Source organism: Hemiscyllium ocellatum, chromosome 40, assembly GCF_020745735.1.
Source record: "Hemiscyllium ocellatum isolate sHemOce1 chromosome 40, sHemOce1.pat.X.cur, whole genome shotgun sequence".
NCBI lineage: Eukaryota > Metazoa > Chordata > Chondrichthyes > Orectolobiformes > Hemiscylliidae > Hemiscyllium > Hemiscyllium ocellatum.
The window spans coordinates 17,193,441-17,265,529 of NC_083440.1; positions in this window are offsets into that span (position 1 = coordinate 17,193,441).

Genomic DNA, 72,089 nt, shown 5'->3' on the forward strand with positions numbered 1-72,089 from the left:
CTTTACTAAAAATGAATTTGCCAAAGCCCAAGTCAGCTTCCTGGGGACGTTATTGGACATGGACAAATGGCCCTACGGAATGGAATGACAAAAGTATTTGGGGATTTTCCCATACCATCGACAAAAAGAGCAGTACTACAATTCCTGGAATTGAATTGATTTTATCGGAAAATAGTACCAAACTGTCGCGTGTGGATACTCCACTCACTAAATTACTAAAGAAAGGCAAGAAACTTAAGTGTACAACAGCCAGACAGAAGGCATTTGACAACCTAAATGTTAACTACTTCCCCAGCATTAGCCACACCTAATTACGCAAAGCAAATTAAGATGCAATAATCTGGATGATGGTACTGTGTCCTGACAGGAAGATGAGGAGAATATAAAAAGACCCATCAGGTATTTCAGCAGGAAATTGAACATACATGAACAGATATATTCGACAGTGGAGAAGGAGAATTTGAGCTTGGGGTTTTTTTTGAAAAATATTTCAACTTTTCTGTGATCAGTAACGTGTCTGAGTGAGTCGTATATGACTCATCACAACCCATTGAACTCTGTGAAGAAATTTAGGGACAAAAATGCCAGGCTGTTCCGATGGAGCTTGTTGTTAAGATATTCAATTTGAAAACTGTACATGTGGGAGGCCGGGAAAACAGGGTTGTTAACGCATTTTAGAGGCTTGACTGAGATACAGCTGCTTCCTCTGGCAAGACTCAAACAGAATGAAACAACATATTGGTGCATATTCGCATGGTTACTGTCAGTGTATTGCATATTATGATATTGTGTGCTAACAGTTGAAGATTAAGGGGTTTTAAAATGGAGCCATTTATGGCTATTGTTATTTTTTGTAAAGGGGGTAGGTGTAATAATATTGCTCCTTTAACAAGGTTGTGTTATCCTTAGTTTTTTTTTAGAATGTTCATAAATGTAGGGACTCAGAAGTGTCTGGATTGGATGCGTTGTTGGGTCAAATTCAAGAAACTGCCTTAGGGAAAAGGCTTTCAAGCATGTAAAAAATAGTACAATGTAAGGGGAGTTGCCAGTTCTCCCAGCTCAGCTTTTCTGTGGTCTCGTTTAGTTTGGTTTGGTGTTAGCAAACAGTTAGATTTTATTAGACTGCTGATAAAAGGAACAGTTACATGGAAGAATTGTTTCATGCTGAATCTCTCTGACATCTCTCCTGTCAGACCCTGTCTTTGACTTTACCCATCTAGCCAAGGGGTGTTTCAAGAAAAAGCAGGCTTATGTAGGATGAAACATGGAGGTTCAGTTAGAGCGTTTGAGAGTGATAAGTCAACGAAGAAGTATCTAATGAGAGAATTAAGAAGCACCAAGTGTGGACATGAGAAGTCATTGACAGATTGGAACAAGGAAAACGCTAAAGCTTCCCAGCGGTATAGTAGGAGTAAAACAATGACTGCAGTAAGATTAAGGCCAATTGAGGACATGAGCAAAAAGTTGTGACGCAGTACGAGAAGATAAGAGAAATGCTGAATGAATATTTGTGTTCATATTCGCATTGGTGAAACACAACATTGACCAGGAGAATACTGTGATACAGGCTATCAGACTAGATGGACTGTGCTTCACAAGCAGTAGGTGTTAGCATTTGTAAAAAGTTTGAAAATATATCAGTTCCCTCGGTCTAATCGGATTTTAAATAGGAATCTCAGGGAAGCCAGCGAGGAGATTGCAGAGCTTTTGGCTTTGATCTTTATGTCACTTTTTCTACAGGAATAGTGCCAGAAAACAGGAGGATAGCAAATGTTGTCCCCTTGTTGAAGAAGGGGAATGGAGACACCCTAAAAATTATAGACCAGTGAACCCTACTTCTGTTGTGGGTAAACTATTGGAAAAGGTTATAAAAGATAGGATTTATAATCAGAATAAGTTGGGTATAGTCAACACTGTTTTGTGAAGTGTAAGTCGTACCTTACAAACCCTATTAAGTTCTTTGAGAAAGTGAACAACGAGATGGATGATGGGAGAGTGGTTGACGTGGTGTATATAGATTTCTAACGCGTTTGATAATGTTTCCCACGGTAGTCTCCTGCACTTATTCGAGAGGCATGTGCTTGAGAGTGATTTAACGATTTGGATCAGAAACTGGCTAGTTGAAAGAAGACAGAAGGTGGTGTTTGATGGGAAATGTTCATCCTGAAATTCGGTTACTGTTAGCATTCAACAAGGATCTGTTTTGGGTCCACAGCTTCCAGAAATGTTCTGGATGTGAGGATAGAAGAGTGGGTTCATAAATTTGCAGATGACACGAATGCAGTGGAGTCATGGATAATGATGAAGGATGTTGCAGGTTCCAGAGAGACATAGATCAGCTGCAGAGCAAGGCTGCGAAGTGGAAAACGGATTTCAATGTAGAAAAGTGTAAGGTTATTCACGTCGGAAGGAGCAACAGGAATGAAGAGTACTGCGCTAATAGTAAGATTCTTGGTAGATCCCTGAATGTTACCAAGCAGATTGATAAGGTTGTTAAGAAGTCATATGGTATGTTAGCTCTTCTTGGCAGAGGGATTCAGTTTCAGAGCCAAGAGGACATGTTACAGCTGTACAAAACTCTGAAGTGGCATACAGAGTTCTAGTCATTATATTATAGGAAGGGTGTGGAAGCTTTGGAAACGGTTAAACAGCGATTTACGAGGATGTTACCTGATGTGGAGAGAAGATTTTATGAGGAAAGGCTGAGGGACCTGAGGCTGTCTTCATTAGAGATAAAACAGTTGATAGGTGACTTAATTGAGACATATAAGATAATCAGAGGTTAGGGTGCACAATGAGATCCTTGGATGGTGATGACGAGCATGCGGGGGATAGCTTTGAATTGAGGGGCAATAGACATTAGACAGGTGTCAGAGGTAGTTTCTTTACTCAGTGAGTAATAGGCACGTGGAACGTCCTGCCTACAATAGGAATAGAGTCACCAAATTTAAGAACATTCAAGTGGTCTTTGCATAACCGTATGGATGAAGATAGAATAGTGTAGGATAAATAAGTTTCAGATTGGTTCCACAGGTCGGCGCACAACGACAGCCAAATAGCCTGTACTCCACTGTAATGTTCTATGTTTATGGGCATTGTTGCAAGAATTTGGAAGTCATTAAATTAGGACAGTCTGTTGAGTTTTTGGGTAGGTTAAGTTATTCTGTATTATGTTCTCTTTTGTTTGTGTTTCATTCAGCACTCTGTAAATAAATTCTGTTTTATTTAAAACCGAGGAATTTTGACTAGCTGTATCACACCTGGAATATCGACTCGACACCTGCTCAAAACAAGAATAAAAGTTAAGATATGGTCTAGATCTTGAAATGTTTTGAGAGGGTCAGGCCTGGTCTATAGAAAGTAGAGATAGATGCATTGCTGATTGGTAAGGGGATCAAAAGTTATGGGGAAAAGGCAGAAGAATAGAACTGAGAAACAGATCCTTCATGATCAAATGGCAGAGCTGATTCGATGAGCTTAATGGTCTAACTCTGCTCCGACACTGCATGACTTTATCCAATATGAAATATTATTTATATATGGACACAAAGAGCTCCAATATTCCATCCATGGTTCACATATAGACCGAAGAACTGGAATCCTGGCTTTCATTGAATATTACTCAGTCTTGTTTCATTCATTGGGCTGAAGTGACAGCCATCAGAGTGCAGGAGGTACAGATACTGATAATTACATCTTTCCCTGGTTGCCAGAAATATGCTATTGAGAAAAACTGTGCAATGTGATCTGCTGAAGGGTTTACACTCCTTTTTCAGAAGAAACAGTCTCATGATCAGAAAGAGACTGATCCACACCCAGAGGGACACAGAAACATACCCACACATACCCACACCCTCACAAACACACATACACATGCACGCAGAAACATAGACACATACATAAATACAGTCAAGATAAGACACAGGAACATACTGATGAACACGAACACACATGCATGCACACAGATACACGCACACTGAAATGTGGGAATACATCTACACAAACACTACAGAAACATTTCCATATCCTCATAATGTACACCAGAATGCCGTCAGAGTGCAGAAGGGGAACACACTTCATCACATATCCTGCTCACGTGAAGACACACTGAAAAACATACCTCCAGGAACACACTCCTATACAGCCAGAATGCACACGCGTTCACACATACAAGGCAATCACGCTGCGATACAGGAACATGCCTCCACACAGTTACAGAATTGCAGCTATATGCTCACACGCATGTAGAAACTCAGAGTAAGAGACATTACACACCAACCTGCAAGAACCGATCACACACCCAAACGTATATTCAAACCCAATCAGATACAGACAGAGAGAGCCACTCAGTAACAAACAGAGACACGTCGACAGAGAGGCACAGAGAGATCTGTTGGGGGCACAGAAAGATCTTGACACAAGGGCAGACAGCCAAACAAAATACTCACCTGCTTAAACAAGAGCATAGTCAGGCAGAGACATACGCCTCACTCCCACAATAATGCACTGACATTCAGAGGCATATACACAGATCGATTCACAGAACCATCATGACATGCTGACAGTAAGCACACAAAGAGCATACACATGCACAAACACAACAGTTGCATATTTTCAAAACACAAACAGATACACAATCACACAGGCACAGAAACATACACCTACATAAAAACTCACCTCACGGAAACACTTCATATAGAATGAATGACATTTCCTAATGCATAAACACATGAATGTATATTCACCAAAATACTGCCCAAAACACACAAAGGGAAACCTATACACAGATGCATAAAGACAGTCATATGTATCACGCTCACGGACATATCCAACGACAACAACCGAGGAGCACACGCATAGAGTGCCATCGCCACAACGGCAATTAACACCCCCCCCCCACAAACACACACACACACACACACACACACACACACACACACACACACACACACACACACACACACACACACACACACACACACACCCTCACACAACGAAAGGGAAACGCATGAACACAACTCCCGCACAGCCAGAGGGAGAGGAATGGGAGATGATCAAATTTCAGGAGACACACTTACAGCAATGTGCCAAGGTATTGCTGGCTGTGTCTGTGCAGTTTGTATTTTGCAAAACTACTACCTGGGTAAGATCAGTGAATAAAGTGTTTAGGAAGGGATTTGCTTCAAGAGATGGTACAAGAGAGCATGGACTAAACTTGGACATCAAGTGTTTGAAATGGTCAATGTGAGAAAAAGACACAGAGAGCGCGAGGGAGAGACAGAGAGATGGAATGAACTACACAGAAAAACAAAGAAGGATAGACAGAGAGAGAGAGACAGAGTGACAGACAGAGTTAGAGAATGACACAGACAGGGAAATACACAGATTAAGACAGACAGAGACAGAGAGACTGAACGAGAAGCTGACAGATGGGGGAGAGGACCAGAAGGTGAGCAGAACAGAGACAAAGAGAGACAAAAGGAAGCAATATCCTTGTGTTTGGAGTAGACAGAATATGGACCCAGTAAACTCTTTCAAAAAGAAATGTGCATGTAAAAATAACCAATTCAGATGAGGGGATCAGTAGCACCCGGAGCCTTTCTCTTGCTGTAATAAAGTGCTTATTGAGAGCTGAACAGATAGAGTCTGACAATCATCATGTGCAGGAGGGACAGTTTCTGATCCTCCTCCTCCTCCTCCTCCGATGCAGGGGAAATGCAGAGGAACCTCTTGCCGATCTTTCACCCTTATCCACATGGCAGTCCGTAAAGAACCAATGCTCCAGCTGAACCTGGCACTCACAGCCAATTCGTCATTTCGAATCCATCTTCCAGTCATTTTTCCAATCTACCCTGCTCTTGACAATCTACCCTTACCTCTTGTCCCTTTACATGTTCTCACTTTTTCAAGTCCATCAGTATTGTTGATGGTGATTGTGGTGGATAGATTCTGCTTCAAGTTGGAAGAGTAAAGGATATGGTCATCAGGTGTACGAGGGACTGTTAAAATTGGATGAGCAGAGGTCCTCTGGTTTGCCAGGACGACCGGACTGGAAGGTCTGAATGGTCTACTGCTGCTCATTTTCTGTGTATCGCCATGTGTGACAATCCGTCAGTCAATCAGGGATAACAGCATGTTCCTAATTATGGTGAACCGTCTCCCATCCTGTTACCCCTCTAGCCATCCACCACGGGTGTTATTCTCAAATCCATGTGATTCTGCTGATGAAATCTTGGCCGGAAATGTACAAATACTGCATTGGGAACTATGTCGCTGCCACTGGACCTCTCTTAGTTGTTTTGCTGAGTCATTAAATTAAGAAGTTATGTGACCAGTTAGTGCACCACATTCCTGAACTTAGCTCTAAACCTGGGGAGAGTTGCTGCATGCAATTGAAATTCTTCAACATTCTTCAGAAGTACGTAAAGATGAATGAATTGTTCTTTGAAAGATGTGTTCTTTTAATGTTATGTTGTAAGATATTTGTACCGTGCACTAACCACAGACGTATGAAGCTGATGCATATGATGAAGAGGGAAATCGCCGAGTTCCTTTGGACCTCAAAGCGTCTTTGTGACTCTCTAAATCCCTCTGACCCCTCAGGCTCTTGCGGACACGATTAGTCACAAAAATGTACCTAACTGTCAGAATGTTCATCAATAGAATTAACACGGATGAAAAGAAGGGGGTTAAACTGATATGAAACCACTTAAACCCCAATAACCTGGGATCAGTAAAATAACTTGACTTTGTTCCACAGTACCTTTGAACATTGCCAATTACCTTCACAGGTTAAAACCGAAAATAGACGGGAAAGCTTTTCTAACAGAGCTGATTGCCAGTTACATCCAGAGCCACAGCCAAGGATTTCTCTGTCCATTATTTTCAGGCAGTAAATAGCCACAAAACGATCAAAGGAGAAAAGGACAGTGAACCAGACGGAACAGTCTGTGGCTGCACGACCCAGGACAAAGACAGCACTGCACACTCATGGTGAGATCCAAGAAAAATCTTGGGCAGTAAAAGTATATGAGTTGCCACAGTATGGTCACCGTGAAAATGAACAGTAGATGCGAAGTTGCCATAACCATCAGGCAGTGCATTGTGCATTTACGGAGGCCATACTGTCCACGTGTGAGAACTAAATTCAACAGGAAGTTAACTGTAAGAGACAAGAGGTAAAATGCAAATCAGAAATTAATGATCAAACGTTCTCCACGCCGGCCCAGACGGCAATGAAAAATCTTAGCGCCTGACTGGGCCAACTGGGAGGATTCAGATGTCTGGTTTGAACAGAATAGATCCGATAGCCTGACGCATGTCGAAACTGCTCACTCCTGCGTTTGAATAAGTGTGGGCAGGCAATTAACAGATGGCAGGGGGACATGATTTTTAAGTTGAAAGGGAAGATGTTAGAGGGGATCTGAGGAAGAGGTTTTCACCCAGGGAGTGGTAAGATTCTGGTAATTCAGTACCTGGGTGGGTAATGGAAGCAGAAATCATTACAAACTTTAAACAAAAAAACTACCTGAATTAGCGCAAGAATTTGCAACTTTGAGTATAGTGCTGGAACCTGGGACGAGTGCAGATTTCATGTAGCTTTGATAGCACAAACTGGATGGAGCGAATGCCCTCCTCTGTATCATCGGATTCTATGATTTTAAGAATTCCTTTCAGAAGGCAGGGTGGTAAATGAAGTATTTTAGTGAATTAATTGACGGGCTTTATGTGCGGAAAACATTAAACAGAATGATTAATAACTGGCAAAACTTAACAGGTATGGAGACAGAAGCAAAGTTAATGGAATCACTCTTCATCAAAACATCTTCATCTGAACATGGGTCAATGAACTCAAAACAATCTCACGTTTCTCCAAGCCCAAGTCTATCATTGCAACCGAAAGACCGGGATTCATTTCTGAAAGGGATTTGAGATTTAAAGTCTTGATATTCATCTACTATGTAACGTTTGTTAGACCATTCTTCGCATTGTTAGAGTCAGAGAGATATATAACATGGAAGCAAACACTTTAGTCCAAATTGAGCACGCCGACCAAACATCCTTCATTAATCTCATCACATTTGCCCCCATTTCCCTTTCAACCATTACAATTCAATGAACCATTCGGCCATATTTTAAACATAGAAATTGCACTCGCCTCCAGCACTCACTCTGAGAGTTCATTCCATACACACGCCACCCACTGCATGAAATAGTTACTAGGGAAAAGACCTTGTTTATTTACACTCTGCATGTCCAACCCCCATGATTTTATAAACTTCAATCAGGTCAACCCTCAGCCTCTGACGCTCCAGGGAAAACGGCCTCAGCCTATTCACCCTGCCCTTATCGCATAAACCCTCCCATTGTGGAAACATTCTTACAATTTTCTGAACTCTTTCTCTTTTCACAATATCCCTTCTTTTGGGTTAGACCAGAATACACAAAATATTCCAAAGATGGACTAATCAATGACCTGCACAGCCACTCCACGACCTCTCAATCCCTGTATACAATACTCTGACCAATAAATGAGAGCATGCAAAACGTGTTCTTTCCTATCTTACCCATCTGAGACACTGTTTTCAATAATCTATGAATCTCCACTCCACGACATCTTTGTTCAGCAACACTCCCTAGGAACTTACAATTTAGTGTATGAATGCTGCTCTTTCCAAATTGCAGCACGTCATACTTATCTAACTTAAACTCCAATTGCCACTCCTCTGCCCATCTGATCAAAATCCCTTCTTCACTTCAATGTTGGTATTATCTGCAAACTGACTTTATCTCCAATGTTCACATCCGAATAATTTATATAAATGATAAAAGGTGGTTGTAGTTCTGGAGGGTCAGTCATCTCATCTCCAGGATGACTCGCTGCAGGAATCCCACAGAGTAGTGTCCTATGCCCAAAAAACATCAACTGCTTCATCAATGACCTTCCCTCTGTCATGAGGTCAGAAGAGGATGTTCGCAGATCATTGCACAGTGCTCAGTACAATTCGCAACTCCTGAGATACTGAAGCATTCCGTGCTCAAATGTAACAAGCTCTGGACAATATCCAGGCTTCGGCCGACAAGTGGCAAGTAACATTCGCGCCACACAAATGTCACTAATGTCCATCACCAATAAGAGACACTCAAACCACCACCTATTGACTTTCAACAGTATTACTATCACTGAGTCGCCCATTGTCAACATCTTTGGGGTTACCCTTGGCCAGAAACTCAACTGGACTCATCATATTTACACAGTGGTTACAAGTGAAGGTCATAAACTAGGGGTACTGCGGTGAGTAATTCACTTCCTGACACCCTAAAGTTCATCCGCCATCTACAAGACACAAGCCAGGAGTGTGAGGGAATCGCCCCGTTTTCCTTGATGCGTGCAGCCCCAACAAAACTCAAGAAGCTTGACGCCATTCAGAACAAAGCAACCGGCTTGATTGGCACTGCATCTACAAATATTCAATAGCTCCAGCGGCGCTAAATAGCAGCAATGTGTACGCTCTGCAAGATGCACCACAGAAATCCGCTAAACATCCTTAGACAGCAACTTCCAAACCCGTGGCCACTTCTATCTGGAAGCAGAAAGGCAGCAGGTCTTGGGAACACAGCCACATGCAAATTCTCCTCCAAGCCATTCAACACTTTGACCTGGAACTACGCCGCCGTTCCTTCACAGCCGTTGGGTCAAATTCCTGGAATTCGCTTTCTCCGGGCATTCTGTATCATCCCACTGCAAGTGGACTGCAATTATTCAAGAAGTCAGTTTATCACCAGCTTCTCAACGACAGATAGGGATGGGCTATCAATGCTGACCTGTTAGCGATGTCCAATTCCCACAACTGAGAAAATAAAGAGGAAAGCAGTGGACCCAGCACTGATCCTTGTGGCACATCACTTGTTACAGGCCTCCAAATTGAAACGCATTCCTCCACCCCGACCCCCTGATTTCTACTTTTGAGCTAGTTCGGCATTCGAATGGCTAGTTCTCCCTGTAATCAATGTGTTCTAACGTTGCTAATCAGTCTACCATGAGGAATCTTGTCAAACACATGACTGAAGTCCATATAGATCATGTCCACTATTCTGCCTTCATCAATCGTCTTTTCACTTGTTTAGAAAATTCAATCCAGTTCGTGAAACATGATTTCCCATGCACAATGCGATGTTGACTCTTCCTCTTCAGTCCTTGCTTTTACAAATGATATCGATCCTGTCCCTCAGAATTCCCTAAAACAGCTCACACACCTCTGATATTAGGCTCATCTGTCTTTAGTTCCCTAATCTTTTCTTACCACCTTTCTTAAATAGTGGCAACATGTTAGCCAACCTCCAGTCTTCTGGAACCTCATCTGTGACTATTGATGAAACAAATATCTCAACAAGTAGCCCAGCAATCACTTTCCCAGCTTCCCACGGCGTTCGAGGATACAGCTGATCAGGGCCTGGGGGATTTATCTACCTTTATACGTTTAAGACATTCAGCACCTCCTCCTCGGTAATATGGACATTTTATCAAGCTGCCAGCATGTATTTCCTCATATTCTACATCTTCTATGTCGTTCTCCACAGTAGATAGTGATGTACAATACTTATTTAGTATTCCAACATCACCCGCTACTTCACAAATAGACTGCCTTGCAGATCTTTGAGGTGTCCTATTCTCTCCTTAGTTACACTTCTGTTGTTAAATCATGTATGAAATTCCTTTGAATTCTCCGTAACCCTATTTGTGAAAGCTATCTCCGGTCCCCATTTTGCCTTCCTGATCTCCCTCTTAAGATTATTCCTACTGCTGATTTATTCTTCTAAGGATTTACTGAATCTCTGCTGTCGAAACCTGACCTATGCTTCCGTCTTGTTCTTAACCAAAACCTATACCTAGCAGACTTGCTTTTCTTCCTAATAGGAACACACCTTTTCTGGACTATTGTTATCTCATTTTTGAAGGTTTCCCCTTTTTCAGCTGTCCCTTTACCTGAGAACATTCTCCCCCTATTTACTTTAAAAAAATTCTTGCGTCATATCGTCAAATTTGGCCTTCCTCCAGTTTAGAAATTTTGCTTATAGATTCACATTCCAATATTCTACTTCTAATGCGTTTGGAACCTGACTTAACCCTCGTTACATTGGAGCCAATTACGGGACCAATAACTTGACTGTTCGTGCTGCATTCTTCTAAGAATCCATCACCCTTTACATTTTCCAAAACAGCTAATTGTTTGAGATGGGGATAGCCACAAGAGTCTCCTGCACTTCCTGTCTTCCTCTCCTACCTTTCCTGGAGGTAACATTACTCTATTTGTGATTTTACATTCTTCCGATAGCTGCCATCTGGCACACTGTCGAGCTCCTATAAATTCCTCACTGCCTCTAACTGCAGCTCCAAACGATCATTGCCATCTGATAGGATTCACATCCAAACAAACGTGCTTTCGACATATGCATCAGTAATTTCCCACATCCGACAGGAAGTGTACATCATTGTACTAAGTCTCATCTTTGTACCTTAGTAATCCCGAGACCCGGAAAGTAGCAGAGTTTACTGCTTTTAAATAACTCTGTTGCAGGCTAACTCAGTGCCTTTTTAAATATTTTAATCAAGAGACACATTTCAATAAACATACGATCAAAGAAAATCCACCCTACTTACTACTGTAGATTTACAAAAAAGAAGTCAGTAAGGTGAGATTTTCAAAAAAAAATGCTGTCATCTACTCCTGTGCTGTGAGCTCTCCCACATAGCTTCCTCCAAGGTCATCTGTGATTTTTGCTGTTTGTTAATTTTCTCAGGTGCATTCTGATGCCGAGAAATACATGAGCTAAAACAGTGAAAGTAGTAGCTATGCAGATTCACTGTTGTGTCAGACAGCAGGTATCTTTCTTTCTCTCTCTGTGTGTCTGACCATGTGCTCTCTACCTTTGTGTCTTTTCCGCCTTTTGAAAGAGCTGTTGTTTAAAAGGTTTTCCACCCGAAAATGCACAGCAATACAACAGCTTGTAAAACTCTAAATACTGTTTCCGGAAGTAGTGAAAATCAGTTCCAACACCTAAAATAATTCAGAAAAGGAGCACCTGTTGCAGCCACATTTATATTCAGTAGTCCATAAAGGATTATCCACAATCATCTGGTCACTATCTTACAAAAACATGAGTTGTTACATTTGAGAAGATGTAATTATTCGATGGAGAATACTAACAGAACTGAGAACGTTTTGTTTTATCATTAAAATCTCAAGCCAAAATCTAACCCTCTCCATGATGATAAACTGAGGAACTCTTACCTCAATGAGCCTCTCATATTTTGGTTTCAAGAGTCGACATTTCGTTGTCATGTTTAGCAAATGTTCCAATTTTACTTGTGCATTGAGTCAGCAAAAATCCAAAATTCAAATTGGGAAACGTGACGTTTTTACTGCATTCTCTACATTGTCTGACTCAAATAGTTTTGGAATGTGCTTGTTGATAGTTCATGAATAAACTACATAATTCAAAACAACAGTTCTGTCCTGCAATTACTGAATGCAATTGCTGCAATCCATGTACAGCCAACTATAATGCAGTAAATATCTGGTCTCCCTGACTCTGTATCGTGTTCTTATCATGTCAGGGACCACTGATATTTGAACTGATCATCTGAATACACAGCAGTTCATAAACAGTACAAGATCTCACAATGCTTCGTTAAAAGGAAAATATTTCATTTTATGATGAAAGTAACTGAGCAATTTAAGCAATATAACCATAACGACCTAATTCATAAATTCTTATTCTCCAATTTTCGTTAAAAATATTCCTCCCCCCAAAAAATGCTTTGTGAATTGCAAACATTTTGAATCTAATAATATTCCTATAGAGAACTACAAGATGATAGCCGCATGCCTCTGCAAGTCACTTTCACACAACACATGACACCGTATAATCGTTGGAAACGTACAGCGCAGATGCAGGTCATTCAGCCCACGAAGTGAATTTACTTTTACACTCCTCAGTCTTTCCATAATCCCAAAGAACGGCAGGAAATTTAGGGTGTCGAAAGTGGCTATTCATGTCTGCATCAATTGAATATACTAGCTCCTGTTCTGATCCCATTCTCCAACATCTGGTGCACAGGTTTAAAGGTTTCTTCATTTCAGGTATAGATCCAGGTTCCATTTCAAAATGGGAAGCGAATTCCTGACACACAATGAATGAAAGGGATCACTTGCTGAGTCATAAACACACAAAAAATCAGAAGTTGCTTCAACAATTAAACAGAAGTTTATCACAAATGGAATGATGATACAATTAGATAGATCAAATTGGGTACTTATAATGTGGATTCAAAGGCACTGAGCATGTAGCAAATGCATAATCCCATCATTCTCACAACAATGCAAAAACGAAATGAAAGCTAATGACTTTTACATGTCAAACCACTCCCAGTACCATTCCAAAGAAAAAACCCCTCACATAATATTCACAGACATACGTAATATTTGCTGAAAATGTGTTGCTGGAAAAGCGTAGCAGGTCAGGCAGCATCCAGGGAGAAGGAGAATCGACGTTTCGGGCATGAGCCCTTCTTCAGAACTACCTAATATTTGGACAATGTCTTGTAACTGCTACTCTTAAACTGGAACTTTAGTAAACATCTGGAAGGAGATAAAACGCAGCTTTGTGTTGCAAGCATATTTAAATAACCTCTTCAGAGCATTACTTTTGTTACAATCTGAAGCATCGTATAAAATATTTTTAACATCTGATATAACAAAGAATGCAGGCAATTTCTCCACACTAAGTGCCGAGGTGATATCATCCCAAAGCTTTCATTTGTACCATTGACATCGGATGGGGTCTGTCATATTGTAACTTGGATCAAACAGGTGACAATGGCTAGTTAAATAGTAAACATTGCAAAGGGCATAGTGAGTCAAATCATAGAATCTTTGCAGTGAGGAAGAAGGCCAATCAGCCCATAGAGTCCACTCCCACCCTACAAAGGGCATCCCACTCATCCCACTTTGTCCCTGCGTCGTAGTAGGGTTCTTGTGCATTGGAGCTATTCCTATTTATTTGTCAACACTGTATTAGTTCATACTGAAGTTGTGACTCTCCCCAGAACATGAACAATTGTGTCGCAGACCATGTGGAGCTGCTGCTGAACTCGTCCAGCACTTTGGGATGGAACTGCAGATCCAGAGCTGGCCAGGAGGGCGGTAGCCCTGAGCAGCGGGGGTCACGTGCTAGCAGTTAGGGAATGATTCTGCTGGGACACCTGGTCTCTGGTTAATTTGGGACGGAACACACATTCTGCAAGCGTGTTATTGGGTATGTCTATGCCAACATGCCACTCAATTACTGAAAACTGAGCAATGCTTTTTCCAGTGAACTAAAAACCAAATCTGCCAGTGAAATGTTCAAGTCTCTCGCTATTTGTTCACGTGTTAAACAGTATTTTAAATAAGGGCTGCTTGCAGTATTATGAATATTGCAGCTTTTCCCTGTCAATGGGATATTTATGGGTGCATTTTATACAGTTAACCAGTGAAAGGGGCTGGCAAATGGCAAACAATGTTGGAATGAGTAAGCTTTAATATTGTTAGTAAACAGCGACAATATATACAAAGTGGCCCAATTCTGGAGTTTAAAACAAGACATCAAGTACTTCGAGTTTTTGGAAAGTGACTGGGCAGTTGTGATGCATGTAAAACCATAAAATATCCAGCTAGAATACAGTGATAAGGGAGATTTTGCTAAACATTATAAATCACTGCTGCAGCTGTGGTTGGGGGAAAGAGACCTGGACTTTAAATCTTGAAAAGCGAATGTCTTTTAATGGGTTAAAACTGAGCTCTGCCCTCTTCAGAACACAACACGTTAGGGAATATGTCAACGCCTTGGATAGGCTCTGGGACGAGATTAATAATCATAGCAACATAACAACAGGCCATTCAACCCCTGAAGCCGGCAGTCAAAGGCTGGTCTGTAAGTTAACATCATACTCTTGGTTGTGACTTATCCCTTAATACCGACACTTAAGAAAAAAGATCCAGAATCTATGCTATTTGTGCAAGAGAGTTACAAAATCCCACGAGCTTTTCCGTGTGGCAGTGCTTCTGAACATCTCTCCTGAGTACACTGAGCAGAATTCTCAGACGATACCCCTCTGTTCGAGAATCTCAAAACACAAATCTTCATTTACTCTGTCACCTAATTTCTAGAGAAACAAGGCCTTATTTGTACACTCCCACCTCATAAATGAATCCTTAACATCCAGCCATCATTTTTGCAAATCCACACTGTGCTCCCTCCAAGGCCAATATATCATTCCTAAGGTGTGGTGCCTGGTTTTGCTCATAGTACTTCAAGTGAGATCTAAGAAAGTTTTTCTACAACAGCACCAAGACCTCTGTAACTTTATATGGAATGAGAGCTTCACTATCTAGGTTAGTAATTAATGCTCATTCCAGAGGGCAGTTGAGATTCAAACACATTTCTACATGTCTGGAGTTATGTATAGCTTATAACAGGTAAGGATGGCAAGGTCCGTCCCTAAAGGACATGAGTGAAACTTGACTTGTTGATTTTTTTTTTGTCCTGGAAAGTATTGAGGTAAAATAATTAACCAGTGTGTTGACTGTTTCCCTGTAGACATTGACAATATCCTCTGTAAACTTCTTTTCCATATGATCTGATCGACGTGCTTAGTAGGCCTCAACTTGACACTAATAGTGAGATGCAGCTTATTATCTTTGAAATGCGAGATAGATAAATATACAACTTCGCAAAACCTCTCATTTCCCGAGTAACATTCCAGTTCTGAAATGTTTTCTCTGGGGTGTGCTTGGCATCTCTCTGATTTGATTGTCTTCTTTAAGCTATGATGTGGAAGTGCTGGTTTGAACTTGAGTGGACAAGGCCAGACGTCAGATGACACCAGGTCTTCGCCTAACTTAATTGAAACCACAAGATTTCGTGTGATATGTGACAGCTCGTTATCCCGGTGATTTTCGATTGCAGTGGCTTAGCAGTTTTATTAAATAACACTGTAACTGGCATAACTTAAATTCAGTTTCTATCTCAGGAAGTGTGTTACATAAGACAGTGTTTGATATTTTAAGTTCCCAATATTAATTGACCTGTCTCAAAAATTGTTCTTCTGAAAGTCAGCCCTTGGTCCACACCAAAACTTTTGACAAATTCTCATGAATAAGCCATTCAATGAATATTAAAGATGAAGGATTGTATATCTGTCTGGCTGGCTTGATTCAATTTCATAGTGAATGCTGGTCCTGGTTTTATATTTCAGTTCCACTGTTTTATTAATACAGGTTCACTGTGATGAATCAAAATAATGGATTTGTGTACATAGGCCTACCGCACCAGTGCCACTACCAATGCCATGATTCATTTTCCAGGTTCACAACGCTCCTGCTGCAGGCACTACTGATGCCATCTTCCTTCACCGTCACCGCCACAAGGAGCAGTAGATAAAGATAACAACGTGATAGAAAAGTAAGAAGCTATGGCAGTCTGGTGATCGGAAGTGAACGGGCCCAGGAGCCTAAATGCTGTCTAAAGTACCACCACCGCCATCAGAGAAAAATAAAAATCCCGACGAAGAGGCAAAGGCGATTGACCAAGATTTTACAGTGTTTCACCTGTAAAGTGAGACGAGAAATATTGGATTTCATTTCATTCAATCCACCGAATTCCAGTCGGTATTCTTCTCTCACCAATGCCTCCTGCTGGCCTGCAAGGGAACCTGGCACTTGTAGGTGAAACTGCTAATTCCACAAAACATGGATGAGCTTAAAAGGGATTGTACAGGTTGAACAAACATGAAGCCCCCACTCCCACCATCAACTTTGAGTTGCCATCAGACGTGGAATCTGTCAAGGGGGAACATCAAGAGGATCTTTATATTCAGGGGTGTGGTAAAGGTGAAAGAAAGACGGAGAACATTCCAGAAAATCGAGTAGAACCTATTCCTGTTGCAGACGTTTGGGGTGGATGTCACGGATTGTCTCAGGAGGTGAAGAATCAGTACACTTCAGTCTTTACTCCTGAAGCTGCCAAGCTAATCTTTCAGCCAGGCACCACACTGTGGAGAAGGGCGAAATGTTCTCATGTTTCTTCTTCTACGAGATGCACTGGGAGATCAATGTGCACAGCAGCCAGAAAAAAGTAAATGGATCGGTAACGTGACCATAATCTGAGATCCTGAGCATCTGCAAATCCATTTATACCAGACTGCATGGCATGAAGTACACAACATTACCGTCCCTCAGTCTTTAATGTCCTCTCTCACGAATTTCACAGGCAACTGCACATAGGAGAGGCTGGACCAACCGTTATCTCTGAAAAAGATGACAAAACTCCCCGAGTCCTTACACATGAGTAAATTTCTCCGAAGTGATGGTTTACTGGCTGAGTTGAGTTCACTCTGTGGAACTTGATTGGCCAGGACCTGTTGGTGGTGTATGACAGTCTGTGTGATTCCACAAGGAAAGGTATCATCCCCCTCATCTACCATCAGAAAGGGGAGAGAGACGACTGATAACCACTTTCAACGTTGAACATAGATTTAAAAATCCTGTCTAAGTCATTGCCTATCAAATCAAATCTCTGCTTGGGGATCAGTGGTTTACACTGACTAAATCAGATCTATACCAGACAAAATGATCCTGAGTGCCTCACACGCCTCATGGATGCAATCAAATATGTGCAGGATAGGGGAGATAGAAGCCTGTCTCACCAGCCTGGACCAGGAGGAGGCTTTTGACATGATATTGCTTATCTAACTGTGGAATGCAGTCTCCAAAATGGGCTTTGGCGAGGGAATACGCTAACCAATCAGACTGCTCCACACAAACGCCATTACTGAAGCTTCAGTGAAAGGTTGGGAATCAGAAAGCTTCCCGATCAAATCCGGAGTCAGCCAGGGCTGTCTACTCTCACCTTTCCAGTTCTATTGTTTACCTGGAAGCACCTGAATAAATGTTGCAATGTATTCATACATTTCATCCTTTTTAGCCATTGTCTATTCACTGAGAATCTCTTTACTAAGGTCCTTCATCCTATTATTGCACAATTATACATTAATTAATTATTGAGATTCAGGACCAGAGTTTCAGACCTAATTTATTCATTCTCCACCTTAAAAAACAATTTGGGCATTTTATGATCACTCTTCCCCAAAACAAATATATTGGTAAACCTTGCTATTGCATTGTGTCCGTTGTTTCCTTAGATAATCGAAAGCTGGATAACATTGTTTAAAAAGTATTTGGGCCTTGCAATCTTGAAGGATAATTCAATATTCGGTTAATAGAATGTGGGATAATTGAGGTTTGTTAAATGATACATGATGCTTTGCATTGTGTCCTTTTGGAGAAAGCACATTAAATCGCTCCATGCTTATATCTGTGCTCTTGTATAAACCCAATGCTGAGAGATACGATATGTTAATCGTTTCAGTGCGGTATTTCTGTCCACACATCATTACAAATGATAAATAATAAGGGTGAGCTTTCGACTTTTAATGTGTCACTGAAGGCATCCATTAACAAGGATCTCATAAAAATGAAAACGTCGGTTTCCTGAAGGAACTCTGGCCCTGAATCTGTGGGGTCCGTGAAGGAAGTTTTTGGTCCTAGAGACTAGGATTCTAAAGCACAACAGATTTATGAAGGCACTAATCTTTTCTGTTGCATTTCTCTTTGACTCACAGATTTTCTGTATCCGGTGGCCAGCTTCATTTTCTCCTTAATTGAGTTTGATCCTCAATGGTTACATAATCTACAATCAATACGGATCTGCTTAGCAGAATGAAAGTGCATTGGACGTATTGCAGAGCTGACTCTGAGGCATACAGGAGCTGTGCAGCTGCAGACATGAATGATTCATTCACTGTTCCCTGCAGTGTACTGCACATGTGCAGTGAAGAAACCTAGCATAACTGACTCATGACATGATGGAATAGTTTAAAGGGAGATGTGGAGGTGACACCAGGAGGGACTTAAACACAGAAAGATGCCGAATTGTGAACTCCCTGAAATGTTTGAACGCTGGTCAATTAACATCACTAAGTCCTGTTGTGATGTGGAAATATGCCTTCGTGTGAGAACTGGTAAAATTGGAAAAACAGGAAGTGGGAACAACATTTCATTTTTATGTTCGTGTATTATGTTTGTGGATAACACACATCGTTAGGTGACCCAGTAAAAGAGAAAGAAGACATGGAAATGCTGAAAAGAGGAAGGGCGAGTTCAGTGTGATTGAGGAAGGAGTAGCCTGAGCAACATATAATGGAGAAATCTGAGGCATTCCGCCTTCACTTCAGCCTTGGAAAGACTTCAGACCTCAATAAATTTCTCGATGTTTTTCCTTGCCCTAAACAACGAGGCAACAAGATGTCTTTCTATCCACTCAATGCTCGTACTTTCCATTATTCTCCTGAAAACTTTACTTCCCTCAGATCGGTCTGAATTCCAGGAATACGCCCCAGTGTTGAAGTCATTGCAGAACCTTATCATTGAAATCTGACTCACCAGCTATTATTCTTGTCAATGGATGCTGTACTGAAATCGACATGAACTCCCTGTGCCCACTCTTTTGTTGTTGCTTCCTTTCTATAAATTCAAGCGAATGCTGAGTTAACATCACGTGACAACGGTGAACAAACCTAAAGTTACTGACTGACTCTTTCAGAATCATCAGCCCTCACATGGCAGAGTCCAGAATGGGAAATTGCCTCAACAGTACCCAGGCTCAAGGATGTTTCAGAACAACGTCAGGAGAAGGGTGGATTGCGGGTGGGACAGCGGTGCGAGTGGGAAAGTGTGAAAAGAGAAGAGCCTGACATCCTGGATCCTATTGACACCAAAAATGTTTGTTGGCAAAATAACCTTTCAGAGTCTTGCGTCCTGTCATTAATAATCCGTTGTTTACAAATGCATAGCCTTTGACAGTAACCTTTCACTGAGTCAGATATTCAGCATCTCAATATCCCCGACATTTACTCTTTAGAATTAGCCAGGTCTCCCTAGGGTTATCATATCCAATAACGTCCAGCCTCCTGAACTCATGGCAATCATTACCAGGAGAAAAAAAGGCAATGGTTTTCTGAAATTAGATATGAGCAAATCGGGCAACAAATATAAATGCGGACCAATGGTTGACTCCGAGTCCTCATTAGGCCGAAAAGCATGTGGCTGGTAACACTGGTTCCAGGAGGAAGTGCTTTGGAGTCTCAATTATTAGAAATGCTTTGCAGTTTGCGGCGGTCAGTATATATTGCTTTTGTTTTGCTTTAATTGGATGGGGATTGCTACTCAGCTGTGGAGACATGTTCCTGTTCTTGGGGAATATTTAATCAGACCTGTTAGATGTTTCGGAATCTGGGATCAAACTTAGTTCGGAGGGAAATGAAGCTGGACAGGAGAAGTAGGCAATCTCTGAGTGAATGAGAAAAACAGCAGAATCGCATTCTGGATCTCTTGAGATGTTGTGCTTCGGAATCCTAGACTTCAGGGTCAAACACTTCCTTCCCGTGCCTCACAGATTTAACGCCATAGTTCCTAACAGAGAATTTCTGTTTGACTTTCAGGAGACCCTTATGTGTTAAATGATATAGTTACTGTCGAAACCCAACATCTTTTAATTTGATCTTGATGATGATGTATGACCCTGGGAGGTAATGCAACGGTGACGCCACTAATGGTATCAATGGACAGAGTGAGAACAAGGCTAAATGTTGACTTTTGGAAATTTGAAGAAATGAGATCATTCAGCAATAGCTTATTGGAAGGCAATTATTCTTTTCCCAACACTGAGTAAAACTGGAAACAGACCCTTTGGTGCAACTTGTTCATGCTGACGAGATGTCACAACCTAATCTAGTACCACCTGCCAAACCCGGTCCATATCCTTCCAAACACTTCCTGTTCATACACCCATCCCAAATGCCTTTTGAGTGCTGCAATTGTCCTAGCCTCCACCACTTCCTCTGGCAGCTCATTCCAAACACGTACCACCCTCTGCGTGAAAAAATCCACGTCAGGTCTCTTTTCAATTTTTCCTTCTCACCCTAAACCTATGCCTTCTACTTCTGGTCTCCCCCACCCCAGGGTAAATACTTTGTCTATTTATCCTATCCATGCCCGCCATGATGTTACAAACTCTGACGATCCAGGGAAATCAACGCCAGCCTATTCAACCTCTACATATAGCTCAAGTTCTCCAACTCTGGCAACATCCTTGCAAATTTTTTCTGAACCATTTGAAGTTTCACAACATCTTTCCGATAGGAATGAGACCAAAATTACACACAATGTTCCAACAGTGGCCTAACCAATATCCTCTACAGCCGCAACATGATCTCCCAAGTCCTGTACTCAATACTCTGACCAATAAAGAAAAGCGTACCAAATGCCTTCTGCACTATCCTATCTACTTGGGACTCCATTTTCAAAAAGCTATGAACCCCCACTCAAAGATCTCTTTGTTCAGCAACACTCCCTCGAATCTTACCATTAGGTGTATAAGTCCTGCTAAGATTTGCTTTTCCAAAATGCAACATTTCGCATTTATCTAAATTAAACTGCATCTGCTGCTCCTCATTTCATTGTTTCATCTGAATTAAATAGAGTTGTAATCTGAGGAAATCTTCTTCGCTGTCCACTACACCTCCAATTTTGGTGTCATCTGAAAACTTACTAATATACCTCTGATGCTCACATCCAAAACATTCATATAAATGGCAATAACTCGTGGATCAAGGACCGATCCTTGTGGCATTCCACAGGTCAGAGGCCTCCAGTCTGAACAACAACCCTCCACCAACAACTTCTGTCTTCTATCTTTAAGCCCGTTCTGTGCCAAAATGGCTAGTTCACCCTGTATTCCATGATATCTAAAGTTGCTAACAAATCTCCCATGACGAACCTTGTCGAACGCCTTACTGAAGTTCATATAGATCATGTCCATCCTTCTACCCTCATCAATCCTCTTTGTTACTTATTCAAAAAGAAAACTCAATGACGTTTCTGAGACATGATCTACAACGCACAAAAAAATGTTGACAATCCTTATTCAGTCCTTACCTTTGCAAATACATGCACATCCTGTCCCTCAGGATTCCCTTTAACAACTTGCCCAAAACCGACATCAGGCTCACTGGTCTTTAGTTCCCTGGCTTGACCTTACCACACTTCTTAAACAGTGGCATCTAGTTAGCTAATAAATATTTAAGTCGTTTGTTTAAGATATAAAATGTGTGTCTGGAAATTAATTACTCACAAATACTGGGACTGATTACTTAGAATCTGTTTCAGACACATTGGCGTGATGGTGGTGTCTTTACCTATAGTGGTGTCTGCTAAATTGCCCATACTGCTTAGGGGTGTGTAGGCTTGCTGCACTCGTTAGAAGAAATGTCGAGTAATATCTGTCCGGGAGTGGGTCTGGGTGATGTACTATTTGCAGGGTCAGTGTGAACTTGTTGGGACATATGGTTTATTTGCACACCGTAGGGATTCTAATTCTTTACTTAAAATAATTCATCTAAGCTTATATTAACTCCTATATATACACACACTCACATACATACACACATATACACGCACAAAAGCAGACACGCCCGCTCGCACACATACACTCCTTTGGTCTGTATTCAATCGCATCTGTAGTTTGTTGGTTAAATCTATGATAACTTAACATGTATGATCTATAAATAAAGAGTATGTAACATGAGACTACAATGAAACAGTCTCATATCCTTGTTTTTAGTTCGTTTCAAGAATGTAAGAGGATTGTGATCCGTGTACACATCTGTCTCTGACACATTGTCCGTGACATAAATATTAAAATGTTATAAGGCGAGTATCAAACTCAATTTTTTTTTTGATCGTAGAGAATTTCCTTTGGTGGGTGCTGAGTCTCTTGAAATGTAACCAACTGGCAATTTGATTCCATCATCACATTCCTGCAGCAGCACAGCCCCAAAAGCTGTGTCAAGAGCATTGATGGCAACTTTGACGGGTTTCAAACATTTCGGTGTATCCAAAACTGGTACGTTGGTTAAGCTTGTTTTTAAATTGTCAAATATCTCCTGGCCTTATTCTGTCCACCAAAATATTGTGTTATTCCTCAGCAAATTTGTTAACAGTGCCACTATACTGCTGAATCTTGCACCAAACTTCCAGTAAAATCCACTTAGCCACAAAAAACGAAGCACATCTTTCTTCGTGGTTGGTCATGGAAATTCTTCGATGGCCTTTGTCTTTATGTTGCGTAGGGTTAACCTTCCATGGCTGATTTTATGTCTGAAGAACATCAACACTGCTTTCGCGAACTCAGTTTTGTTTAAGTTTTCAACCAGTTTCGGCTCTCACAGTCGTTCAGAGTTCTACCGTCTATACCATATGATCTTTCTAGGACTCTGTAACGATCACTACATTGTCCAAATCGACTGCAAAGTTTATTAACCTAGCTACAACTCTGTTCATGAGTCTCTGAAATGTAGCTGATGATGTACGTTCATTCCAAAGGGCATCACTTTGAATTGATGCAGTGCACTTGGGGATTCAAATGCAGAAATTTATTGCGCCGTCTCTGAAAACGTTACCTGCCAGTAATCACGCAGTAAATCCAAATTTGTGATTTAACTGGCTTGTCCAACTTTCTCTCTACTGTCGTCCATATCATGCTATTGATAATGAACCTAATTTTATAACAGCGTTGACCTTTGGATAGTCCACGCAAAATTGTTGAATCCCGTCAGGTTGGGAGCTAACACAATCGCTCTGACAAGTTTCAATGATATCTTCATTGAGCATCGCCAGCACTTCCTTCTGGACCTGTCTGGCTTTGGAAGGATTAAGCTTGTAGGGGTGCTCTTTTATCTGAACAGCGTTTCTGATATCTACCTCATGTAAAAATAGCATTACTCCTCTCTACTTATTCCTGTATATGTCCTCATACTGCTGTTAAAAAAAAACCTTTCAACTCTGCTGTTTGCTCCTGAGACAGATAGTTTACTAACCTATCGCACCTCTCAAGGACTACCTTACTGTTTAATATATTCTGAGGCATATCAAATTCCAGAACATTTGGATTTCATTCCTCTCTCTCACTCTGGGGCATAACTAACACTGGTTTCTCCAGTTCTTTCTCCTATTATATTAACATTTCAACATATGTAAACATATTTACATGACATATCTGAGACAGTTTTTTTTCTATCTGCCACCTTTAGCAGACAGTACACCTGAATCAACTTGTTCTCAATTTGATAGGAACCACTAAATCTGTCATCGAAGGGATCTCTTATCACTGGTAATATACTAATATGTCATCCCCATGGGAACACATGCGAATCTCAGTGCTTTTATCTGCCACCAGCTTCATTCTGTGTTGTGCCCTCTTTAGGTGCTGTTTAGCTAATTCACTTACACGAAGTAATCTTTTCCTCAACTCCGATACGTAATCCAAGTGTGAGATTTCTTACATTTGTCCAGTCAATTTATCTTTAATTATTTACAAACGCCTTTCACTTCATGTCCGTATGTGAACTCAAAGTGAATAGTTTCCATTCGGGGCATCTCTAATGACAAATAATATGAAGAGGATACCTTAATTCCATTCATTCGGGTAATCCTGAGCGTATGTTCTCAACATGCCCTTCAGGTTTTGATGCCACCTTTCTAAAGTTCCCTGGAATTCAGGATGAAATACACTTGATTTAAAGTGTTGTATGCGTAAGCAATTCATGACTTCCTTTCTGTTGCAATTTCATTCGCCTTTCGGAACTAAACACTTCTGACCCTCTAACTGTCCAGGTTTCTCCTGAAGCATTAAATCAAACAGGGTGTCTATTAACTGAACCTGAACTCCTTGCTCTTTCTGTTTAGTTTTTGTTTCATGCTGTGACTACTGATAATGGGATCTTGTTATGCACAGTCTGATACAATACCAGGGTATTTTTCTCTTAACTCCTCAGTTCCCTTGTCTTCGCTGGGCTTCTCCACAATAAGGGTTGTCACCCCCACCTTGGACCCTGCTGAATAATTCCCAAGAACAAATTGGATTCCTGGAACTAACACCCTGTCACTCACTCTCACTGTTACATCCCCAGTCCTGCAGCTCCCAGACTTTTTTGGGTTTCCTTTACTTCTTTCACTAATAACACTGACTTAGCTTCTTTTAACATATCTTTTCCCATGGTGCCTTTCTTTAACGACCAACACTGTGATTTTACTGTCCCACTTTCTCGCAGTGAGAACACCTTTACCTAATGCCCCTCTGAATCCAGTGGCACTGTAATGTTGTGTTTTCTACTCCATTACAGTGAAATCACCTGAGACCTTTTACCTACTTTCCATCCTCTACGCTTCTTTTTTCGACATGTGGTAAACAATTACCAGTGTCCTGTATTATTTGTTAGAGTATCATATCTCCTTCATCCAACTTCTGCCCCTCACAGGATGAAATTATCGCCAGAAGCTGAATCGTGTCTTATGCACCATATTTATTCATCTGCCATTTCTTCTGCTCTTCTCAATTCCTGGATTTTCTGCTAATGAACTTGAATTCTGATCATCTCTGGAAGTGAGTTTTTAGACTCCTCCAGCAAAATAATCTGTCATAGAGTCACATAGGTCTTAACTATTTTGAAGGCTCACACCCATCTGTCAAAATTACCATGTTTACGTTTTTCGTTCTCGACATAAGTATGAAGTAGTTCCTTCGTTATGTTTCTGAACCGCTGTCTATACACTTCTGGCACCAATTCATCAGCACTCAAAATAGCCTGTTTGACATTTTCATAATCTCTTGCCCCCTCAACTGACCTGCTGGAAATATGTCACTAGTTTTGCCCACCAGCTTAGTCTGAACCAGCATTACACAAGTACTCTGACCACTCCATCTGCCGAGCCATTTTTAAAAACGAAATAAAAAAGGTTTCGACTTTCTTCTTATCAAAATTAAGCAGTTTTAACGCATTTAAATATCACTGCCCTATCTCTACGTCTCCATCCTGTTACCTTTGCTGACGAAGTCACAACTTCTGACGTTCAAATTCTCTCTCCTTTTCCTTTTCCTTTCTCTCTTTATTTCTTTCCCTTTCTTCTGTATCTCTTTGCTGAGCCAAGAACCCTCTCTCTATTTCTTTTTCCTCTCTCTTTCTGTTCCACCTATTTTCTTTCTCTCTCTCTCTTTTGTTTTTTGCTTTCGCAGTTGGCTTATGTTCTAGTTCCATTTCACTCAATTGTATTGTTTTTTTTCTAAGTTTACTGTACATCTCTGTTTCTCTGACACCCCTAAATGTTTGAGTAACTACCTTACAATGTCAGTTTTACTTTTGTCCTTGTTCGAACGAAATTCCAAACTCTTCACTGATTTTAAAAGCATGGTCTTTTCTCTCTTCTAAAATTTCTTGTCAAATTTGGAAATCTTCTGCAAACCCCAATACCTCTTCAGCCTCTTCTCTCACTTTTAATGAAACTAACTACAATGAAGTAAAATTAAACAAATTGTCTCACCTCCGTTATATTTGAAGACCGAGGACACGAATCGGCAACTGTTTAAACCTGCAGCGATCTTTTGTAACCCAAATATGTTCAACTCTGTCCAAATCTCAAACTGGATCTGTCTAAACTGGTCCAAATCCTGGACAAGCACTCAAACTGTTGCAACACAGCGGTGACCTCTTCTGATAATTAATTCAAATATAATAGAATGAATGGTAGACAAAGCAGGAATAGGATACTGATTGTGGATGATCAGCCATGATCATCATTAATGGTGATGCTGGCTGGAAGGGCCGACTGGCCTTCTCCTGCACATTTGTCTATTGTCTGAACACGCAAAAAAGGTCACATTGCCTCGTAATTTTTAAAAACATGAGTGACAGCGAATTCACTTCCACTACATAAAGAAAAATATCAATTAATCCTTTAGCACTCAAAGTGAACATTAAACAACTATTTTCAACTCTTAAATTCCTTTCTCGTAAATGTTTGTTATCTACCTCTCACTCTATAACAATATGCTGATTCAATGAAAACCAGCATTAATCATACGGCAACTTACATTTCAAAATCAGACAGCTGCGGTTATCATCAACATCTGTGTTCTTTCAGCTGCACATCTCCCTGGCCAACTTCGGGGTTTTGTTCTAAAGACGTTTCATTTAAAAAAGGTACCTTTGATATAGAGTGTTTTGAATAGCAGTCTCTGTCTGTCTGTCTGTCTGTCTCTCTGTCTCTTTCTCTCTGGCATTCAAAATGTCTATTTTTTATATGCACCAAACATCAGGTCATCTCATTGGTTCGATATTGTCAAAACAATAAAATCCAATAAGATTGTATTTTAGTAATCTGAGGCATATTTTGAATTGATTGTTGAAACTCAAACTGTTGGGTACACAGCAACCAAATATTACATATTTTCAATTTCCCAGTACACTCTGAGACTACTATTCTGTCACAAGACAGTTGCCTGCAAACTCTCACTGCCAAACAACCTTCGTTCTCTCTTAAAGGAACAGTACGCATCTTCAAATCTCATAATATATAGGGAAAATCAAAGCAAAAAAAAAACTGGGGATTTGACAGTACATGTCCATTTGAATGCAGCAACTATTCATCAGAATGATAACTGGGCAGCAAGGGTACAATGATGAGGAATTGAAATATTGCAAACCCTGGACTGAATTCATCAAATTTAGAAGGGTCAGGGACGAGTAAGGTTTTCAACGGAATAATGGAATCTACTCGAGCTCAATGGACAAAAAATGTTTCTTGTTGATAGCCTTTGGTTTTCAACGATGTTAAGTTTATCGATGACTTGAAATCTAACCACGAATGAACAATGCCAAACATTTCTCTATATTATATTGCACCTCTTATGCTCATTCATTCACTGAATCTGTCTTTCCTCTTCTCAGCGTTCCTATGTTGTCCTTGTCTTTTACAGTCCAACTAAACATTGTACCATCAACAAACGTCACACATGATCTCATCATCTCAGCCATTGTGTCTCGAGAAATGATCCTTGTGGAACTCACTAATACAAGCGTGACAACACGAAGATGACAGATTTAATCGTGCTCTCTGTTTTGTTCCTTTAACATTACTCAAAAAAATCCCATTTCCATATCACTGAAGCGCTCGTTGACAACATTGACATCCGCTCATACATTTCCAGAATTTCATATTTCTGCATACTTCTATGTGCAAATCCCTCCTGGCCTCTCTCCTCCATCTTGCTTGAAACTGTTCCATTGAATGATCAGTCAAGTGTTTTAGGTGTTTCTCTGCACATGTGCAGTACACTGCAAGGAACATAGAATAACTCATCCCCATTTGCTGTTCGACAGATCGTGAGTGTTCCAGAGTCAGCTCTGAAACATGTCCAGGACAGGCATATCCTAGGAGGTGGATCTATAATGATTGGAGCTACTGTGATCATTGAGGGTATTTTTCAATGAGTTATATTACCTCTTTCAATTATTGCCATAATTGGGAAACTGTCATATTTCATTCAGAAGCGATATCCCTGCAAAGCAAGGATTCCATTCCGATGTTGGATTTATGAAAACCTAAAATGTGTCATCTCCATTAACAAACTCTCAACCATACCGGAAATAGCCGCTGATAACCAGGGACACCAGATACCAGTGTTGTGGAGCACATTTCTCAGAGAGATACTCAACAATCGGAATTTAATTTCTGAATGGTCAAGGTAAAGGGAAGGACGACACTGAAATATAATGCGATTTCAGTGTTAGGTAAATGGTTCTGGGGTGGAAATGCTGGCATACAGGGTGGCACAATGGCTCAGTGATTAGTCATGCTGCCTTACAAGGCCAGCGGTTGTGTCGGAGTTGGATACACTTTGCAGCCTTTGCAGAGTCCGTGTGGACTCGATGGGCCCATTGAACTGCTTCCACACTGAAAGGGTTATATACTCTTATTCAACATGCATTTTCCAATGTTTGCTATTGAGCAATTGAGATCTGTGTTATCCAAAAATCTTCAGTTCTAAACAAATTCTGTGACTACTGGGTGTTGACTCAATGCTGTAAACTGTTTGTTCAAATTTTTAAATAAATGAATTCAATCACATTGTAATGTAACAGTCCCCCAGGCGATGTCAGTAGGTATAAATGAATGGCTTTGAGATTGCATCACCTCAGCATTGAGTACAGAGAGATTGCCTGCACAAAACGATTCAGGCAGAAGATGGCATTCTCAATTCATCATGTGTGGAGACTATTCTACACGACCCTTTCGTTTGTAGCAATTCCTGGTAAGTGCCTTACAACATCAAAATTGTGTGAATCTGTCTCAGGATTCTCTGAGGTTTCACTCTGCCACTGACAATGATACATGGGTATGCTGTGCTCAAAAGTCGCAAAGAGTCAGACGATCAGTAATTTATTCTCAGATTACAAATTCCCCATGAAATCCCAATCATTGCAGATTCTGCAGGAACTGTCAGGGAAATGATTAATCTCTTCTGATAATCTTCCAAAAATGCACTTCAATCGGGGACTACAGAAACTTTTGTTGGAATTCAGGCAAGGACACACTTTGGAAGAAATACAAGCTTTGGTATTTTTGTGTAGAGAGTGCAATGTCATTTGGTTTGAGTTTGGTTTTTGCTTTTTGAAAGAATGAGCAGTGGGCTTTTCTGTGTATCTGAAGTTAATGTATAACTTGAAGTTAGTTCTGTAATCACAGAAATACGTTTTTAAAATTGCGTTTGAGGTTTGGTTATCGGCTGAATGGCTTTGTGCGTGAGTGAACGTTTGTTTATTTTTGATGCTTGCAACTCAGCATGGAATCCATGCAGCCTGAAAGATTTTTTGGGAAGTTGTTGAACTTGCGAGTAAGGAAGAAACACTTAACTGAGAAAGCTTGACTTCCACTTTTATCATTTTTGCCCTTTCTTTCAGTTCCAGTAAGACCTTGGAATTGAGTGAATGCATAAATCTTTGTTCACGTGAAGGAAATAAGCGTTTTACTAATTACATTGTCTTGGGATCAAAATGTCGTGTTTGTCCAAGACAGAAGTATTGAGACAAGTAAAAACTCTGAAAAGATTGTTATAAGCTGATTATATTGACAGTCAGGGGTACGGTAGTTCTAGGAACAAATTACTGCAGTTCCACTTCAGAAGTTACAATCAGAAGTCGTTTAATCCAGTGATAGATAATGGGATTCCTGTGTGAATATTATGTGAGGGTTGTGTTCTTTGGAAAGCACTTGTAGTCATGTTTTGTATAATATGTAAAATTCGTATTCTTTTGTTTCATTTGTTTAATGTTTGAGGTGAATTAGATTTATACATTTACTGCGTGTCCATTGCATTTGAATCTGCGTTTTCATTACGTAGTTTGGTTTGTTCTATTTTATCGTCTTTTTGTTTGCAATAAACCTCTGCTTCATTGTGGAAGCAATATTTGCAGCATTGTGTGTTTACTTTGTTAAATCAAGACAAATAAGGATATCATCCATCAAGCTGGGTTTCTGTCTATGATCTAGGTTGTTCTGTAATTAAACAGTTGGTATCAGAACAGATGTGAGGCTATTAAACACTGAGACTAAATTCTGAGGAACTGATAAACTAACCTTACTATTCAAATAGATTGCGCCCAAACTGTATCCGTCCAGATCGTTATCAGACATTCACATGATATATAATTCCATATTACCCATCCCAGAGTTAGTCTGCACCACAGCCAATGCAAAACAAATTCCCTCACCCCAACTCTGATTTGTAATACAAGAACCACATGAGAAACTGGTAGGTTCGCAGCTTTGTTTTTGTTCACGATACTGGTCATCATCTAGGAATGAGGGTAGAATTATACAGAGGAGAGTACAGAAGAGATTTTCAGGAATGCTGTTGATATGTGGAATTTATTGCAACATTGAGGAAAGATGGATAGCGTATGGACATCTTCCCTGAACTGAGGCGAATGAGATTTGACGTGAATGAGATGTGCAAAATAAGCTGGGTCTTCCATGGAGACCTATGTCACCGAATCCAGGGCCATTTAGCAAGGGACACAGTGTGAGAAAAGAAATAATGGCGGGATGATTGAGGACATGAGGCCTATCGTTTCATTCAGAAGATGATGGGGCAACTCGAAATCGTCACCCAGTTTGATGGTAGCTTGAGGTCACAAAACTTAACACTTTGAAAGGGAACTTGGATTTCCACGTGCAAGTATAGAAACCTTCATGGCTGTGGACCAGGTGCTGGATATTGGGATCAGAGCAAGTAGCTAGCTTATTCCATTGATCCAGACATGAACGACCTCCTTCAATGCCATACTTCCTGTGCATTTCTGTAGGATTGCAGAAAGACAGAGGGTGTTTAAATGAATTCACTTGATAGGTTAAATAGCTTGTTTCTGTGCTCTCCGTTTCAACCACTGGAACACTGTGGAGTGTTGGAGTAAGTTCTGGAGGGCTGTGGCTACATTTGAACTGTTCTCTGAACAAGTCCTGAAAGCTTCATATATTTTACAATGTATAAAGCAATTTTACATGGGGAAAAATAATAAAAACTAAGTTCAGAACATAAAATTTATCAATTCATTAAGTTAATATTGCTTACCCTGTTTAGTTATTCTCATTACAAAGTACTGATTTTTTTTTAAAGCGGTATTGTGTCTACGAACTGCTGAGTATTCGGATTATCACTTCAACTGCCCAGACATAATCAAAAACAGAGAGACCAGATATTTAACCATTTTAGATTTTATTATACAATGTATTAGAGCTGTCACATTCAGTAATTGTTGTAGTGAACACCCTATTTAGTTTTGCTTTGTGTACTTTATTAATAAAATAACAACAAACACATTCCTAATGCATTTGAGTGAGACTATGCAGAGAATGTCATTAAAAAAGTCGCATTTCTCTATTTGCATTTTGCATTATTTGATGCCTGAACGTACAATCAAAATTAGAACATTTGTTAAGTATGGCAAGGAATTGTTCACTTCCCAAAACAAACTTTGAGATTTTCGGTGAGTTAATAAATCCTCAGTTTATCATCACACAGAGGGGGCTTAAATGTCAGTTTGTGTATTTAATGATGAAACAAACCTTTCTCCGTTCTGTTAGCAATATGCGTCAAATAACAACATCTTCTCAAGTGCAACAGTGCAATTTATTTTCAATTATAGTGACCACACATTGCGTGGTAATTCAAATGGAGGACGGGAAAAGATTTTACTTGTAAGAGTTGCTCCTTTTTTGAGGTATTTTAGGTGGTAGAGCTGAACTCCTGGAAGAGTAATTGTTGTTTTATATGCTGTTGTATTGTTTTGGAAATTCGTGGAAAAGAAAGATCAAACCAACGACAATTTAAAACAAGGAGCAAAACAAACAAAGTTAGAGACGACATGTTCAGCGAAAAAGAGAGCGAGAAACCTACACTGCTGTCTGATACAGCAGTGAATCTAGAGTGAGGTGCTGGAAAATCACAGCAGGTAAGGCAGCATCCGAGAAGCAGGAAAATCGACATTTGGGCAAAAACCCTGCATCAGGAGTGTACGAAACGTAGATTTTTTCTGCTTCTCGGAAGCTGCCTGACCTGCTGTGCTTTCTGAACACCTCACTGTCGTCTCTTAGTCTCCATCATCTGACATCCTCACTTTCGCCAAAGCAGTGAATCTGAGCAGCTACTGACTTTGTGTTGGAGTTCATGTATTTCTGGGTATCGGAGTGTTCAGAATAAAAGCTAACAAACAGCAAAAATCATAGATGACCTTGGAGGAACCTGTGTGTGAGAGTTCACAGCACAGGAACAGAGATGTCTATGGTTTTTAAATGTAATCTTGCTGATTTTTTTTTGTGTAAATCTACAATACTGAGTAGAGTGAGTTATTTTTGGTTGTATGTTTTAATGAGATCTGTCTTTTGATGAAAATGTAAAAACACAAAGCATAGACAATAAGTTAGCCTGGAGCAGTGTCTTTTAGAGCAGTAACACAGATATTTTCCGACGTCTGTGGATTGCCCATGTACAAAGGTGGCCTTTAGTAGAGTGATGTAATCTTAATGTCGAATGTGGGAGATAGAGAGAGCCTCCATGCTACTGATGATTAGGCTCCACAGTAAGTGTGTTTGGTTGAAAATCCTATAAATGAGGAATTTGTAGGGGTTTGGGAGGGTGGGGGTGACGGATAGCAGCAACAGGAAGAGACAGCAACTGCAGATTCAATCAGGAATGGCAGGAGAGGGAGGCGAGTAGTGCAGGAGTCTCCTGTGCCTATCCCCATATTAACAAGCGTATTGTTTAGAAAATGTCGGAGGTGATAGACTGTTACGGTAATGTCGCACAAACAACACGTTTCTGGAACCAAGATTGGCTCTAATATAACGAAAGATATGTCAGGTACCAAACAATCACTGGTGATAGTTAAAGTCTCAGATAGACGTTTATATGGCCAAGATAAATCAGAATGGAGTGTTGCCTCACTGCTGCCAGGATCAAGGCTTTCTTGGAGAAGGTGCAGAATATTCTCACAAGGTAATGGGAACAGTAGGAGGGCATTGGGCACTTTGGACCTAACGACATAGGAAGGAATAAAGATGAAATTACGAAGGAAGAATAGAAGACGTTAAGCAGGAATATACAAGGAGGTTATTGAGGGTAGCAATATCTGGAATGCTCTCGTTGCCACAAGTGAATGAGCGTATGAACAGGAGAACGGAGCAGATGATTAAGTGGCTGTGATGCTAGTGCCTGGGGAGAAGTGTTCTCATTTTGGTATCATTGCAATCTCTTCTACGGTAAAAAAAAAGACCTGCATAAGGAGGACGGTTAGAATCTGAATTGGAAGGGGAATATATATTGACAGGGAGATTTACTAGAGTCGCTCAGGAGGACTTAAACTTATAATGTCGGTGAGAGTGCTGAATGAGGTGAGCATGTGTGACCCACGGAGGTTGTGAGAAAAAGATCAGTCAGAGACTAGTAAATTGAGGAAAGGAAGGAGATCAATCAGTCAGGGCAGGCAGGATCAGAGCAGAGAACGAGGACTGATCTTTTAAACAGAATTTATTTCAGTACAAGATTTCAATCAGGGAAGGCCGATTAACTCAGGGAATGATTATGAAAATATTATGAAAATAATATTTGGATGTCGTAGAAATTGTTGGGATGTGGATCAGGGGTGTACAGGACTGGCAGCTTAATATTGTAGAATACAAAGGCCAAGAAAGAAAGGGAGCAAGAGAGGAGGACAAGTTGCATATTGTATATGGGATGACATTACAGGTGTACATAGGTAGGATATTCCTCGAAATACGTCCAGGGAAGTTATATGAGTCGAAATGAGAAATAATGAAGGGATGATCACCTTCGTGTTATTATATTATAGAGAGCCACTAGCCCCTCTCCCGTCCCAATCATCAGCGGAAATTTGAGGATAAACTTTGTAAGAAGATCTCGGTTCTATGTTAGAACAATAGGGTGGGAATGGGAGGGAACTTAAATTTTACAAACATTGACTGAGACTGATGTAGTGTTAAGGATTGAGATGGAGAATAATTTGTTAAATGCATAGAAGAACATTTTATAATTTAGTCTGTGGATGCACTAACCAGAAAAGGCGCAAACCTTGACCTACTCTTAAGAAATAAGGCAGGGCAAGTGACTGATGCGTGACTGGGAACTATAATTCTATTAGTTTTAATGCACTGATGAAAATGGATAGACTGGATCTAAAGTTGAAGTTCGAAATTACAGGAAACCCAATTTTGACAGAACCTGACAAGAACTTCCAATGTTGACTGGGGGTAGATGATCAAAGGTAAAGGGGCAGGTGAAAATGGGAACCCTTGAAAATGGATCAACGAGAATTCAGAGACAGTATGTTCCTGTTTGGACGAAAGGCAAGGACAGTACACGTAGGGAAAGCTGGATGACGAAATAAATTTAGGTTTTGCGAAGAAATTAAAGAGGCATATTTCACTATAGCAGAGATCGAGTGAATACTTAGAACAGGATGAAGGCAATGGCTGTATACTTAATAGTGAAACTAGGAAATCACAAAAGGGACATGAAATAGCTTTGGCAAATACGGTTAAGGAGAATCCATAGAGATTTCATACATACATTAAAGTCAAAACCCTAACTGAGGAGAAAATAGGATCTTGCAAAGTTCAGCAAGTCTGCCTATGTGAGGAACTGCAGGAGATGGGGGAAATACTAACTGAGTATTTTTGCATCATCATTTACTGTGGAGGAAGGCATGGAAGTTACAGAATGGGGGGAAATGGATTATGTCATCTTGAAGAAAAGTCCATATTACAGAAGAGGCGATGCTGGATCTCTTAAAAAGTATAAAGGTGGGTAAGTCCCCAGGACATGATCCGATACTGTCTGGAACTCTTTGGCACGCTGGGAAGGGGATTGATTGGCGTCTTGCTGTGATATTTGTATCATCACTGGTCGCAGGTGAGATGCTGGAAGACTGAAGTTTGGCTCAAGTGGTGCCACTATTTTAGAAAGGTGGTAACGAAAAGCCAGAAAACTATGGACTTGTCAGCAGGAAGTAGGTGTTGGGCAAATTGTTGGAGGGAATACTCAGGGACAACATTTACCTGCCTTTGAATTGGCAAGGACTGTTTAAGGATAGTCAGCATGACCTTGCATGTGGGTAATCATGTCTCATAAACTTTATTGTGTTTATGAAGTAATTACGAAGAGGATTATAGAACATAAAAGGATATAGCGCAGTACAGGCCCTTCGGCCCTCGATGTTGCGCCGACCGAATCCTACCTAACCTATACTAGCCCAATAACTTCCAAATGCCTATCCAATGCCCGCTTAAATGACCATAAAGGAGGAGAGTTCACCACTGATACGGGCAGGGCATTCCATGAACTCACAACCCGCTGTGTGAAGAATCTACCCCTAACATCTGTCCTATACCTACCACCCCTTAATTTAAAGCTATGTCCCCTAGTCCCACCTGACTCCATTAGCGGTAAAAGGTTCTTAGTATCTACCCTATCTAAACCCCTAATCATCTTATACACTTCTATCAGATCTCCCCTAAACCTTCTCTTCTCCAATGAGAACAGCCCCAAGTGCCTCAGCCTTTCCTCATAAGATTTTCCTACCATTCCAGGCAACATCCTGGTAAACCTCCTCTGCACTCGTTCTAAAGCTTCCACATCCTTCCTATAGTATGGCGACCAAAACTGCACACAATACTCCAGATGAGGCCTCACCAGAGACTTATACAACTGCAACATGACCTCAGGACTCCGGAACTCAATTCCTCTGCCAATAAAGCCCAGTACACCATATGCCTTCCTCACAGCACTATTTACCTGGGTGGCAACTTTCAGAGATCTGTGTACATAGACACCAAGATCCCTCTGCTCATCCACACTCCCAAGTAGCCTACCATTAGCCCAGTAATCCATCATCTTGTTATTCCTACCAAAGTGAACGACTTCGCACTTAGCTACATTGAATTCCATTTGCCACATTTCCGCCCAGCTCTGCAACTTATCTATATCCCGCTGTAACCTACCACTTCCTTCCTCACTATCCACAACTCCACCGACTTTTGTGTCATCCGCAAACTTGCTTACCCAGCATTCAAGCCCTTCCTCTAGATCATTTATAAAGATAACAAAAAGCAATGATCCCAAAACAGATCCTTGTGGTACACCGCTAGTAACTGCGCTCCAAGATGAACATAATCCATCAACTACTACCCTCTGTCTCCTTCCAGCCAGCCAATTCCTAATCCAAACCTCTAATGTATCCTCAATGCCATACCTCCGTAGTTTTAGCATTAGCCTACCATGGGGAACCTTATCGAACGCCTTACTAAAATCCATATACACAACATCTACTGCTTTACCCTCCTCCACTTCCTTAGTCACCTTCTCAAAGAACTCAATAAGGTTTGTGAGGCACGACCTGCCCTTCACAAAACCATGCTGGCTATCCCTGATCACGTTATTCCTACCCAGATGTTCATAAATCTTATCCCTTACCATTCTGTCTAAGACTTTGCCCACCACTGAAGTCAGACTCACTGGCCTATAGTTACTAGGGCTATCCCTACTCCCTTTCTTGAACAATGGGACCACATTCGCTATCCTCCAGTCTTCTGGTACTATTCCCGTTGACAATGACGACATAAAAATCCAGGCCAATGGCTCTGCTATCTCCTCCCTAGCTTCCCATAGGATCCTGGGGTAAATGCCATCAGGCCCAGGAGACTTATCTATATTCATCCTTTCCAATATTCCCAAAACCTCTTCCCTGCATATTTCCAGGGCATCCATTCTAATTATTTGTGATTCCATATTCACATCAGCAACAGTGTCCTGTTCCTGAGTGAATACTGATGAAAAGTACTGATTTAATGTCTCTCCAATCTCCTCCGCCTCCACACACAACTTCCCACTACTATCCTTGACTGGACCGATACCTACCCCAGTCATCCTTTTATTCTTGACATACCTATAGAAAGCCTTTGGGTTTTCCCTAATCCTACCAGCTAAAGACTTTTCATGTCCCCTTCTCGCTTCTCTTAGCTCTCTCTTTAGCTCCTTCCTGGCTACCATATAACTCTCAATCGCCCCTACTGAACCTTCACGCCTCATCTTTACATATGCCGCCTTCTTCCCTTTCACAAGGGACTCCAATTCCTTACTAAACCACGGCTGCCTCACAAGGCCCTTTACACCATGCCTGACTGGTACATACCTATTGAGGACACGCAGTAGCTGCTCCTTGAACAATCCCCACATCTCATTAGTGTTCTTCTCTTGAAGCCTGTTTTTCCAATCCACACATCCTAAGTCATGCCTCACTGCATCATAATTTCCCTGCCCCCAGCTATAACTCTTGCCCTGCGGCGCACGATTATCCCTCTCCATCACTAAAGTAAAAGTCACCGAGTTGTGGTCACTGTCCCCGAAGTGCTCACCTACCTCCAAGTCTAACACCTGGCCTGGTTCATTACCTAGAACCAAATCCAATATAGCCTCCCCTCTTGTTGGCCTGTCGACATATTGTGTCAGGAAACCCTCCTGCACACATTGTACAAACACCGACCCATCTAATGAACTCGAGCTATAGCTCTCCCAGTCAATATCTGGGAAGTTAAAGTCCCCCATAACAACCACCCTGCTACCTTCACTCTTTTCCTGAATCATCCTCGCAATATTATCCTCTACTTCTCTAGGACTATTAGGAGGCCTGTAGAAAACACCTAACAGGGTGACCTCACCTTTCCTATTTCTAACCTCAGCCCAAACTACCTCAGATGGCAAGTCCTCTTCCATCGTCCATTCCACTGCTGTGATACTATCTTTGACAAGTAATGCCACGCCTCCCCCTTTTTTACCCCCTTGTCTGATCCTACTAAAACATTTGAACCCTGGAACGTGCAACAGCCATTCTTGTCCCTGTTCTACCCACGTCTCTGTAATGGCCACAACATCGAAGTCCCAGGTACCAACCCACGCTGCAAGTTCACCTACCTTATTCCTTATACTTCTGGCATTGAAGTATACACACTTCAATCCACCCTTCTGGTTACAGGCACCCTCCTTAGAGATCACTGCATTATTCCTAACCTCCCTACACTCAAGGTCCTGTACCCTAAAGCTACAGTCCTGGTTCCCATGCCCCCGCGGAGTTAGTTTAAACCCTCCCAAAGAGCACTAGCAAACCTCCCCCCCAAGGATACTGGTGCCCCTCAGGTTCAGGTGTAGCCCATCCTTTTTATAGAGGTCCCACCTTCCACAGAAAGGACCACAGTTGTCCAGAAACCGGAATCCCTCCCTCCTGCACCATCCCTGTAGCCACGCATTTAACTGCTCTCTCTCCCTACTCCTCGACTCTCTATCACGTGGCACGGGTAACAAACCAGAGACTACAACTCTGTTTGTTCTAACTCTGAGCTTCCAACCTAGCTCGCTGAAAGCCTGTCTGACATCCTCACCCTTCTTCCTACCTATATCGTTGGTGCCAACGTGGACCACGATCTGGGGCTGCTCCCCCTCCCCCTTAAGGACCCGGAAAACACGATCAGCGACATCACGTACCCTTGCACCTGGGAGGCAACATACCAAACGTGAGTCCCTGTCGCCCCCACAAAACCGTCTGTCTGTACCCCTCACTATCGAGCCCCCAAGAACTATTGCTCTACCTTTCTCCACCCTACCCTTCTGAGCAACGGGGCCAGGCTCCGTGCCAGAAGCCTGAACCTCGTTGCTTGCCCCTGGTAAGTCATCCCCCCCACAAGTATCCAAAACGGTATACTTGTTCTTGAGGGGAATGACCACAGGGGGTCCCTGCACTGGCTTCCTCCTCCCACTCCCCCTCACTGTCACCCATCTATCTTGAACTTTCGGAGTAACTACTTGCCTAAAGCTCCGATCTATGACCTCCTCTGCCTCCCGAATGATCCGCAGTTCATCCAACTCCAGCTCCAGTTCCCTAACACGGGCTTGGAGGAGCTGGAGATGGGTGCACTTCTTGCAAGTGTACTCAGCAGGGACGCTAATGGCTTCCCTCAACTCATACATGTTGCAAGAGGAACATTGCCCTCTCTGCACTGCCATCCCTCTAAAAGTAAGCTTTCCTTAAAAAAAACAACAAAACCAACTAAATCTAAAGAAACAAAGAAGGAAAATGCAGCACTTACCCGCCATTCACAATTGGTCTTATTATTAGGTTAGAGGAGGTGGAAGGGTGGGAGGCACTACTCGTGTAGTGCCTCGGGTGACTCTCCAGCGCGTTGAAATAAGGGGAGAAAAAAAACCTTACCCAAGTAACCTAGCGCGCCTTCCGGGTCTGCTACCGCTTTTCTTGAAAGAAAACTTTAAATTTTTAACTATTAAATAAACGACCAAACTTACCCACCAGCCGTCGCGAAGTCTTCCGAGAGACTGAGGCCTAAAACTCGGAGCCCGCGTTGAAATAAGGGGAGAAAAAAAACCTTACCCAAGTAACCTAGCGCGCCTTCCGGGTCTGCTACCGCTTTTTTTGAAAGAAAACTTTAAATTTTTAACTATTAAATAAACGACCAAACTTACCCACCAGCCGTCGCGAAGTCTTCCGAGAGACTGAGGCCTAATGAGGGAAGAGCAGTGGAATTGATTTACATGGACTTCAGGAGTGCGTTCAACCAGATTCCTCATGGGCCAGAAGTTTGTAAGGTCAGAACACATTGAACTAAGGCAGAACCAGCCTTTGAGACAGATGTGGTTCGAAGTAGAATACAGAGGGTGTTGGTGGAGTGTTGCTTTTCACACTGGAGGCCTATGAACAATGGTATGCAATAAGGATCAGTGCTGTAACCATGGCTTTTCCTCATTCATGAGTGTGAACATGGAAGACACAGTTAGGACGTTTGGAGATGACACAAAAATTGGAGATGTACTGACAGCGAAGAATGATACCTCAGTGCACAATGGAATTTTGAACAGATGGGCAAATTGGCCGAGGAGTGGCAGACAGAGTTTAATTTAGACGAACGTGAGATACTGCAATTTGAAATGGCAAATCAGAGCAGGACATATACAGTTAATAGTAAGTCCCGAGGGACTTTGATGAAGAAAAAGACCGAGGCATGCAGGTTCATATTTCCTTGAAAATGATGTGTCAGGTCGATAGGGTGGTAAAGAGGACGTTTGGTATACATTTCTTTATTGTTCAGATAATTGAACATTGAAATTGAGAGATCATGTTGTGGCTGTACAAGACATTGGTTTGGCCACTTTTGGAACATTGTGTGCAAGTCTGGTCTCCCTCCAAAATAAAGGATGTATTGAAACTTGAACGGGTTCATAAAAGATTAACAAGGAAGTTGCTAGGGTTGGAGTACTTCAGCTGTATGGAGAGGCTGAATAGGTTGGGTTCTGTACTTTGTGGAGCGTTTGACGCTGAGATGTGATCTTATGGAGGTTTATAAAATCATAAGGACCATGGACAGGGTAAATAGACAAGTTATTTCCTGGGTTGGGGGAGTCCAAAACTAGAGCAGATATATTGAGAGTGAGAGGGGAAAATCTAAAAGAGAGTTAAAGGGCAAAACCTTCATGCAAAGAATAGCGAGTGTAGGGAATGAACTGCCAGAGGAAGAGATGGGAGCTGCTGCAAATGATAACATTTAGAAGATATTTGGATAGGTAAATTAATAGAAAGGGTTTAGAGCGATACAGAGGCAAATGTGACTAGATTAATTTTGGATATCTGGACAGCAAGGACAATTTGGGCTAACGTCTTTGTTTCTGTGTTGTACATCTTTTTGACTCCAACTATGCCCAGTAGTGAACAGATGTCTAACAAATGTTCCATCGTCGGTGATATGAACATTTTCAATCTCAATTCCACTTTAGAAATGATTCTCTGTCTTTTGTTTGCAGTGATATGGCTTTGTGTGGGGAGACACCTGAGATGATGTTTTGAGCTCAGTGATCCATGTTCAGATGAAGATGTTCTGATGAACGGTGATTTCATTAACGCTGTTTCTCTCCCCACAGATGCTGCCATACCTGCTGTGTTTTGCCAATTGTATCTGATTATTTTTCATGCATCCAGCATTCAAATCCATTAAATTTATTTCATTAAAATGATTCACTTCCCAACCTGCCTCCCAGAAAGAATTCTTCGAATAGGAACCTGACTGTCCAGAAGAGATCCTTCGACCCATCCGGTTTGTACTGTCAAAGATACATAGAATCTACACTAATCGCAGCTTTCAACACTATACTCACATTATCAAATGTTGTGATGTTTCAAGTGTTGATGAAGGTAGTTTTTAAAGTTTGTGAGATTTCCTGTTTCCACGACCTTCCCAAGCACTGAATTGCCAGGCCCCCACCACACTCTGGGTGAAAGTCTCTTCTTCAGACCCTCTCTAATCAAATTCATTTTCACCTTAAAATTAATGCCCCGTCTGTCATCTGTTGATTGCCTGCCCACACTTAGCCAAGCCCAGGAGTGAGCAGCTTAGAAATAGCTTACGCCATTGGAGCTGTCATGTTTAAACTCGACATCTGAACACTCCCAGCTGACCCATGACTCTCTGAGACGAAGCGGAGAATGATGATCATGAATTTCTGATTTATATTTTACCATCTGTCTGTTTCAGTTAATTTCCTGGTGATTTTGGTCCTCGCACGTGGTAAGTGTGACCTCTCTAATTGCACAACGCGCTGCCTGTTGGCTATGGCAGCATCGGATCAACTGTTTATTCTCACGAAGGTTATGCTGTGGCAACTCAAAAACGTTTACTTACCAAGGTGCTTCCTGAACATCACACCTGTGTGCAGCGTTACATTTGCCCTGGCTCGTGCAGCCACAGACTGTTCTGTCTGGTTCACTGTCCTTTTCTCCTTTGATCGTTTTGTGGCCATTTGCTGTCAGAAAATGAGGAGAAAATATTGGACTGAGAAAGCCTTCGCTGTGGTTATCGCTGCAACCAGCATCTTGTGCTGTTTAAAAAACATTCCCTTCTATTTTCGGTTCAAACCTTCGAGGATCATTGACAATATTCCATGGTATTGTCAACCAAAGTCAAGTTGTTTTACTGATCCCAGGTGGCTGGGTTTTTACTGGTTTGATATCATGTTAACCCCTTTAATCCCATTGGTGTTAATTCTGTTGATGAACACTCTAACGGTCAAGTACATTTTAGTGGCCAATCGAGTCCGCAAGAACCTGAGGGGACAGATGAAGGGAGAGAGTCACAAAGAAGCAGAAATGGATAGCCGGATGAAGTCGGTGATTTCCCTTTTCACCATATCCATCAGCTTCATAATTCTGTGGGTCGTGTACGGTGCAAATGTGGTGTCCTATAGTATTAAAGGAACAAATCGTTGGAATTACAGTCCTCTCCTAGTTTTTACATACACCGGGGAAATGCTGAAGGATTTCAGCTGCAGCACAAACACATTATTTTATGCAGCGACTCTGCCCAAGTTCAGACAGAAGCTCAGGAATGCTGTGCACCAACTGGTCACGTAAATTCTTCACGGAATAACTCAGCGATTCAACTGAGAGAGCTTCAGAGGCAGCCACAGTGTTCCCAGTAGAGGAAGTGCATATGTACGCCAGGATTCCTTCAGCACAATCATATGGTTTAAGAACGGTGGACAGGGAGGGGGATAATAGGATGCGTCGCCATTCAGCACGCTTAGCACCACACTTGTATCGCTGGATGACTGACAGATTTACACACGCGAACAATGAGTCCATTCAGCCCTTTGTGACTGATCCTCCTGGCAACCAAGTTTGCAGCTCATTCAATTGTACCTACAACTCCACATTTCCGTGAGAACACAAGCACCCTCGACCCACATCATCCCCCAAAGCGTTTACAAAATCTATTTACATCAATCACTTGATGAAGGAGCGTCGCTCCGAAAGCTATTCTGCTTCCAATTAAACCTGTTGGACTATAACCTGGTGTTGTGTGATTTTTAATTTTATTACCCCCAGTCCAACACTGGCATCTCCAAATCATATCTACATCCAAATCATATCTATATTGGCAAAACCAAAGCCGGTAAATGAGCAAGAGGTGACTGTCAGGGACAGGGTCGGATGGAATGTGGCTGCAGGAGTGATTCAAAATGATGGACAGGCTGTGAGTGTGTGGTTCAGCTGGAACGTTGGATCTTCACAGATTTCCCTGTGGTTGAGTGTTAAAGACTGGCAAGGAGGGACCTCTGCATTTCCCCTGCATGGGACGACGGGCAGAGCAAAAACAGTCCCTCCTGCATCATGGTGTTGGTCAGTTTCTCTCTGTTCAGCTCACAATAAACACTTTATTATAACAAAGGAAAAGCTCTGGGTGCTAATGATCCCAACACTTGAATGGACTATTGTTGCATGCACACTTCTGTGTGAGAGAGTTTATTGAGTAAACCTTCTGTCTAATCCACTCACAAGGTTATTGACTTTTTTTCGCTCTCTGCCTCTTACTGTTTGCCTTTGTCTTTTCTTCTCTTTCCCTCTCTCGTTGCCCTCATCTCCCTCAGCTTTCTTCTGAGTCTCTCTCTCTCTCTGTGCGTGTCTCACTCGATGTGTTTCCCTGCCTGTTTCGTTCTCTCTCTCTCTCTCTACCAACTTGTCTGTCTTTCTGTTTCTCTGTCTTCGTCTATGTCTATCCTTCTTTGTCTCTCCGTCTAGCTTATTCTAGCTCTGTCTCTCTCTCAAACACACACACACTCACACGCACACACACGCACACACACGCACACACACACACACGTGCTCTGTCTGTGTCTTTTTCTCACATTTTCTCAGTTTATCACATACCAACTTGCATTGACTCAATCACTTCCTGTTCCTTTCATTCACTGCTCCTTCCCCAGGCACTGATTTTGCACAATACATAGTGCACTGACACAGCCAGAAATAATTTGATACATCACTGTTAGTAAGTCTCCTGAACATTGATCGTCTCCATTTCCTCTCCCTGTGACTGTGTGTGTGTGTGGAGGCGGGGGGGGGGGGGGGGGGGGGGGGGGGTGTTCATACGTTTCCCTTTCGTTGTGTGAGGATCTCTGTGTTCTTGGGGGTGGGTGGGTCTTCATTTCCTTTGTGGGGATGTCACACTGTTTGCGTATATCATTCAGTTTTTTTGTTGTTGGCCATATGACTGTGTGTGACACATTGTCAGTGTGCTTATCCGTATCTGTCTGTGTTTCCCTTTGCGTATTGGGAGGTATTTTGGTGACTTCATATTCATGTGTTTATGTGTTTCGGAATTTTATTCAGTCTGTATGAGAATGCGAGTTTTTTTTTGTGTATGAATGTTACTGTGATTGATTATCTGTGTGTATTTATCACATGTGCATCTGTTGCGTTTGTGCCTGTTTGCATGCTGTTTGTGGGGTTGTAGTCCGATGCTTGTGTGTGTGTGTGTGTGTGTGTGTGTGTGTGTGTGTGCGCGCGCGCGCGCGTATTTGTGTGTTAAGGGAGTATCTGTGTGTTTGGCTGTGTGTGCATGTGTGTGGGCGTGACTATCAGCATGTCATGATTGTTCTGTGACTCCATGTATTTGTGTGTCTCTGAGTTCCAGTGTTTTATTGTGTGAGTGCCGGGTGTGTCTCTGCCTGGCTGTGCTCTGGTTTGAGCAAGTGAATATCTTGTTCAGACTGTGTTTTGCTGTCTATCCCTGTGTCAAGATCTTTCTGTGCACTCAGCAGCATCTCTCTGTGGTTGTTTCTCTGTTTCTGAGTGTCACTCTCTGCCTGCATCATATTGCAGTTATGTTTCAGCAACTGTGTTTGAATGAGTTTGTGTGTACGTGTATAAGAAGTTTCTGTCAGTTCTTGCAAGTTGGTGTGTAATGTATCTTACTCTGAGTTCGTTTAGATATGTGTGTGAGGGTGTGGGTGTGATCCTGTGTCCGTGTGGAGATACGTTCCTATATTTCAGTGTCATGAGGGTGTGGGAATGTGTCAGTAGTCTTTGTGTAGGCGAGTTCGCACATTTCAGTTTGACTGCGTTATTGTCCACGTATGCATGTTTCTGAGTTGAATGTGTGTGTATGTGCGTGTGAGTGTGTTTGTTTATCAGTATGTTCCTGTATCTCACTTTGACTGTGTTTCTGTGTGTTGGTGTCTTTCTGCGTGTATGTGTGCGTATGTTTGGGAGTAGGTGTTAGTGTGTTTCTGCGTGTATGTGTATGTGTGTGAGAGGGTGTGGGGATGTGTTCCTGTGTGTATGTGTGTGTAAGTAAGTGAGAGTGTGGGTGTATTTCTGTGATACTCTGGGTGTGGTTTTGCCTCTGTCTAATCATGAGACTGTCTCTCCTGGAAAAGGACAAGTGAACTCTTCAGCAGGTCATGGTGCACAGATTGCTCTGAATGGTGCATTTCTGTCAACCTGGGAAATATCTAAATAGCAATGTCTGTGCCTCTCGCATCCTAATATTTGCACTGTTACTTCAGTCACAGGACCTACATCGAACGAACAAAATATAGCAGTGGAATATTTAATGAATGTCTGGATTTCAGTTGTTTTCTCCATGTTTGAACCAAGGATGCAATATATGCATTTGTATTTTTCTTTTCATTTTGAAGCTGTTTTTGTCCATATATAAATGTTGTTATATATTGGATAATTCGGCCATACAATGTGGGAGCAGAATTATACTACTGAGCCCATCGAGTCAGCTCTGCCGTTTGATCATGAAGGATTTTTTTTCAATTTTTATTCTCCTGCCTTCTCTGCATAACTTTTGATTCCCTTACCAAGCAGTACCTCATGTTTCTCTATTTTAATATAATTGTCATGGACCAGGCCAGAAACTCTCAAGCATTTCAAGATGAGAGTCCAGACCTTCAATTTTCTAGTTGTTTTGCGCAGGTGTGAAGTGGATATTCCTGGAGTGAAGGAGCAGTTCAATATTTATTGTTTTTAAATAAAACAGAATTTATTTATAAAGTACCGATTCAAGCACAATCAAAATAGTACAGAGTACAGAATAACTTAACCTATCTGAAAACCCAAGACACACTGCCAAATTAAATATTGCTTCAAATTCCTGCAACAATCTCCATAAAACACACCATTTCAAAAATGATAAAATCAAACACACGGTATTGCAGGAGAGATGTCAAAGAGCGATTCAGCATGGAACAACTTATTCCGTGTAGCTTTTCCTTTTACCAGCAGCCTGAAAACAGTCGCCTTGATAACAAACCAAACTAAACAAGACGGGAAAAAAAGCTGAGCAAAACTAATTGTCGATTCCCCTTTCATTATATATGTTTTTTCACTTGAAGGCCTTTTGCATGAGGCAGTGTCTGTTAGCCATCATAAACATGACACTACAACCCTTACAAACTAGATACCGTAAAACTGCTGCATTAACAGATATTCAAAAAAAATCACCAAGGAAAACGAGCATCATCATCACACACTCAATATTCTGGCCTTCACACTTATTTGCGGCAATGATTTCCATAGATTGACCACCCTTTGGGTGAAGGAATTCATTTCCATCTCAGTTCCAAAGGTGGCTCCTTCACTCTGAGACTATACCCTTATGTCCTAATCTCTCCTATATGTGGAAAGAGCTTGCCAGCAGAAGTTGAAATTGGAGTACCCTTCACAAAAGAAAGTACAATGCTGGTCTGAGGCTGTGAATAACAGTCTCTGGGACTGTTTGGAATTGCTGGACTGGACCGTGTACAACTAATGAGTGAAAAACCTGGATAAACACACGACCACTGTCACCAACGTCATTTACAAATGCATGGAGGGCTACTTATTGAAGAATATAACCCATGTGTTCTCAAGTGTGAACTTTGAATGGATTAGGACGACCACTCCTATTCAAGATCAGACAGACCACATTCAAATGGGAAGAGCCAGACCTTTGCAGGGAATGCAGATGTGACCTCCAAAGGGCAAACAGAAATGCCAAGTCGGAATGCCAGATAACATACAAAGACCGAAAAAATATTAATGGATACAAAATGAAGCAGACTAAGCTAGCGGACAAAGACACATCCTTCGCTGAAACGCTCAACGCTTTCTCTGCTCTGTTTGACCAGAATGTCAGTGATGCAGTGACGCCTGCCCCGATAGCCCTGGAAACACTTGTTGCCTATTTCACTACTGCAGACATCAGAAGAGTTTTCCTGAGAGTCAACCCAAAGAAAGTGACAGGCCTGGATGGAGACACTGGCCGTGCACTTCGACACTGTCGGCACCAACCGATTATGGGATTCACTAACAATCTGAAGAGCCCCAACCTCTTCAAAAAGGCCACCACCATTCCCGCATTGAAGAAAGCACATGCAATGTGCCAATTTGTTCATGTTTGTATGTCAATACCGTTGTGTATTGTTGCTGTTCGTGTTTAGACATCAAAGCTGTATTAGTTCATCGTAGCATTGTGCCTTTCTTCTTCATCCAAGCCGCGATATTGTCTCTTATCATGTGGGGATGCTGTTGAGCTCCTCCAGCACTTTGGAATGGACCTGCAGTCCCAGCGCCGGCCAGAGGGGCTGCAGCACCGGGCAGTAGCGCTCACGTGTTGCGGGTGTGAGGAATGTTTCGGCAGGGACACCAGGCTGTTGGTTATTGTAGCGAGTAAACTCAAATTCTGCAAGCGGGGATGCGGTGGGGGCAATCATTAAAGAGCACTGGGGAAACAGAGAGGTTTGAATACACATGTATATACAATTGTAATAGGCAGAGAATTCAATACAGAATAAAGAAGAGGGGATTAAATAGACCTTAGAAGAGGGTTGGAACATACAGTGCAGAATAGGCCCTTCAGCCCTTGATGTTGCGCCAGCCTGTCAGCCATTCTCAGTTCGACCCCCTGCAGTATCCCAAAATCATCTATGTGCTTATCTATGGATTGTTTGAATCTCCCTAATGTCACTGAGTTGACTATATTTGCAGGGAATGGAATACAGACAAGGGCTTAAATACAGAGATTGAGAACGAGCGAGGGAGTGAGAAAGTGAAAGACAAAGTAACCGGGAAAGAGTTAAACGTTGACAAGAGAATGTTTTCAATACAAGATAATAGTGATTATTAAATACTGGGGAATCGGGGAAGTATGAAATGCAAAGTAATAGAGATGCCAGCCTTAGGCGGTGTTGGAGGGAGGAGGACTGGCTTCTGATGAGCTACCAACAAATGGTCTCACCCGTTAAAAATTCCAAAAGTTAACATTGAGCCTTGCTCTCACTCTGTCCAATAATACAATAGCTGCCTCCCTGTTCCATTGCCTCCCATGATTTCTTCCCTCCCCTTCACCGAATCTGCTTTCATTCCCAATCACATTGTCACCGAACCTCATGCAAATTTCTACTCCTCACACCTTTCCTTTCCCACTTGCCTTGGCTTTTTCAAATAGAACTGCATTGACTGACATCATGCCCATCTGGCGATTTTGTCCTCACATGAGAGGGGATGAATGGACTTCCGCTGTTCCCTTTGCAATCTCAAAATTTGTTAAATTGCCTTCTCTCATTCCTCTATTACCATTTCAAGAAGGGGCTTTGTTTTATTCATTCAGGGGATGAGGGCGTCGCTGGCTAGCACCAGCATCTATTCACCATCCCTAATTGCCTAAGGGACGATTAGGACCAACCATATTGTTTTGGGTCTGGAATCACATGTAGTACTGACCTTTGAACTGTATGAGTGTGCTGACAATCGGTCATCATTAGCCTCTTTAATTTCAGACATTCATTGAATTGAAATACTACACTCTACTGCGTCTGGGTCATCAGAATATTACCTCGGACTCTAGATTGGCAGTCCAGCGACAATTCCATTAGACCATTGCCTCCATCTGCTGAATGGCATCCTCCACTGTAACAAGCGGCAGAAGGAGCTGACCAAAAGCAAAAGAACTGCAGATGATGTAAATCAAAACAAAAATAGAAATTGCTGTTCATTCAATCAATTAATTATCTGTATAAATATGCTACCTCATTCTAAGCTTGTATCCTGACAACCCTGGCCAGTGCGTGAGCCAGACATACGTCTCTGGACACTAGTAACTCCTCCCACCCCGGTAATGATCCCTAACAACTTCTTCCATCCGGCAGAAGATACATAGCCTGAGCACACACACATATCAAGCGGTTCAGGAACAGGTTCTGCCCAGCCATTATTAGACAATTTAATGAACTCTCTCGACTCAGGAAATGCAGATCTTTCTAAAGCTGATCTCTATTGTATCCCCTGTGCGATGTAAACTGTCAAAACCTTTTTGTTCTGCACATTCTTGCTTGGTATGACCTGCCCATACAGCGCATAAACAAAGCTTTTCCCTGGATGTCTGCACATGTGACAATAAATCAAACACATCGAAACAAATCAAACTCATCCATGCCGATGAGATATCCTAAATTGTCGCGTTTGGCCAATATCCCCTTAACGTCTTGCTATTCATATACAAATCAAATCTTCACAAAGGAAAAAGTGAACAATACACCCGAAATGATGAGGAGCATAGTTGATAAAACCATCACTGACTGATGTAATGTGTAATATTTTAGTAAAATGTATTTCGAGCTCTCTACTGGGAACTGTTTGCTGAGTGTGACTTGTGGACTTTGAGTCAACTTCTGATAAAATGAACAGAACAAACAATCTTTGCGTATTTGTGAAGTCAGGCATTGGTGCTAATTTTCGGATGAATTTTCTACTGACATGGAGACCAGCAACTTCTTTTTTGCCAGTCTATATGACAGACAGTGCACAGCCAGCGTAGCCTCCCAGTTGCTCCTGTCCTCTATCACGGAGGTGTTAGAGAAAAGCAGAGGGGAGAGTATGCATCAGGGGTTACCTCTGGAGGAACTATTCAATGCCCTCAAGTCCTTAGTAAAGAGTACAATTTCAAGAAGTGATGGCTTGCCACCTGAGTTGTTCTCACCTCCTTGGCATTTGATTGGCCTGGACTTGCTGAAAGTGGGCAGCAGTAGGCTTCAAACAGGCAGCCTGTGTGAATCCAGCAGGAAATGTATCATCCCTCTCATCTCCAATTTCGGGGGAGGGGGAGAACTGATGTCCAGTTTCACTGCTCAGTGCAGTTTACAGAATCCTGCCGAAGCTCATCGCCAACTATGTGAGGTCTGCTGTGGGATCAATGGTTCAGCCCGACCACCTGTGCCGTACTGGGCAGGATGATCTCTGAGACCCTCACTTTCTTCAGCGATATAATTGTTTGTATGTGGGAAAGTGCGGTTAGAAACCTGCCTTATCAGCCTGCACCAGGAGAAGGCTTTTGACAGGAAATCGCACACCAACACATTGGACATGCTCTCCAAAATTGAGGTTGGAAACGATAGCTGCAAATGGATTCAACTGCTCTGCACCAACAGCGTTATTGCAGTCTCAGTAAACGGGTGGGTATCAGAAAGCTTCCAGAACAGTCCGGGAATCAGGCAGCCCTACTGTTTGTAAACTTTCCTGTTTGATTATTGCTCTCGAGATGATTAAATAATTGTTCTGATTCATTAAGATCTTTCTTATTCCTCAGCCATTGCCTTTCAACTGAGAACGTGAGGGCATCATCAATAATGTGCTTTTTCCAGATGAATGGCTCATGCCCAAAACGTCGATTATCTTGCTCCTTCGATGCTGCCTGATCTGCTGTGCTTTTCCAGCACCACACTCTATCCAAATGAGAAGACAATCCATTTTTGTCCATTTACGCATCAATTCCATGTTGTTCCCTGTATCTGCATTCAGGGCTCTGAGTTTCAAATTCGATTTCTTCATTCTCCAACTTAATAACCAGTTTGAGAATTTTATGATCATTTTTCCCAAATACAATAATATTATCACATAATACGATCTGATTCTCTCCGTAATTTGTGGATACATTATAATAAGTTTTTGCATGCTTCCATCTGTGCTCTTGTGTTAATTCAATGCTGCGAGATTTAATGAATTAATCCTTTCAAAAGCATTGTGGCTTTAGGTTCTTGGACGGTTATGAACAGTTCAAAATATCGATGTATTCTTTCAGTCTGCTTTTGTGAACAAATACCACGTTACAATGAAGACAAAATTTTAAAAGAGTTAGGTTTCCACACTAACCGCATTAATTAATGCATATGTTATTGAGGATCTCCCGAAAACTGACAAGTAACGCTTTGGAAATAACTCTGTCGCTAAATCTGTGTTACACGGGAAGGAAGTGTTTGATCCTGAAGACTAGGATTCAGAAGCACAACATTTTAGGAGAGGCAGAATGTGATTTTGCTGCTTTTCTCTTTCACTCACAGATTGCCTACTGCCCATGGCCAGCTTCATTTTCCTCCTAACTGGGTTTAATCCCAGATTCCCAATCCTCTGACAAGTCTGATTAAATATTCCCCAGAATAGCATGTCTGCCCAGCTGGATAGCAATGCTCATCCAATTATAACAAAACAAACATAGTGTGTTCAGATTGCTCCAGCATGAGAAACATTTCCAATTATTGAGACATCCAAAGCCCTTTCTCCTGGAAAAAGTGTTGCCGGAGCATTCGTCGGCCTAATGAGCACTCGGAGTAACCCTTGGATCAGTTTTTCAATTTCTTGCCCAATTTGTTAATTTTTGTTTTCAGAAGCTCGTTGATTTTTGCCCTGATAATGACTGCCATTAGTTTGCGTAGCTGGACCTTATTGGATAGGAGATCCCTGATTGAGGCTGTTAGTCTGTCCCAATCAGGGACACCTGGTTGATTGTAAAGAGTGAATATCGGGGATATTGAGATGCTGAATACCTGACTCAGTGAGAGGCCACTGCTATGCATCTGTATATAAATAGCGAATAATGACACAAGACTCTGAAGGCTTATTTCGCCACCAAACACTTTTGGTGCCAATGTGGACCAGGACCTAAGCCATTTCACTTTCCACACTTTACTGCTTCCACCCCTGTCCCATCCACTTTCCACCCCTCCCCCGACACTGTGATGATACTTTTCGGAAACATGCTGGCCCCTATCATGTCATGACTGATGCTTCTAAAAGAGGCAGCAATAATAGGTTTGTCCCCTGCTGTCAAACACGTGTTTGAATTTATAAAAATGAATAAAACAAACTGTAGAGTGGGGATTGGCGATCTCATGTCCATTTGAGTGCAACATCGACTGACCAGAATGATAACTGGCGAGCCAGTGTTCAATGATGAGGAACTAAAATGACTCAAACACTGGGTTATATTCTTGAAATTTAGAAGGATCTGAAGGGAATCAAGTTTTTGAAGAGATTAATGGAAGCTGCTGGCATTGAATGGACAGAAAAACGTCTTGCTGTCTCTTTACTTAGGACAAGGAAGAGCATTGAAAGGTTTATTGAGACCTGCAATCTTTCCTAGCCTGAAATGAAGGGATAATGCCTCACATTTCTGCCCATTATATTGTTCATGCTGTGTCTTACTAACTCATACTTATCCTGCCCTTCCTCTTTTCAGCATTCCCATGTTTCCCTGCCTTTTACTGTGTCACCTTACATTTTGTGACCAGCAAAAGTGACACACGATCCTATCGTGTCAGCCATTGATAGTGATTATAAATACAATGTCTCAAGTAATGATCCAGAATACCAGCCTGAGAACATGAAAATGGAATGTTGTTCCCACGCTCTCTTTTCTCTCCTTTGCCAGTCCTCACACGAAGTCACATTTCCCTCATCACTGCAGGACTTAGTGACAATATTGTACACTGCTCAAACATTTCAGGAAGGCGACAATTCTGCAACTTTATGTGTTCAAATCTTCCCTGGCCTCACCTCCACATCTCCCTTCGATTTATTCCATTACTTCATCGTTCATCTATGTTCACATTCTTCACTGAACAATGTGCAGTATGCTGCAAGGAACAGAAAATGATTCACCCATGTCTGCTGGCGTACAGTTCCAGTGTCGTCAGAGTCAGTTCTGAAATATCTCCAGGCTCTCTCTTTCGGCTGGGAGGATCCATAATGATTTAAGGTAATGTAAACGTTGAGAATCAAATTCAGTTGGGACATAAATGAAGCTCGCTTTGGGAAATTGAAAATCTGTGAGTGAAAGAGAAAGCAAAAAATATCATTTTTGTCTCTATAATGGCGCTGTTTTTCAGAATCCTTGTCATATGGATCAAGCACTTGCCTTACATGCCCCAGAGAAGCAGGGGCAGAGTTCTTTCGAGAGCTCTACATTTTGCTTTTGAGGATATCCCTCGATAACGGATGGTTTCATGACTCAGTTACTATCGAAAGCTCACCTTTATTATTTATTATTTGTGATGCTGCGTGAGGTATTTGGATAGAAATACAACATTGAAGGAATTAACTTATTATTTCTCACTGTATTGAGTTGATACTAGAACACAGATGTAAGCATACAGCAATTTAGTATACTTTCTCCAAACTCGACCGACGCAATGCAATAGCATGATTTAACAACAGGCATTTATCAATTATCTGGCATTTGATTATCTGAATATTGGATTATCCAGCAATATTACAAGGGCCTGATGCTTGGCCACCTAAGTTTTACGTCATTCCATAATCTACGGAAAACTGTGGACACAATGCAATTGCAAGTGTTAACAATATATTTGTATTGGGGAAGAGTGATTATAAAATATTGGTGAATGAAGAAATTGAGTCTGATACTCGGCTCCTGCATATAAATGCTAAATAGATGGTTAATTGTGAAATGATGGCTTGGCAGACCTTAGTTATGTAGGGTCTCAGTAAATAGACAATGGCTAAAGAAGAAGAGACGTGTGAATGAATTGCAACAATTATTCAAGTGCCACCAGGTTCAACAATAAAAGAGGAAAGGTGAGAATGGGCATCTCTGCATGACTCTGGATTTGATCAGGAAGCTTTCTGATTCCCAACTTTTGACTGAGGCTGCACTAATGATATTGGTGTAGAGCGGTTGTATTAATTAGCGTATTCCCTCTCCAAAGCCCATTTTGGAGGGCTCATCCGGCATGTAGATTAGCGATATCCTGTAAAAAAGCTTCTTCCTGGTCCAGACTGGTGAGGCAGGCTTCCATTTCCCCCCAGTCCTGGGCGTAGGCACTCGTAATCCGAAGGAGTGTGAGGCTATCAGGATTATCCTCAGCGATGCAGACATGGTTTAGTCAGGGTAAATCAATGATCCCCAAGTAGATTTGATCTGGTTGGCGATGACCTCAGACTGTACTTTTTTAAATCTATGCTTAACAATTAAATTGGTCGTTAGACCTCTCTCTCTCCTTTCAGATTGTAGATGGAGTGAAGATAGCATTCCTCATGGAATCACATAGGGTTACTGTTTGAAGCAGACTGTCATACACCACCAGCAGGTCCTGTTCAATCATGTCCCACAAATTGAACCCAACTCAACCGGCAAGTCATCACTTTGGGGAAATATACACTGATCTAAGGAGTCGCGAGCTTTAGTCATCTTATTCAGAGATAACGGCTGGTCCAGCCTCTTCCATTTGCAGTCGCCTTTGACCTCCGTGAGAGACGATAGGATTGGCTGAGGGGCCACATTGTCTGTGGGCTCCATGTCATGCAATCTGGCATAAAAGGATTTCCTGCTCCTCAAAATTTCAGACTATGGTCACGTTACCAAATCTTCTTTCTTCAGACTGCCTAGCACATTGGTCTCCCAGTGCACATCCTAGAAGAAGAAACATGAGCACACCTCACCTTTCTCTGTAGTGCAGACACCGCACCGGGAAATTATCTTGGAGGCTTCTGAAGTAAAGAGTGAAACTTACTGACACTTGACCTCCTGGAGATAATCTGTGATATCAAGCCCAACTGTCTGCAACAGGAATAAGTCCTGCCTGCTTTTGTGGAGTATTCCACGTCACACTGTCACATTCAGAACACCTTTCAGTGTAAGCATCCTCTTGATATTCCCCTTGACAGGTTTCCACCAGTCTGATGGAGACTCAAAGAGAGGCTTCACGTTTCTCCAACCTGTGGAACCCCTTTTGAACTCCTCCATGTTATCTGGGATCAGCAGTTTCATGTTTAGATTTCACGTTCCCTTGTAGGCCATCAGGAGGCAGTGGTCAGTGAACACCGACTTGACTTCAGTGGAGTGACTGAAACCAAATACAGCTTGTCTCGTCTCACTTCACAGGTGAAACACTATCATCTCGGTGAATCCCCTTGCCCTCTTCTTCTCCAGGCCAGTCGCAATTTCTTTCTTCTTTTCTCTCTCGTCTTCATTTTGGTCTTGTGTTGCTTGTGGCAGTGATCGTGCAGGAAAATAGCAACAGTCTACTCCAGCAGCATTGTGAACCTGGAACACAAATCCTGATGTTGGTAATGACGTTGGTGGATGTGGTAGGCCCAGCTACACAATTCCATTATCTTGATTGATTATATTGAATCAGTGTTAGTGAGACAGTGGAAGTGAGGGATTAAACCAGGAAGTTTGTAACATTCACTGCCAAACTGAATCGAACCAGACAAATATACAAAACTTCGCCTTCATTGTCCATTGAAGGTTGTCGATGAGACATAACCACGATACTTGTGGTGGACCAAGATCTGAGTTTCACTGGAACTGTTTTTGAGACAGGTCACTTAAAATGGGGAACTTAAAATATCAAATACTGTCCTATGTAACACCTTTCCCGCAATCGAAGCAGTTATGCTAATTACGTTTTTACATTATTATTTTGCTAAGCCACTGCATTGTAAATGACCTGGATAACTAGAAAAAGAAGGTCAGACATCATGTAAAGTCTTGTGGTTTCAAATAAGTTGGATGATAACCCAATGTCATGTGACTTCTGATCTTGTCCGCCCATTTCCAAACCAGAACCTCCATATCATCGTTAAAAGTAGCTACTCAAATCAGAGAGGCCCCACACATGCCACAGAGAATATCACAGCAACGAAGCAGAAAACTTGGAAGGAGAAAGATCAGCACCAACTCCACGTCGACGTGATGGAATCAAGGACTTTAAACTAGTGTGTGCACGTAGACATTTCAGAACTGGAAGGTTACTCGGGATATTGGAAGGAAAGACTGATTTTGTCAAGCTGTGCATTTATCTCTCTTGTATTTCAAAGATGTCTTACTATTAATGTCAAAAGAGGTCCTCTCATTAAGCATGTCGATCAGATTAATCAGAAATTAAGCTCACAGGGGATATTGTCAATGTGTACAGGGAAACTATCCATACACTGATTAAACATTCTACCTCAGTATTTTTTCAGAGGAAAAATCAGCAACTAACGTTTCACATATATCCATTAGGGATGGAAAATGCAACCTTTACCTGTTACGAGCTATATGTGACTCCATACCCGCATCAATGTGGTTGACTCTTAACTGCCATCTGGAATGGGCATTAAATGATGTCCTAGACAGTAAAGCTCTAATCCCACATAAGGTCACAGAAGTCTTGTTGCAGTTATAGAAAACCCTTTTTAGATCTCACTTAAAGTACTGTGAGCAGAGCCAGGCACCACCACTTCAGGAAGGATATATTGGCCTTGGAGGGAGTACAATGTAGATTTGCAAGAATGATACCTGTACGTTAGGGATTTAAGCATGAGGTGGGACTGTACAACTCAGTACTTGTTTCTACAGCAATTGAAAAACAAAACAGTTATAGATAAAGTATTTCAATTGTTTGGAAATTCTAGAACAAAGGCACATTTTCTGAAAATTCGAGCAAGTGTGTTTAAAATAAATATTCGGAAGCACTTCAACAAAGAAAAGCTGGTGGAGGTTTGTAACTGTCCTGCATAATTGGCATGCATTCTGGATCAGTTATTAATTATAAATCTGGGGTAGATTTTTTTGTTGTTGTTGAGCGTCGGTATTAAGGGATAAGTCACAACTACAGGAGTATGATGTTGACTTACAGATTAGCCACTGACTGCTGGGACAGGCTCAATGGGCTGAATGGCCTCTTATTATGTCGTAAAGACAATTAATCTCCTTGCAGAGATTATCTAATGAATTGATATCCTTCCTAATGCGTGATCGTCAGACGTGGGCAGAGCTCAATTTTAACCCATGAAAAGCCATTCACTTTTCAAGAATTCAAATCAGTATTCTTTCCCGCAACTGTGTCTGAATGACTGAACTATGAATGTTTAGCAACATTTCCCTGACTTTTGTAGTCTAACGGGACTTTGTATGGCTTTTAACAAGCCTACCAAACTGCCCAATAACTTTCAAAAATGGCAGTACACCTCCAACTCTTGATGTCAATATATCATCTCCAGAATTGGGCCACTTTATTTATAGTATCGCTCCTTATCAGTCAGATTAAAGCTTTCTCACTTCCTACATGATCTGCCATTTGACTGCGCCTTTCACTAGTTAAGACTCAAAAGTGCATACAGAAATATCCCACTATATTACAGTGAATAGCTACAATATTTGGAATATCTCAAAAAGCCCTTGTTTAAAATACTGTTCAACAGGAGAACAAATCGGCAAAGACTTGAAAATTTCACTGGCAGACTTTATTTTTAATTAAATAGTCAGAACATTGCTTAATGGAAATTCTCAGCAACACTGGCATAAGAGGAGGCCATTCAGCTGTTTCTCTCGTCTGTTCCACTGGAACAGGCAGCTATTCAGCTGTGATATCTCTCCACTGCTGCTGCCAGACTTGCTGAGTTGTCCCAACAATTTCTGTTTGTGTTTCTGATTTAAAGCATCTGCAGTTCTTCTGGTTTTCTTTCCGTCCCTTCTCCAGCCTGTTACACAGGAAGACGGCATTCAGCAGGGGGAGGCAATGGCCTAGTGGAATTATCACTGAATTGTTCATGAAGGCATCGAGGTAATGTTCTGAGTAATTTGAATTCAATAGACGTATGGAAACAAAGAACAAATGATGGCCATAAAAACAATCATGTTCGTCGATTCATATTGTCCTTTTGAGAGGGCTACTGCTGTCCTTACCTGATCAGTACTATATGTGACACCACACCTACAACAATGTGGGTGACACTTACCTGCACTCGAGGCAATTAGGGATGGTCAATAAAAGCTAGTGCTAACTCCCTCATCCCATGAATGAATATTAAAAATCCCTTTTTTTAGACTGACACAGAGGAAGTAGAGGAGACAGTTTAGTTTATTTTGGAAGGGTAAAGAGGAGCAGCAGAAAGCAATCATCGACTCTCATGTGAGTAACAGAACAAAAAAAGGGCATTACGTTAGTCCACACATGAAAAAGCGAAGGCTGGAGGTAAAATGAAAGTTTGAGGAGTGGGGTTTCATATGAAGTGCACTGCTAACTGGATTGGTAATGAGGGAGTAGTCGGTGAGGTGGAGAGAAGGGATCCTGGGAGGCAATGCAACATGGAGGAAACTAATTATTGCGATGGATGAAGTAAGAGCCAAGTTTCAATATTGAGGTTTGGAAATTTGATGGGATGACCCAAATTAATGGTAGATCATCGGAAGGATATGCCAGTTCCATCCCCAACCCCAAATAAACCCACACAGACTGAACCTGGAAACCATCTCAGTGACCGGAATCTTTTCACTGTTCCGCAGTATTTCATCATCTCTTTTGCCCTTTATGTAATCCATTATCATCCACAGTATTTGAATCATTCCCCATTACTCTGGCTTTCACATACTCTCTCTCATTCTGTGTTAAAGCTGTTATCTGTCTTCAGACATCTCTATCCACTGCCCTGTGTTTAATCCTCTACCAATTGGCCTGTATTTAGTCCTACCCTATAGCCCTGTGTTTAAATCGATCTTTATCAGTATTAGGTTCTCTCTATCCTCCTGTATTTCGAATACGTGTCTTCCTCTGTATTAAAAACTCTCCTTATTACTCTCTATTGAACTCTCTTCCTGTTGCTTTCCATTTATTCCTCACACGATTACTATCCATTGAACTTGTTCGATATAAACAGCACACATGACAATCTTAACCACTATGTATTTATTCAATTTTCTCCACTTGCTGACGAATTCGGCCTCTCGCTACTACTCTCGAATTATCCACTCCACACTGATTTAACCGTCGCTTTTACGTTGTGTTTGATGTCTCCCAGCTCTTCTGTATTCAACCCACTCATAATTCTTTCCTATCCAGAACTTTATAACTCTGTATTAATCACCCTCTCTGATCCCTTAACGTACGCCCTACGCCCTACGCCCCTGCATTCAACACTCTCGCTATTACTCTGTCTTAAATCCTGTAACCTCCACAAAGGCTGGTAACTCATCATCAAGTCACTCTGCGTTTACACTTACACAGTACATGACACTGAACCAGCTAGCACAATCTGTATCCTCGAGTGAACAGAATCTCTGGCTCTCCTGTTGATGTTTGTCGGACAGGACCCCTTATTTTGCCAGAGTAACAACGCCAGTCAGAGAACTCATATTGAATGAGATTAATCTGGTTGACCTTCTTATGTTTCCTACAGCTTCCCCTGTAGGAACCATCTCCCTGTGCCCCTGTCATCAACAATATTCCTCGTACTTACTTAGTTTCAATTAAATCCTCGCTTTTCTGTCTTCAATTTTCCCCTGTTCCCCTGTATTCAGCTCTCGCCCTATTACTCTAAAATTAACACTCTCCTCTTGTCTATTTAATTCTCTGTCCATTATTCTCAGTTGAATTCGATCCCTAGTACAAACTTTAACCCTCTACCTATTTATATTTTAGCATCTCTCTTCCCCTAGTGCTCTACATTTATTGTCCCCCTCTGTGTGTTCGACCGTACAATAACCAGAGACCAGGTGTCTCAGCCGAATTATTCCTCACAACCGCTAATATGAGACTGCTACGGCTCTGTGCTGCCTCCTGTCTGACCAGTGCTGGGACTGCAGATCCATCTCAACGTGCTGGAGGAGCTCAGCAGCATCTCCACATGATCAGACACAGAATTGCTGAAGTTCTGGAGACAGGCACAACTTCAATGTGAACTAATACAGTCTTGACATATAAATAGGAGCAGTTCCAATACACAAGAACCCTGATGGCTCATAAGGACAATGGGTGGGTCTGGGTGGGATGTTCTTGCAGGATCGGAGTGGATTCCATGGGCAGATTGGTATTCTTCCTGACTGCAAGTATTCTATGATTTTACTCAATATGTGTTTTGCAATGTTTGTCATTTGTATCATCCAATTAACCCCAGTTCTTAAAAAGAAACATTGTCACGTAGGAGTTTACTCACCCTTGTCATCTGTTTGTAAAAAAATCTTCAATCAATGAATTGAATGAATCAATGAAGTTATAATATGACACCCCCAACCCCACGCCCCCCACCCACCTCCAGCTGATGCCAATTTGTGTAATTGAAAACTTTGGTATTATATCACATCGGCGTTTCGTGTGGAGAGATTGCCTGCAAATAGAGCTTCATGAAAAAAAATCATTCTTTGTAACATCAATTGGAGAAAATGTTTTACGTGTCGCTTCTGATTGTTAAACTTCCTAGTAAATGCCTTGCATAATTGAATTTGTGTTAGTCGATCTGAGGATTATCTGTGGTTTCTCTCTGAATTTGACAACGATCATGTGCATGTGAAGACCACCGTCACAAGCGGCAGCAGATCAGTAGTTTAGTCTCAGAGTACCGAAAACATGCAGAATACCTATCATTGCAGATTCCAAAACAATTGCTCAGGAAGTTAAACTTTCCATTGCGTAATCTGAGGTAGCCTTCTTTGCTGCCTTCTGGGAACCTTCCAGAAATCTCCATTTCAATTGGAGATTATGGAGATATTTGGTGGAATTAAGGAATATACTCGTGTATATGTCGTGAATAGTTCGATCACATCTATAAGGCGATCCCTTAGTCTTGGCAAAAAAATCTTGTATTTTCTACATATTTAATGCATAAGTAAACCCTACTATATTGAATTATAAAACTCATCCAAAGGAAAATGCATGTTCCCGTTAACCCACTTAAATAAAATCGCATTAATTCATACCTGTAACTCTTCTCATCAATATTTGTTTACTATATTGCAAATCTATTCAGTCATTCATTCAGAATTCTACTTGCCACACTGGATTTACGATAGTGCAATTTCATTTGTTCATTCATTCAAACGGGTACTAATTCTATCAGCACTTACTTCACTTTGGTCACGACACCTCCAAAAGTTAATATCGTAAAAAGTTAATCATTTTAATTGTGCCATTAAATCTGAATAAAAATGAGATATATTAGCTAAATGGCAGTATATTTTTAACTGTTTGGCAGATGTGTTCACATTGTTGATTTGTTGATAACATATGAGAGTAAATGGGAGGAAAATAGAATAATTTGTCTTGAAAGTTCAAAACGCTGACACATTCAGTATTTAATAAATGATTCATTTTAAGTGTGCCATTATACCAGGCCATGATGATGTTGAACAGTGTAATTTTGCAGGATTTAAATCAATCTTCGTCATTTTAAATTTTCGTGCTGGTCTCTCGATTTTCTCCAGTAATTACCTTTACCGTAATTCATTGCATTTTTCACCTTTGCATGGAATTGTTTGTGCGATGAAATCAACTTTTGCTCATAGGATTAATGAGAGCAGAGCTGTGACGTGATATATATGAATTTCAGTAAAGCATTCCATAAGGTTCCCTATGGCAGAGTGTTTAGCAAGGATAGATCATATTGAATACATGGAGAACTAACCATTTGGATACAGAACTGGCTCAAAGGTAAAAGACAAAGGGTGGTGGCGGAGGTTTGTTTTTCAGACTGGAAGCCACAAAGATCGGTGCTGGGTCCACTATTTTTCATCATTTATATAAACGTTTTGGCTGTGAGCACAAGAGATATAGTTAGTAAGTTTTCAGGCGGCACAAACATTGAAGGTGTAGTGAACCGCCAAGAAGGCTCCCTCGGATTACAATGGGATCTCGATCAGATAGTCCAGTGGGCTGAGGCGTGGCAGATGCAGATGAAATTTTGGGACAGCAAATCTTAACAGGACTTATGCACTTATTGGTAAGGTCCAAGGGGTTGTTGCTGACCAAAAATAAATTAGAATGCAGCTTCATGGCTCCTTGAAGGTAGAATCACAGGTAGATAGGGTAGTCACGAAGGTGTTTGGTATGCTTTCCTTTGTTGGTCAGAGTATTGAGTACATGAGTTGGGAGGTCTTGTTACAGCTGAACAGGACATTGGTTAGGCCACTTTTGGAATGTTACGTGCAATTCTGGTCTCCTTCCTATGGGAAGAATATTGTGAGACATGAAAGTGTTCAGAAAAGATTTACAAGGACGTTGCCAGAGTTGAAGGATTTGAGCTATAGGGAGAGGTTGAATAGGCTGGGGCTGTTTTCCCTGAAGCGTAAGAAGCTGAGGGGTGACCTTATACAGGTTTTAAAATGATAAGTGGCATGGATGGGATAAATAGAAAAAAGTTTCTTCCCTGGGGTGGGGGATTCCAGAATTAGAGGACATAGGTTTAGGGTGTGAGTGGAAAGAATTAAAAGAAACCAAAGGGGCGACGTTTTCACGCAGAGGACGCTAGGTCTATGGAACGACCTGTCAGAGGAAGTGGTGGAGGCTAGTCCGATTGCAGCATTTAAAAGTCATCTGAATGGTTAGATATGAATTGGAAGTGTTTGGAGAGATATGGGCCGAGTGTTCGCAGGTGGAATTAGATTGGGTTAGGATATCTGGTTGGCATGGGTGAGTTGAACTAAAGGGTCTGTTTCCGTACTGAACATCTCTATGACTCTAATACGGTATTTGTGATTACAGGATGAATTTCAGCCCTTCAAAACTTGTGTTCGTGTATTGGTCAATTCTGTAAATTGAAACTTGAAAAATAGTCTTAAAAATTCGGCCTGAGCACAAGTATATAAACTAGTCACTTTGTAAAAATATAAACGATGGTATTTTTATGTAGATAGTGGAATATTATGTTGGTCTAGTTTGGTTCTGGTTTTTGAGTGAATAAGTGGCAAGGTTCATTATACTTGTTTGTGACACAGTGGCAGAACATCAGCACTGCTGCCTCACAGCGCCAGAGATCCGGGTTCAATTCCCGCCTCAGGCAATTGTCGCTGTGGAGTTTGTGCATTCTCCCCGTGTCTGCGTGGATTTCGTCCAGGTGCTCGGGTTATCTCCCACAGTTCAAAAATGTGCAGGTCAGGTGAATTGGCCATGTTAAATTGTGCGTAGCGTTAGGTGAAGGGGTAAATGTAAGAGAATGGGCCTGGGTGGGTTGGTCTGGACTTGTTGGGCCAAAGGGCCTGTTTCCACACTGTAAGTAATCTAACCTACTGCTGAAGATAATAGTCAACTCGTAGGAGGTTTTGTATCCACAGCAACTTGTTTTAAAGACTGCTTTTGAAGTCTGGTTACAGGCTGAAAAGTTTTATGCAAGAATGAATTGTTAGTTTATATAGTTTGCAGCCCACTATAAAATTAACAGAGCCTCAAAGATTTGTTGGATTTTTAATTTCGAACTTGTAAGACTTGGTACTGAGTAGATGTATAGACCTGTGCTGATTAGATCGTGCTGATCCAAGATGGAAGTGTTTGGTAAATGGGATCCAGAATCTATGCTATTTGTGCAAGAGAGTTACAAAAGAAAGCTCTGCACAGAGTACTTAAAGCTGATTTGGAGATATCGGTGTTGTACTGGGGTGTTCAAAGTAATAAAATCGCACAACACCACGTTTATTTGGAAGCACTAACTTTCAGAGCACTGATAAAAGAGCAGCGCTCTGATAACTAGTGCTTCCAAATATGCCTGTTGGACTGTAACCTGGTTTTGTGTGTTTTTTCACTTTGTCCTTAAAGCTGAGTACGTTGACTCAAAGCTGTGCGGTAGCTCCTGGAATAAGACAGTTCCAGTTTAAGAGTGGCAGTCTCAAGTCGTTATCTGAATGTTAGATGCAGAGAATCTGGCACGAATATTATGCAAGGGGTGTTTTCTTTGGAATGGCACTGGGATAGGGGTTATATGTAACAGTCGTTTTCTTACATTTCGGTTGTGCATTGTATTGAGATTGACGAGATTACGCATTTACTGCGTACGCATTGCCTTTGAATCTCTGTTATATGTATGTAGTTTGATATATTTAATTTTAACTTCATTTCATTTGTAATAAACTTCTGTTTTGTTTTGAATGCAATATTTGCAGCTTTGTGGGTTTACTGGTCAGGGCGAGATCAGTCTGTGAATTTTTAAAAAATTGTTTTGATCCATCAAGCTGGATTTCTGTCTGTTACCTGGCTTATTCTAGAATTAATCATCTAGTATCGGAACAGGCTTGAGGCTATTCAACACATTATCTCACACCTGAAGAACTGATAAACTGAACCACACTTCAGTCATACTACATCCCAACTATATCCTTCCAGATACATGACATGACTCAGACCCTGATCAGATATCCACACTGAGATGTAATTCCATAATACTTCTCCCAAAGTTGCTACTCTCTCACCTTGCACTACACCCAATTCAGGACAGATTTTCTCTGTATGTGACAGACTTGTAACACGGCAAGGACATGAGACACTTGGTGACTCACAGCTGGCAGTTTGTGCACAGTACTGGCCATCACCTCATAGTGAGGACAGAATTACGCTGAGGAGAGAATAAAAGGGATTTACAATAATGTTGGCAGTGTGTGGTAATTACTGCAGTAGTGAGGAAAGATGGATAGGGTCATTTTCTCTCGAACAGAGAAGAATAAGATGTGATGAGATTGAGGTGTCCTAACTATTCAGGGGCTTGGATAGGTACTTGTTACCCCGAACGCAGGACACATTTACCAGGATAGACACAGAGAGAAATTGATGGAAGCATTATAGGTGACACGAGGGCTAACCCGGACGTTCATAGTGAGTCTAGAATTCACTTCCCATTTTACTTGCTGTTTGATTTGGCAATGTACAACACATTCAAATTGACCAGAATCTGCACCTGAAATGAGGTAACCTTCTAAACTGTGGACTAGGTACTGGAAAGTAGATCAGAATAGGAGGTAGTACATTCAATTGATGCAGACATGAATAACCACTTTCAGATCCCTAACTTTCCTACAGTTCCATGGGATTGTGGAAAGACTAAGAAGTGTTAAAGTGAATTCACTTGGTGGGCTAAATGGCTTGTTTTAGTGCTGTATGCTTCCACCAGTTCCGAGTGAGAATATCTGGATAAAAAAGCAGGAACCTTGGGAGTAGGAAGAACAACCCCAACTTCAGTTCAATGAGTTGTAATCAAGGATTTTAAACTAATGTGTGGGCATGGACATTTCAGACCTGGAAGGTAACTCTGGACATAAGAGGAAAAGACTGCTTTTGTCAAGTTGCATATTTGTCTACCTTGTAATTCAAAGATAATAAACCATGTCTTACTAATGTCAACCAAGATCCACTCAGTAAGCAAGTCGATCAGATCAAACCAAAATTAAGCTGACAGGGATATCGTCAATGTCGACAGGGAAATGTTCAACATGCTGATTAATTATTTTACCTCAATATCTTCCAGGAGGAAAATCAACAAGTAAAGTTTCACTGATGTCCTTTAGGGAAGGAAACTGCCATCCTGAACTGCTGTGACCGTAACGTGACTCCGGACCCATAGCAATCTGATTGAATCTTAACTGCCCTCTGGGATGGGCATTAAATGCTGTCCGAGACAGTGAACCTCTGATTCCATATCAGACCAAAGAAGTCTTGCTGCAGTTATAGAAAACCCATTTTAGGTCCCACTTGAAGTACTGTGAGCCGGGCAGGCACCACACTTTTGGATCGATGTATTGGCCTTGGAGGGAGTACAGTGTAGTTTTTCAAGAATGATACTTGGATATTAGGGAATTTGATATGAGGTGTGACTGTCCAAATTAGGCCTTGCTTCTCTAGCAATTAGGAGAGTGTGTAAGGTAACATTAAACTATTTCCACTGTTCGGGGATTCTGGAACAAAGAGGCATAGTCTGAGAATTCGAGCCAATGTGCTCATGTGAGAGAGTGTCTTGAAGCATTCCCACACAGAAAAGCTGGTGGATGATTGTAACACTCTTGCACAATCGGCAAGGATTCTGGATTAGTTGTTAATTTTAAATCTGAGATAGATCTTTTCTGTTGAGTGTAGGTATTAAGGGATAAGTAGCAACTACATGAGTATGATGTTAACTTACAGATCAGCCACTGACTGCTGGAACAGTCTTGGCTGAATGGACTGTTTTGTATGTCCTTATTACTATTGATCTCCACGAAGATCTTACCCAAGGCATTAATATTCCCTTCCAAAGTGTGGTGCTCGACATGAGCAGAACTCAGTTTCAACCCATTACAAGCCATTCGCTTTTCAAAGATCAAATCAGGACTCTGATCCCAAATGTGGCTGAAACACTGAAGTATAAAGGTTTTGCAATACTTCCCTTGCCTTTGTACTCTAACTGGACTTTGTATGACTGTATACAAGCCTACCAAACTGACAGTCACTATTAAAAATAAAAATACATCTCATTTCAGTAGCTCAAAGATACCTTTCACATTTGGTATCTTAAACTCTGCTCTCTAGTAGAAGTTGTGCTGTATTTCATGTACAGCATTACAGGTCAGCGAGCTCCATCTTTTTTTTTTAAACGTTTACACATCCATTTGTAAAGTATAAAGCAATTTAATCAAATCAATTGCAATGTGGAAAATAATTGTTCAACTTGACTGGTTAAAGGGGAATATTTTGTGTACGTATAGAGTTTTGGTAAGCTTACATATAAACATGAGTAAACGTTCATTTTACTTGAGGTTATTAGTTAAGCTAAGTATAAGTTTTAGCACCAGAGCAGGGAGCGTATTTTATGGATTAGTAATGAAATAACTTATTCTACATTGGTGGTATATTAATGTGGTATGTTAATATGTTGCAAGTAGCTATTCAGACTCAGCTAAATACTGTGCTGAAAGATGCAAATTAGAGATTCCTGATTTTCAAGGTCAGTTTGCACGCAGTTTGAACTAAAGAATAAGATGAGCTAATATATTTTGAATGTGATATATGCAATAATCATTTTCTAAATTTTAATAAACTTGAAAGGGGTGGGATGGGACAAGACAATACATTAATAAATTGGACGGATCTCCAAGGAGGTAGCAGAATTTCTTTTCTAAAAACAATGTGTTGAGTCCTGTTTCAGAAGACAGACCTCATTTGGGTGAACCATCTTGAGGTGGTTAACTACTTAAAACAACAATGTGATTAAGCAACTTTTCAATAGTATTGAATTGCAAATCAAACATTCCTGAATACTTTGAAGTGCAAAATTTTCCTATCTTTACAAAATCGAATGAGAGTATAAACGCATTAGCATTTAACTGTATAAGGGACGAAATGTAGAGAACGATAAGACAAAAAGTGGAGACTGGAAAAATGGGCGCAGTGTAATAATGGGATATCAGTATGATGAGAACATGAAGGATATAAAAATGGTAGAAGTTTAGCCAGGGCACGGAGGCATTGATCTATTAACGGTGACTGAAGAATATCTCAGTATCCTGCCACCCTGAAAGGGGGTACTACAAGTGAGGCAGCAGACTAAAACTTTCAATACCAAGATTTAGGAAACTGAAGGTTAACAAGACACTTGACGAATTATTACAAATAGGAATGAAATTTGAAGCCCTACACATATTTTTCAAATCTTGTTATCAAGTATTCGGGTCCGACTAGGTGGAAAAGTGATGGACCGTTGAATTGCAGATCTTGGCGTCTGATCAGGTATTGTACAATGAAATGGACTTGGGGAAGGGGTTACACAAGAAACCTATTGGAAGGATGGCGTTTGAGGCAATGAACGATACGATATATTCTGAAATGACAGACCTGCTGTGAGGAGGTTGCAGATCCTAACAATGGATTTGTATTTACTGTTGATTTAATACTTGACTGATGCCCAAGGTCTTGCATCATCTAAATGAGGAATATTATCCTGGACAGATGCTGCTGAAGTGTAAATACTCACCACATTGTTTGCTGTTTGTGTCTCAAATAGTTGATCATGCAAATCAGTGTAAGGGTGTTTATAATTTCTGTAAATGACCCCAGTGCACAGTATTATTTACTGAGTTTAAAAACATACAATGTCAAATGTGAAATAATTCAAAGAGATACTACTTTACCGGGCAGACAGAATTCAACACAAGCTATTAGGTAGGAGCAGCACAGTTGAATACCTCAAGTATGTTTCTCTTTAATAATTGGAGAGAATAAATATTGAAATGTTGATGCACATTTTGCTAAAACTGTCGTGTTCAAAGGCGCAAATGAAATAGTTAACAGTGATGTTACAGCCAGAAACAAAATTCTGGAGAAACTCAGCAGGTTTGGTGGTGTTTAAGGAGAGAAATTGTTAAAGTTTTCGGTTTGACATCTTCAGAGATACCTAGAATATTTAGCTTGTATTTTATGTCCCAGTTGTTATTAGGATCAATGATGGCATATCTAATGTGTTTTGAATTTTAGTCACTGTATTACAGTAAAGCTGTAGATTTATCAGAAGGAATCCCAAAATGTGTCTGCAGAACTGAATCCTGAACTTGGACTGTTCCAATTAATGAACTAGTCTACTCTGGACATGTGAGGACATGGAAGTGAAATATTCTTCTGTATGTATAGGCTTCAAGGTTTGAAACTCATTTTAAGATAAATAGTAACAAATGAACCATCTTATCCCAGAAAAAAAAGGTGCAGTGAGAGCTAATTCCCATGTCAATGGCCATGAAACTGCCGAGTGCCAACTAGCTCTATTAGATTGTACTGTTTCTAATACATCCAGTGGTTACCCAAAATAAAATTTAGATTTCTGTGCTAAAATTTGTTTATCACCACGCAGATGAACAATTGAAACAAAAATCTGATTTGTAAACCATCTGTAACATGCAATATCGTGGTTTGATATAAACTGTTTAATCCACTGCATTACTTCTCAATCGGGTCTTGTTTTCAATCATTTGATATAGCATGCGGTTCCAATTTTGTTCTATATTTTTTTTGAGATTCCAGAAAATGCTTATTGCCTTCAGGATTGATTGCAGATCTCGCTTTTATTCAACAAACAGTCAACCTATATATATTACTTAATCCTAGAAAGGGAACAATATGAGTGATTCGAAGAAACCTCTACAAATTATCTGGACTGCACATCCGATAGCTTGATAATAAATCCCACGTTTTAATGTATTATCTTTAATTCCATGTTCATGTGTAAAGTGCCACTTTGTTGAAACATGATAGACTGTTCTCTGGAAGTTACAGGTATAATATGAATTAAAAGAAAAAGACAGCTTGGGCATAAAGAACACACTATAACTTAAATGACTTTTAAAACCAGTATATTTAAAAAGGAGCATTGCAACCAGAATTATATCCCCAAAAGACTGTTTAAGTTTAAAGGTGGTTCAGAAAATTTGGTTGCACAGCCTCATAACGGACTTGAATTGAAAAGCAAAAGCCTAGTCCACCAATCAAGAAAATACTGTCGGCTATTAATGAGACCTTAATATGAAACTTACAACAGCTGTGTACAGTTAAGCACACACATGGCAGGCTGGGTGCTGAAACATGTGTGATCATCAGTAACATGCCCATTTCTCTGGGGTTTGTGATACACTGGTCATTTCCAGGAGATCTGAATTGAAGACATCCGTACTCTGGAGGTGTGCAATAACATCTTAAAACAGGTTGACTAGTAAATTACCTCACTGATTACGGGTAGTCCACACTGTTTTGCTTCGGTTACGTTGTGCCTCTCAAACCTCAGAGTTCTTTGAGAAGGTGACGAAACAGATGCATGAGGATAAAGCGGTATGTGAATTTCAATAAGATGTTTGATAAGGTTTGCACAAAATATGGAGGCATAGGATTGAGGATACTTTAGCGATTTGGATCAGAAGCTGGCTAGCTGAAAGAAGACAGAGGGTGCCTTTTGTTGGGAAATACTCCACCGGGTGTTCACTTATTGGGCAGAACGGTGGCTCAGCGATTAGCACTGCTGTCTCACAGTACTAGGTAACTGCGTTCAATTCCTGCCTCAGGTAACTGACTTGTGGAATTTGCACATTCTCCCTGTGCCTGCGTAGGTCTCCTTTGGGTGCTGTGGTTTCTGTGCACACTGCAAAGACATTCGTGTTCAGTACATTAGCCAGGGGGAAATGAATCTGCATGGGTTACTCGTCGGTGTGGACGTGTTGGGCCAAAAGGCTTGTTTACACACTGCAGATAATCTAATCAAATCTTGATGTGAGCATGTTCTTTCCAGGATTCGGCCACTTCATTTACATTATCACTCCTTACTAACCACATTAAAGCTTTCCCACTTTCTACATGATCTACCATTTGCCTGCCCCTTTCATTGGTTAACAGTATAACATGCCCCCAGAAATATGTCAATGATTGACAATGAATGCCTACAATATTTGGAATGCTGCAAGCAGACCATATTTAAATGCCAGAGATTTGAAAAAATTCTCTTACAGATTACGTCACTCCACATTGTTCTACCTGAAAAAGCGAAGGTAGGAGGGAAAGTGAAGGTGTGAGGAGTGGGGATGTGGGTCAGGTCCAATGGGAATGAGGGAGTAATCGGTGAGGTGGAGAGAGGTGATCCTGCGAGGCAATGCAACATGGAAACAAATATTTAATGCGATGGACGGATTGAGAGTCAAGTTTCAATTTTGAGATTTGGAAATTTGAAGGGATGAGTCAATTTATTTGTAGGTCATTGGAAGACTATGCCAATTCTACTCCCCACTCTCTCCCCCACCCCCCACCCCCCTCACTCCACACAAACTGAAGCTGGAATGATATCATAACCGTAGTCCTTTCCCTATTCTGCAATGTTTAATCATTTCTACTGCCCTGAATCAAATCCATTATCTTCACAGTCTTTGAATCACTCCTGATTACTCTGTCTTTCACATGTTCTCTGTCTCTCCCTCTGTAGATAAGCTGTTGCCGGTCTTCAGCCGTCTTGATCCACTGCCCTGTATTTAAACCTCTCCCCCTTGGTCTGTATTTAATCCTCCTCTATTACTCTTTGCTTCATCCAATCTTTATCTGTATTTTCTCTTCTCTATTTCCCTATATTTAACTGTCTCTGTCGTCATCTGTATTCAACCATTTCACTATTACTCTCTATTGAATCTGGTCCCTGTTACTTTCAATTATTCTTTACAATTACTCTCTTTTGAACTCACTCTGTATACACCACACACATGGAAATCTTAAACACTATCTCTATGTTCAGCTTTCTCCTTATTACTGTTGAATTAGGACTCTCACTACTAAATTCCAATTATCCATTCCACACTCGCTTTCCACTGTATTTGACGTCTCACAGCTATTCTGTATTCAACCCACTCCTCATTATTCCCCATTCAGATCTTTCTCTGTTCTTCTGAATTAATTACCCCCTCTGTTCCCTTAACGTAATTCTTACGGTACTCCCCTATATTTAACACTCTTGCTATTACTCTGAATTAAATCCTGTCACCTTCCACAAAGGCTGGTAACCCATCATCAATTCACACGGCATTTGCACTTGCATAGCACATAACACCAATCACAATCAGCACAAAGTTGGTTCCTGGAGTGAGCAGAACCCTAGACACTCCTATTACATCTGT